Genomic DNA, 61795 nt, shown 5'->3' with positions numbered 1-61795 from the left:
CATGAATAGTATTTTTTTTTTTTGCCCACAACATATAGACAGTTAGCTTTTAGTCCCAATCAAACAATTTTCAAAAGGGCTAATTTAAAATGAACAAAATCTTATACACAAGAGCCTAAAATATATTAAATGAACCAAAACGAAAATTTTACACTAGTTAAATCTTAACAAAAAAAGTTTTAGAAATTAAAAAAAAATATATTTTGGGGGTTAAAATATTTTTAAACAGTTTTTAATTTTTCTCTAAATTTTTTTTATTTATTTTGAAACTTTCTTGAACGAACTAACATTATTTTTAGTCTTGTCGCTTGTTCTTTCTGCTTGACATTGACAGTTTCAGAATTCAGAGTTTTCACCTAGTTTTATTTATAAAAAAAAATAATCTGGAAGGCTATAAAAAATTATATTTAAATTAACTTTGGGTTTAACTTTTAAAAGATATGAAATTATTAGATATATCAAAATAAAGTAAAAATTAACTTTATTTATCTGTTGCAAAGCTACTTGTACCATTTCCACTACCGCAAGACTAGAAGTTTTATTTGGAAAGTTTTAAACTTTAAGTTTTCTTTATGATTTTCTGAAAACAATATTTCCGAAAAGATTTTAAAGATTGTCGCTTTAGTGATAATAAATTTTGTTACGAAGTGTTTTGAGGTGAATATTTAAGAGATACAACCATTAATATAAAAAAAAAGGTTTGAACTTTCAACGTTAAAAACAAAAAATGTGAACGTTAAAATTATCGGTGATATTAGTATTTAGACATCACAAAATATCATCTTTAGACGTTATATAACAATTAATGTCGGGAAAAAAAATCTTATGTCAATTAATATTAGAGTTACCCTTTCTTATATTATTGCATCAATCAACTTTTTTTGAATGTTTGGAAGCAGTATAATGTTGGAATAGCTAATTCCGAGGTCCAAAACAAAATAAATATTTTATCAAAAACACATCTCATCCACTAAAGTTTCTCTTTTCTAAAGAGCTTTCAGAATTTTTGTATCCTCAAAATCATTAATTTTCTATTTCTTAATTTTAATAAACTCTTTTATATTCACAAAATCTATACTTTTAATATTACTCATAGATTCATCTTATTTATTTACAAGTTTTGTGAACCTTGAAGGAGTGATTGAAATCCACATATCGAAAATTACCATATCTAGATTTTAAACAACTAGTCACTAGATTTCAAATAGCTCCTTCATGTTCACAAAGTCTATGTTTTTCTTGCTTGTAGACTTTTCACATTTATGCATAGGTTGTGACTATGAAGGAACTGTTTGAAATCCTCGAATTATTTAGACTATGCAAATTGTTAATTTAAACGTTATATAGTTGCAGGAATTACACAGGAATGACACACCTGGGTTGTCAATGGAGCAATTCGACATTAAAAAAGTGCAATTTTTAAGCTTCCTTGGAAATGCCTTGAAGCTTCCATAACATTTCTATCTTTAAACCGAAAATTCTTGTCTCCAGATTTCAAATAGCTCATTCATCTTTGCAAAATCTATTCATTTCGTACATTAATGCATATGTATTATGAACATGAATATTCTAATTGAAATCCAAAGACACTAAAATTCGGTTTAGAGAACACAAATGTTCTAAAAGTTGACTTTAAGAGACATCTCCAAGAAAGCTTTAAAATGGCTCTCAATACGTTCAAGAGGGAAGCTTTAAGGGATAAGAAATGAAAGCAATGAAAAATTGATATTTCCTTTAAGTAGCCCTTGTTAAGACAAGATCTATAATATTGGATCATCTAATGTCCTCATATGTTTTGAAGTTTAATAAACAACAATAAACAAAATGAGCATATGATAAAGTGTTATCTTTGTGAAAAATAATTTTGTTGAAAGAAAAGCGTCTTGTGAAAAGCCTTTTTTTAAATCTAAATGTATGAAAGGAAAAAGCTTTAGTAAACGCATTAATATCCTAGGGGATACACTACAACTATGAGAGTCTGACTAAACGTGCTCTTGCTATACTTTGTTAAAGCAATACTAAACGAGTTTTCACTATATATCACAAATGATGTTTTTGATAAACACGCTAAAAGATAAAAACATGTGTTGAAAGACATCTTACTAAACGTGCTATTGAGCCAAACTGAGAATACTAAACAAAGCACGGATAGAAAATGCCTTGTATAGGCTAATCAGTACCTTGTACCAAATGACGTTTTCATCCAACAATGAAACCTTTATGAATTGTTAGGTATCTCTACAAGAATGCTTAAACTATCAAATCTTGCTTGAACAAAAGAGAATTTGAAAAGCTTATATTTGGTCTGAACACGCATTAAAGGCATCAAATGCACAACATTTCAAAACAACAAAAACAATAAGAAAAATGACATATTGGTCTGTATGCATATCTACTCTACTCTTTGCATTTGCTTATGTCAAGTATCTACATGCTCTATCATATACAAGTCAAAAGTGGATGTTAGAGACAAAGAAGACATTCACATAATGTTCTCTCTGTCAAAAGTTGTGCTGAAAGAGTGTGTCATCATTTTAATTGATTTCTTCCTCTAAGCCAATATCTTTGTAAAACACTTTTCTTCATACTCTCTTTTTTCTAAGATATTATTTGTTAAACTTAAAAACCCAATATGTTAGACGATTTAATCTCTTTAAACAATCTTGTCTTAACATACATTTTTTAAATGTGTTGGGAACATGACTTACAGTTTGCCATATTTAAAAAACTAACAACATTAATCATGAAAGACTAAAATTCATAACTTTATAAAGGGAGCCAAAAATAAAATAAATTTTAAAAAAGAATTAAAACAAAAAATGTTAGAGAACAAAAACATAATGTTTATTATTAAAAATAACTTATAAACAAAATAATAATGGGTAAAATGGGGCATTATGTAAAGTTTGGAAGTACAAAAAGAAAAACGTGGAGTGCAGGAAGAAGCCACCGAATAAAAATAACAAACACCATGATTTCAACAACGTATTAATAACAGATTGAGATGAAAATTTTTAAATTTTTTTTTCTTTTAAGTACTAAAATTCTCATTTTAAATAACCAAATTGCACTCTTTAATGCCTAAATTTTCAAAACTTCTTATCTGAATAATGTTCTACTATAAACTATTCTAAAACTTCTATATAATAAATCATCCTCTCAAAAAATTTCACCCAAACAACCTTTAAATTTTTTACGTAACTCTTATATGATGTACATAGGGGATCTATCCTTATAACAATTTTTTTAATATGATTCACACAGTATTAAAAAATTAGAAAGACTTCTACATACTATATAACATTTATTCTAAGCTTAATATTATTGATGATAAATATAATATATGTGAACATACATCCACAAATTATTATTAGTGAAGTACATAGAAGAAGCACTCTTGCTACATCCTCTGTTTCTCTTTCATATCGGCAATCCAGCGAGAAAGCGTTTGTAAAAGTCCAATGCCTCTCGTGGTTTATATTCCGGAACAGTATGCCCAGATCCCTGCACCAAAAGTAACCAAACATTATAAACATTAACAACAACAAAGTTATTACATAATTTAAGGTATATAGTTAAAAATGTCACATGACATCATCTGTCTTAATCAGTCCTATTTATTATATGATAGGACCTTAGCAATTTCATATCATAATGAGTTGATCATGTTATGTATATACAAACCTTTATGGTCAGAAAAGTAAGATTTTTGTCATATCCTTGTGTGTACCTGCAACCAATCAAGATAAGCCATCAGAAGAAGTTTGATCTTTTGTACTTTTTTGATTAAACATGTTTTTTATTCTTGTATTTTTAAAAGGATAAAATGTTGCTTGTTTCAAAAAGGCTCTTTCTTCCATTTAACTCCAAATATTTTAATATTTATCAGGTAGGGATAAGACAACAGAGAAATGGAACAAGGAAATACCCAGCAACTTGACCATTGGAAGACCATGGCCTCCATTCATCAACAATCTTGTATCCAATAGATCTTGTCCATGCCTCACTCCCCGTATATGGAACACACATATCATGATCACCACTGCCAGAAACACGAAACACTTAAATTTTCTTTCACAAGATCAACTGGAACAATGAATTGCCTAAATCTATAGCAATGGAATATTCTCAGTTACCAAAAATATAAAAAAGTGTTATCTGGAAATTTACCTGAATATAAGTGCTCTATAACCTTTGGAAGTTAAGTTCTTGTGGTAGCTGATCATGCTCCCAGCATCATGATCAAATGAAATTCTGTCTGTGCATATTTCCCAACTACTGACGACACTTTTCTGTTTCATCAGAAAGATCACAATTTAGTGTTTTCATATCCAAAGCAACAGGATTCTTACTAGAAACCTCACCTGTGCAACATGAATTGCTGTCCTGACTTCTTCATTGTTCAACCATGCGTTTGCAAGCTCATCATCCTAAAGATAATATTAAATCTTGTTACTAGCTAAACATTCAACGAATGGGTGATACAGTAAAAATGATGCCAATTATGACATGTTTTGTAGAACCCCCAGGAACATTATGACCAAAGCAGATATGATAGATAAAAGACAGATTGACAATAATATATTGTCTCTTCAACTGGGAAATGTTTTTCGCAAGCTTGTACTTTACTTCTAAACCAAATTATGACAAATGACAAGGATGAAACAAATTGTTGTCAGAACTATGATAGCTTTGATTTTTAGTAGGCAATTAACAATAATAATGACTTTTAGAAGCTAAAGCTTAGTTTTCTGTGGACTTCATTATGTGCCAATGGAATCTGGCATATCCTTATTTGTTAGAAATATTTCCAGTATCCCCTATTTCTGGTCTGAATTGAAAAATATGCATTACTTCAAATATATAAGCTTTAGAACAACATAGATGACACTTTTAAGAATGTATTTAATTTTAGCCTTTAAGCTTCTCTAACTAAGTTGAGCACGTTCTCTTCTTCAGGACTTTTTTCATCAATTTCTAATTCAGAAATCACCACTTACTGTTGTAAAGATGAAATTCTGAGGTCTATACAAGTATTCATGAACTTCATGAAATAATCAAGCAATTAAAATCAATTGGTAGTTGGTAAGTAGATGTTGAATAGTAAAATTAGATACTTAGATTGTAGTGATGGAACCTACCGTGCATGGTGGAGAAAGTTGTAAACTCGTCAGCTGTGGCCAAGTTGGTACAATTCCATCTCTCACAGGTGCTCTTAGGGGCCAAGCACGACCGAACATTCTTTTCCTCACTGGGAAAGGTTTTTCAGTCTCACCCAACTTCCGGAAGCTAGATGGCAACCTAATATAGGATTCTGTAATATTCACTGCCTCTGTGGTGTGATAGCATGGTTCTAGGATGTTGTAAATGTTTAACCCATCAACCAACTAAAACAGCAAGAATCATCAATGAGTTCCGAATTCACTTAGCTCGTTCCATGCCTGTAATTTATACATACTTAAATCACCTGATCAACTTTTGCAAGCTTGCTAGAGCAACTTTCACTGGTTGGATTATAAAAGTTCCCATTGCACTCACTGTTCACCTCCTGCAGCACTACCACTGATTAGACGAAACATATGTAGATGACAGCAAAGCATAGCAAGCTTTCAAACAGAAAACAGACTCGTCAAAACCAAAAGATAAGGTTCCAAACTTGTGTCTTAAATAGTGCACTTTGCTTTTATATCCAAAAATGTAATACATATTAATGGAAAGTTTCCTTAATTGCAATCAATATCAACCTTAACCAGCCTTAGTTGGAGCTTCTTTTTGTCTGCACTCATTGCAGTCTCCACATCGTCAAATTTACATATTTTATAAAACAAAAGACAAGCAATTAATATAATGGTGTATTAATTGTTCATCTGTCATATAATGAGGGGCTAATTTTCACCTTAAACAGGTCATCTGAGATCAGTCCCATCCCATGTACAAATGGAATAAGAGCATTGCCATCAATTTCTTCATCTGTCACACCATTTCCAACCATGTAACCCTGTTCACAATGACCATGAGATTGCATCCACAGGTTTGAAAACATAAATTTAGCAATTAAAGATAAAGACCTTGAAATTTAGTTTGAGCTCCACACCAGCCTCAATTCCTGTGGAAGATCAAGAAACTGCATCTTATTTCTGACTCCATCATTCAAAACTTTAAGAACACAGCTTACTACTACCTTTCACAACTTCAGAAGCAAGAGTAGGCACATACACTCCTGCATAGGACTCTCCAGCAATGAAGAACGGGTTGGAAAGGAACTCAGGGTATAGTTCAAACCACTGATTTTTTAAAATACACAAAAAAGGTATATGTTAGAGTATTGTGACGAACATAAACTTCATTCAAATAGTCACTCAGTATCTCCCAATCGTTTCCTTAATTACCTTAAGAAGAAACTCATGTGAATCAGAGGCAGTCTTTGTGTCTCCAGTTATGTAATCAGTTTCATTCTTAGAGTATGACCACCCCACACCAGCAGGAGAATCCAAATATATAACACTGGAAACCTATAATGCAAAACAGAATCACATACTAATTGATCACAAGAAAACACAACCACTGAGTGATTGATGAATTACACAGACACTGAACTCAAAAGATAACTATAACACAATAAACCATCATTCTTCCCCATCTAAATTCCACACCGTTTATAAAGCACAGACCTTTGACCAGCTGTATGGATTGAGATGTAGTGTGGGAAGACCCCCTTTTGTCTTTGCTGCCTCAAAATTAAAAGGTCCTGAAACACATAATCAATTGTCACATGATCCATAAAGTAAACCTAGGGACAACAAATAACACGACCGAAACCATATTTTCAGCTATGCCTCTTTGAACAGCCATCAAATCTACTTAGAAGAAAGTTCATTGAGTATAAGCTAATCATTAAAAGAAGTTTTTGTCTTGTTTTGCATAAGCATCTCTCTTCAGAGACATATTAAATGTGATTCAAGACCATGATTCAACACAGTCAGGGATTAGCCTCACTAGGACCAACTATAACTGGTGTGAAGAAAACACTACGGTATGAGCAATTGTAAACCATTTCTAGATCACAATTCCTAAACTCTGTCAAAAGGAAAAAAGGGCAGTGTAGAAAGTGAACAAATAATTACCATGCTCATACACGAATCCATCAAAGCTAGAGCAGCCTGGTCCCCCATTAAGCCACAGAACCACAGGGTCCTCAGAAGGGTTACCCTGTGATTCAACAAAATAGTAAAACAAGTTCTTCCCACCACTCTCACCCACTTTCACATACCTTCAACAACCAAAAAGCTTGAAAGGGTCAACACTGATTTCTGAAAGGGTCAACATTTCAGAAAACAAAAAGACAAATTGTATAGAGAAAATCAAAGCACTCCTCTCACCCAGCATAGTGCTTGGAAGGTAGAGTCCCACTGAAGCCAGGAACCTGTGTCACAGTGGCACTTTCTGGTGCTGATTGTGTTGACACAAAGCACAGGAAAACACTAAGTAAGACCAAACACAAGCACATGCTACAGCAAGACTTGACCATCCTCCTGTTAGTCAAATAAGAGAAACAAGGAAAATAAAAATATAATCTTTATAAAACTATCACAAGCAGCATAGTTTCTGACTCAATTTATAGAAGAGTGATATATCAAGCAGTGATAGGTCCATGATATTTTTTATTGCAAGTTGCAAAACGTGTGCACTTTATCTTCCTTAGAAGCCAAGAGAGTAGTTACTGATATAATGAATAGGAGAGAGAAGAAAGATGTCCAATGGAGACACATGCTTAACTGAACTATGAAGATAAGGAAAGTGGCTTTCTAAGAATGGTTGATGTTGGAAAAGGTTTAAGGTTCTTAAGCATGGTGAAGAAAATTGTTAGGATTACAGGGCTGTGCAGTTGAAGGTTCCATGAAGGCCCAATAGTAGAGAGAAACCTACCAAGATAAAGGATTTGGTTTGCTGCAGAAATTGCTTTCTTTATTAAACATTGCATCATGGAAAGTGTTAAAGTATAAGTCAAGGGCTTTTATTAATTTTACCTTTTACTCTTTATGTTAAAAGAGTATTCTTTATCCATGATTAAAAGATTACATAATGGTGGGTTTATGTTTTAATATGTTTTAATTTTTGTAATTTATATTTAATTCTCATTTCTAAACAATTTAAAATGTTTTTTTTTTAATTATCATGTGATATTCATTAATTATTTGTGAGATTAATTAATAGAAGGTCAATTGAGTGTTCAAGGTACACACCACTGATACCACTAGAGGAAAACAATGTGTGAGAATTTTAATTTTTAATCTTAATTTTGTTTATCACAAAAAACATTTAAAAAAGTTGTAACTATCTTTATTTAATGGGTATAAGAAATTAAGGAGCATTTATTTGCAAATCATAACAAACATCTCATATTTAGTGTGTTTCAAAGTAAAAAATTAAATACAAGATATAGTAAAGAATACCATTGAAAAAAACATTCAATATGCATGATTTGAAAAAAAAAAATACATTAACAAAACATGTATGAAAATGAAAGAAACATGATCCATGGATGAATCACTCAAATAATATAGTTTAAGTTGAATCAAAAACATATAAAGAGTGTTCTGTACCACATTTTAAATGTGGCAAAATTACATAATTTGGTAGCATAAAACAATTATGGATTGTATAAAATAGCCATACACCTGCCCAAAACAGATGGATAGACAGCAAGTTTATATTTTACCATATATATATATATATATATATAACTTTTTTTCAAGTTTGCCTAATTCAAATTTTGAAACAATTATAATTAGATTACAATTGTGGTCATATTTTTAGTATGACAGTTGTTGTTGTCTTACAAATATACTATTATAATTTAGATTTTAAAAATATAGAAATAAAAGAAAAGTATTTTATAAGCATCAACACTAAAATTTACTCATTCTAAGTAAAATATTTATTTCAAATTTTTGAGAAAAAAAATTAGAAAAACCTAAAGCACATATCGAGCAAGAAATTACTTCCACAATCAACAAAAACTGAATCAATCTGTTCTGAAAAATCGAACAGAATCAACTAGAAACAAATGAATTGGTAAGAAGAAAAAACCTACAAAATTTACTTAATGAACAAAAAACAGTAAATGAATCGGAAAATGGGCCAAAAACTAGTTAAACCTCTTACAAAGTACTGAAATTAAATACAAAATATTTAATTATTCTTTTTCATATAAACTTATTATGGTAAATAATCATAAATATTACTGAAATTTTAATTTGAGTATGATAACATATTTTATTTTAATTTGTATATTTATTTTAAATATTGAAAACTTATATTTTTATGTTTTATTTTAGTTTTTAATATTACTCTTAGCCTATCATGTGATAATTAGTTTATGCACGTGGTGAAGCGGAACCGACAGTCTTATTGCCCAGTAATTAAAGGTGTTTCTTCGTCCACATCACTTTTTTCTTTCTGTATCTCCGTAATATAACGTAGAATTGTCAAACTATTTTTCACTGAAATTATCATAAAATTTCCTACAATTTTTCTTTTCGAATATTTTTTTCATTGTATATTTTGGAAAATATTTTCAGATTTAGAAATACAATTTGAAATATCTAAGCTGAAAAATAAAAAAATTAATTTTCAAAATGAGTGTTTCAGTCAAAAATATATTTCAAATTACTTGTTCCAAAAATTCTTTTTATATTTTGCAACGACTGAAAAATATTTTTGGATTCAGAATATAAAAAAATAAAAATTCGAAACAAATGTTTAGGAAAATATTTTTGAATCCAAAAAATACATTCCGAAATACCTGTTCTGATTTTTTTTTTTATGTTTTGAAATGATATTTTAGGAAGTATTTCTAGATTGAATGTAAAACAAAACATAGAATAGATGTTTCCCAAATACAAAATTATTTTCCAGAGTATTTATTCTGAAATTTTTTTATATTTTTTGGATTATATATTTCGGAAGGGTTTTCGGATTCAGAAATACCTTTTGAACTGTGTTTCAGACTATGAAAAACACATACCCATTCGTCATACGTTTTTATTTTTAATTAAAGATAAAATAGATATTTTCAAAATTATAGGGTGCAGAAGATAAAAATGCGGTGCAGAAAGTAGGGGCATCAAAGAAATTAGTAAAACCGTGGAAGGGCCTAATAGAATTAAATATTTATATTTAGTATCATTTTATATATTATTAAATTATTATAATAATTTCATTAATACGAATTTGATCTCAATGAAGCTATTAAATCTTGAATCAATGTTTTAAGTTGGTTAGAGGTCAATTACCAGTTGAATGTATAAATTTTAACTACAACTAATTTAATGAGTTTTAGTATATATGATTAGAAATTTAACTTACATTTCGCTATATGAAAATTATTCTCATTATGTATTAACTATATAAGTGTAATTTTAAAAAAAGTGAAATTACAACTAATGTTAATACCACTAACTAAATTAACTGACTTCCATAATAAATATGAATTAGCTATAATTGTGTATATTTATTAAAGACTGGAATGATGGTTTGTATTTAAAGTAGTAAATGTGACATAAAAAGCAAGAGAGGGAAAAAAGAAAGTAATAAATGAGAAACACAAAAACTTCCTATTATTAACCAAAGTGAAGAGAAAGAAACTTTGGACAAGATAATAACAGCAAAGCACCTACCATTTTCACTATCAAATTATGTTTTGTGTACAATAAATGATGCAAGAGTTTATGTCATAAACAACTCTTTGAAAATTTTAAAATGTCTTCCAATGAATTTTAGATTTTTTGTTTGTTTGTTATAGATCACTTTTGAATTTTATTGATGTGAATAGATTATCAGAATTTTATTTTTTTCAATTAAATCATTTTATTTTATTCTTAAAGAACAATTTTTGTTTTTTGGAAAAGACTAAATTAATTTTGTAGATTGTTTTGGAATTATTTTTTTTGAGAATAGAATTCTTAGCAACATTTTTTTTCTAGTTTTATATATTTATATATAATAAATTCATTTATTAAAAATTTACATTTTTTTATAAATTCAAATATAAATTTAAGAAAAATATATTTAATTTAGTATTTATAAATTTATTGGAAATAAAACATTTGAAGAGTGATTATAATAAATAAGATAATTTAAATTATTGTAATTATGGTAATAAAAAAATTATGATAATAAATATTGTAATTGTGATTGTTTTTTTTAAAATTAATTTTAAAAAAATGTATATTTATTTGGTTAAAATAATTTATGTAATAAATGTTTTGTGTGAAATAAGTTAGAAAAATATAATTAAATAATAATATGATTGTAGGTTGAAATATTTGAAAAAAAATTAATGTAAAGGTGAAAATTAGTAATATGAAAGTAAAACATTTAGGTTTATTTATAAAAAAAAATAGTTAAAGAAAATATTAAAAAATTATAGAATTTAAAAACAAAACTATTTAGAAAAAAATATAAATTTAAAATATAGAAAAATATCAAAATTCTTAATAGAATTTTATTAAAATTTTAAAATTCAAAGAATAAAATTCATAAATTCAAATTAGATGATTATTTGTTGTTATTAGTTATTTAAATTAAAGTTTATAATTAGAAAAAATAAAGTACTTAGTAATTTATTTTTAAATTACTAACCTTTTTTCAAAACTAAAACTTTATTACTTTGTAAAATTTTAAAATTAATTAAAAAGCAATCATAATTATAATTGGTGTAATGTTATTTAATCCAGATTTAGTGTTGATCCATCAACTGAATGTCTAGAAGGTTATCCTTTATATATCATTTGGGGATTTCTTATATTTTTACAAATGATGACTTATTCATTCTTAATCTAATATTTGTACCTTTTTGAACTATCTCTCTTATTTGAGTATTATAAAGTTTTGATTCTTCCGTTACATTCTCTAAAATCCATTTTTAAAGAATTTTACTTGTTACTTCTTCATGACTTAATTTTTTTTTTTTAATTTGTACAAATGATTTTCTAAGATTAGCTTCTACAAGTATTGTCTCATCTTTTCTTTTGATAAAGATCTTAAAGCTTTATAATCTATCTTTGTAACTTTATAATAAATTCTATAGATTATTTGTATTGGACCTGTCTATAATTTTATTACATTACTTATTTTATCATTTCTAATATTCATAGAAAAATTTGAATAACAGTTAAATAATGTAACAGTACGCAGTGAAGAAATTCAACAATATGCAAAACCAATAAGCATGAAAGAAATTTTCAATAGAATTAAGAGTCCAAGTCAACAGGTAATAATAAAAGATTTACGAGAAGAAGTAAAAAGTCTCCAACAAGAGATACAAATATTAAGAGAAAATGACATGTCGTTAGAATATATATAAATTATTAGAATTAGAAGAAAAAGAGATTATAAGAAATCAGAATGATAAAGAAGATAAAAAAGAAATTGAAAGCACATCTAATAATAGTTATATTAATCAATTAGGTTTGATAACCAATGTTGAAGTAACTTTAGTTATGAAAGAAGAAATATTTAAAACAATAGTTTTAATGGATTCTGGAACATATACGTGAATTGTATTCAAGAAGAATTAATTCCAACACAATATTATTAAAAGTAGTAGAAAAAAATAACTAGCAAATGGATCAAAAATGCATATACAATATAAGTTATCTAAAAATATGTAAAAACAAAGTTTGTTACGATACTTCTTTTATTTTAATCAAGAATATGAATACTTTGAAGATATTAGGAACCTCATTCTTAACCTTATTATACCCTTTTAGTGTAACTGAGTTTAGATTAGTAACCAATACTTTAAGAAAATAAATTTTCTTTGAATTTATTAAACTCCTAGGACAAAAGAGTTAAACCTTTTAAAAGAATTATCAATAACACAAATAGATGTAAAGAAAAAACAAATAAATATGTTAAACAAAGAAATGAAATTTAAAAGAATAAGAACAAATTAATAGTCCAAATATTCAAAAAATTATAAAATCTTATAAAGAAAAAATAGAAAAAGAAATTTGTGAAACATATCCTACTGCTTTTTGGCATAGAAAAAATATACAATATCATTACCATATAGACAATTTTGATGAAAAACAAATTTCAACAAAAGCTAGGCCAATACAGATGAATCGACAATATTTAGAGTATTGTAAAATAGAGATTAAAAAATATTTAGATAAAGAATTAATTAGATCATCTAAATCGCCATGAAGTTGTATAGGATTTTATGTTACGAAAGCTTTCGAACTAGAAAAAGGAGAGACTAATGATTAATTATAAACCTTTAAATAAGGTATTAAAATGGATAAGATAGCTTTTACCAAATAAAAATGATTTAATAAAAAGAGTACATGATACAGTAATATTTTCCAAATTTGATTTAAAATCAGGATACTACTAAATATCAGTAAAAGAAGAAGATAAGTATAAAACAACTTGTGTGGTACCATTTGGGCATTCATAATATGATGCCACAAGGATTAAAAAAGGCTCCAAATGAGTTCCAAAACATAATGAATGATATTTTTTATCCTTATATGAAGTTTTCAACGGTATACTTAGATGATGTGCTAGTCTTTCCAAAAAACATTATTGATCATATTAATCATCATATTTATTAAAACAATGAAAGAAAAGGGATTAGTAGTATTAACAAGAAAGATGAAAATCTTCCAAACCAAGACAAGATTTTTAAGTTATGAAATTTACCAAAACACAATAACTCCAATATAAAGATCATTAAAATTTACATCTAAATTTTCAAATTAAATTAAAGATAAACAACAATTACACACAGATTCTTAGGATGGGTAAATTACCTGACTATATTTTAAATATTAGAATAACTTGTTCACCATTATACAAAAGACTTAGAAAAAATCTGCCTGTACATAAGAAATGACTCAGAAAATAATAAGAGTAAAAGAATTGGTTAAAAAACTTCTTTATTTAGGAATACCAAATCCAAAAGTCTTTATAATAGTAGAAACAAATGCCTCAGAGTTGAAAAACACATGATAACAATAATTGGGGCTGGACAGGGTGGAAGATGAATAGTGTTTTAAAAAAAAATTTCGCAGTAGGTTATCAAAAGATATGTTCATATAATAATGTTTCAAAAGGGTTTTATGAAAACGTTAGAAGAAAGAAAGTAATAAAACATATTTTTTATACTGGTTCACTCAATTGAGCTATGTCCAGTTCTCCCTTAATAACTCTTAAGGGATTCCAATAATCTTTAATGAGATTACACAAATTTTACGTCTCTAGGTTTACAACGAGTATTCTCGTCACTCCTAATTCACTTAGTCAACATGATTAGTCTGAGTTTAACTATTCTTGGTTTACAAGTATTCTAACCATTTTTTATTTTAACCATAAATAACACCTTTAGACAAATGTTTTAATTCTCTTTAAAATTTATAACACAAATCATAACATAAGTAAAGATACAAATTGACAACTATTAACTAGAGGATAAAAATAATACAAATGAATCTCATATTTATTAAGAATTTTCTCTTTTAGTAAATGATATTGACATGCAAATTAATATCAAATGACATTAAATTACCTCTTGGCATAGCGCTGGTTGATATGTATGCTAAATGTGGTCAGTTGCAAAAGTCAAGAATGGTATTTGACTCTATGACGGAGAAGGATGGAATTTGCTGGAATGCAATGATTTCAGGTTATGGAATGAATGGATATGCAGAATCTGCTTTGGAGATATTCCGGCGTATGGAGGAATCAAATGTTATGCCCAACGAAATTACCTTCCTCTGTCTTCTCTCAGCCGATGCAGGACTTGCTGAAGAAGGGAAGTACGTGTTCGCGAGAATGCTGAGTTATTCTTTGAATCCCAATTTAAATCACTACACTTGTATGGTGGATCTTTTGGGAAGGTCAGGTAATCTGCAGGAAGCAAAAGCTATGGTCCTATCTATGCCTATGTCTCCAGACAACGGTGTCTGGGGAGCTTTGTTAGGTCATTGTAAAACTTACAATCAAGTAGAGATGAGAATAAGTATTGCAACTTATGTTATTAACTCTGAACCAGAAAATGACGGCTACTATATATTGTTGGCCAATTTGTATAGCTCCATTGGGAGGTGGGAAGAAGCAGAAAATGTGAGAAGGGCAATGAAAGAGAGGTGTTCAACGAGAAAGAAAGCTGCTTGGAGTGTGCTCTGAGATGAAACTTCTCTTCCCTCGAAAATTAAGAAAATGTTAAAGAAAACCATTGGAAGTTTACCAAGGGCCAACTTGCTTAATCTTCTCAAGTTTGCTCATTTTATAAGCCATTCATGAGCTTTGTCGTTGAGCGATTGAGCTAAGGAAGCTGACATATTATTGTCGTACAATACTTTCCGCATTGTATTTGAAACTACACAAAAATAACCCTCTTGATGGAGGCTTTAATTTTGTATATCAGAGGACTTCGTGCTTGAGCTAGCAGTGAGTGAGGCACGTGAGGTTTGGCGGGAGGGAAAGAAGACCCAGTTTCCATACAGGTGGTATTTGATTCGACAATGCACTGTTCGATTCCTTTGAATTTTTATGCTTTATTAATTTCATACCTATGCTATTATCCAAAAGTGGGTGTTTCTTTTTTTATTGATTTGTTAAGATATTAATAATTTTTAGAACGAAGTTTTTTCTGGAGCTTCCTCGTGTTGTGCCTAAAAGTTTCAATGGAAATTGTTTTTCAGGACATTAGACATGCTTCTGAAACCCGATGACATTTTTTTTTCACTTACTTTCTCAGATAGTTAAACACGTGGCAGAAGCATTGCTGATTGGGGTATCTTTTTACTTTTTCCGTTCGCTATGGGTTTCCGGTAAATAATTATAAGTAACAGGGATCATGTGTTTTGTTTTCTGTTTGTACGTTGTCCATAGTCATAATAGAACTGTTGTTTAGACTTGATTTTTTTTTGTTGGCCGACTGATCCGTCTGGTCCGGTCGGGTTCTTGTCATGCCGATCGGTCCGGACGGTTTCCTGCGTCTTGTGTCCGTTCGGTCTGGTCCGGACGGTTTCTTGTCATGCCGATCGGTCTGGACGGTGTTCCTGTCTGTGTTGCCTTGTTGGTACTTTTGTTGGCTATATATTGTAGTCAACTCCTATTCTTCAGTGAATGAAAAACTCACGTATTATTCAGTTTTCAATATCTCTGTGTTTCTCTCGTTTCTTTCTTCTCAGCTTTATTTTCTGGGTTTGATTGTTTCTCTGACGAACCCAACAATTGGCGCCCACCGTGGGGCTTTGAATCAAGAATCTCCAGAAAGAAATGGCAACCAAATTTGACATCGAGAAGTTCAATGGTTCTAATGATTTCGGGCTGTGGAAGATCAAGATGGAGGCTATCTTGATACAACAAGGATGCAATGAAGCGTTGAATGGTGAGTTAAACATGGTTGCTGCAATGTCGCAAGAAGAGAAGAAGAAAATGGGGGATAAAGCAAGAAGTGCAATCATCTTGTGCCTTGGTGATAAGGTTCTAAGGGAGGTTGCGAAGGAGAAGACTGCAGCTGAAATCTGGGCGAAACTGGAGTCTTTGTATATGACAAGGTCATTAGCACATAGGTTGTGTTTGAAGCAACAACTCTATTCGTTCAAGATGTCAGAATCAAGAACGATAGAGGAGCAGCTTGCAGAATTCAGCAAGATTGTAGATGATCTGGAGAATATTGGTGTGAGTTTGGAGGATGAAGATAAGACTGTCATCTTGTTGAATGCTCTTCCAAGAACCTTCGAGCATTTCAAGGATGCGTTGCTCTACGGAAAAGACCAGGTGATCACGTTGGAAGAGGTTGTGACGTCAATTCGTACCAAGGAGTTTCAAAAGCTCCAAGATTCGAAGGCAACCGAGGAGGCAGCATCTGGACTGATTTCGGTGAAAGGGAAATGGAAGAAGCAAGCTGGAAATGGGAAGAAGTTGAAACCAGACGGTGTGAAACAGGTGCGATGTTTCAAGTGCCAGAAGATGGGTCATATCAAGAAGTTCTGTCCGGAGAAGGGAAAGACCGATCGGTCACAAGAAACTGCTGATGTGGCAGAGGCGTCTGAGGGATATGAATCTGCTGGTGTTCTGGTGGCTTCATCTGAAGATTCTCAAAGAAGCTAGGTCATGGATTCCGGCTGCACCTATCACATGTGCCCCGTGAAGGAGTTTTTTGAGAATCTTGATCAGAAAGAGCATGGAAACGTGCTGCTTGGAAATAACAAAGCCTGCCGAGTGCAAGGCGTGGGGACGGTGAGACTGAAGATGTTTGACAATCGTGAAATGGTGTTGCAGAATGTGAGGTATGTGCCCGAACTGAAGAGAAATTTGATCTCTATTAGTTCATTTGATCTTGGAGGTTATATCACAAAAGTCGAAGATGGAGTGATGAGGATTTGTTCTGGAGATTCTGTAATTGTCAAAGGCAGAAGGAAGAATGGCTTGTACATTCTCGAGGGATCGACTGTCATTGGTCATGTCTCGGTAGCAAGTGGGACTAAGAATACCACTCGGCTCTGGCACTTGAGGATGGGAGATATCAGTGAGAAGGGTCTTGAAGAATTGGAGAAGCAAGGCTTACTTCTGGGAGACAAATTGCAGAAGCTAGATTTCTGTGATCATTGCGTCTTGGGGAAATCACACAGAATACCGTTCGGTCAAGGGAAGCACCTAACCGAACGGCCATTTGAGTATGTCCATGCAGACTTGTGGGGACCAGCAAGAACTCTAACTCATGGTGGAGGAGCATATTTCCTTAGTATAATTGATGACTTTTCAAGGAGAGTATGGATTTATGTTCTGAAGAATAAGTCTAAAACATTTAAAAGGTTCAAGGAGTGGCACACAGAGACCGAGAACCAATTGGGGTGCAATTTGAAATGTCTGAGAACTGACAATGGGCTGGAATTTGTTTTGGAGGAGTTTAATGAGTTTTGCAAAGAGAAAGGGATCAGGAGGCACAGGACTGTGGTAGGAACTCCTCAACAGAATGGTTTGGCTGAAAGGATGAATAGAACAATTCTGGAAAGGGTTCGGTTCATGTTACTTGGATCAGGGTTGTCAAAGGCTTTCTGGGGAGAGGCTGCAAATACAGCCGTATACCTGATTAACAGGAGTCCATCTTCAGCTCTAAATTTTAAAACACCAATGGAAGTGTGGAGTGGACGACCGGCTGGTTACTCACATTTGAAGGTTTTCGGATCTTTGGTGTTCGCTCATATCAAAGGTGATAAGTTGGACGCCCGAGCGGTGAGGTGTGTATTCCTTGGATATGCTGAAGGAATTAAGGGGTACAGGTTGTGGAGGTTAGATTCTAAACCTTCAAAATTAATCATTAGTAGGGATGTCATGTTTGATGAAACAAGGATGGCTATGCATGTTGAAAACCCTGGAGACGAGAAGAAGACTCTCGTAGAGGTGGAGCATACTAATGATGGAACCGTTCGGTCGTTGACTGAGGAAAACCGAACGGCTGAAGGACAAGAAGAAAACGTTCGGTCGTTAGAGGAAAACCGAACGGGTGTGAAGCGAACAAACCTTGGTGAGGATGCAGATGATAAGTCTGGAAATGGTAGTCACACAAGAGCAGTTGGTGTTGATTTGGGGAACTATCAGTTTGTTCGTGATAGAGAAAGAAGGGTCTCTAAGCCGACCAAACGGTTTGGAGAGGCAGATCTGATTTGCTACGCCTTGAATGCTGCTGAAGATCTTGAACGATCGGATGAACCGAGAAGTTACAAGGAGGCTTGACAGCAGCGATCGACATCTTTGGCAGGGTGCTATGGAAGAAGAGTTGGAGGCGTTGAAGAAAAATAACACCTGGAGACTTGTGGATCTGCCAAAGGGTAAGAAGGTTGTAGGTTCAAAATGGATCTTCAAGAGAAAGGAAGCTATACCGGGGGGCGAGAAAGCTAGGTATAAAGCAAGGCTGGTTGCCAAAGGTTTTACTCAGGTTGAAGGTATAGATTATCATGAGATCTTTGCTCCGGTGGTGAAGCACTGTTCGGTCAGAGTCTTGATGGCAATTGTGACCCATTGCAATTTGTATCTTGAACAGTTGGATGTCAGAACGGCGTTTTTGCATGGAGACTTGGAGGAAACCATCTATATGAAACAGCCGGACGGTTTTGCTGTGGATAATAGGGTGTGTCTGTTGCAGAAGTCTCTATATGGCTTGAAGCAAAGTCCAAGACAGTGGTACAGGAAATTTGATGATTTTCTGATAAAACTGAACTTCAAGCGGTGCAATTACGATGACTGTGTATACACTCTGAATCGTGAAAGTGAGGTGCTATATCTTCTTCTTTATGTGGATGATATTTTGATTGCCAGCAGTAACAGGAGCATGATTCATGAAATGAAAGCAAAGTTGGGTGATGCTTTCGAGATGAAGGAACTTGGAGAAGCTAGGCGGATATTGGGCATTGACATAAAGCGAGAAAAATCAGGTGGAAACTTGTTTTTATCTCAAAAGTGCTATTTGCAGAAGGTGATTTCAAGGTATCGGATGGCTGGATCTAAACCTGCTGGCACACCGACCGGTCAACACTTGAAACTCACCAAGGATCAATGCCCGAAAACCGAGGAAGAAAGGAGGAAGATGGAATTTGTTCCATTTTCAAATGGGATTGGGAGCATTATGTATGGCATGGTCTGCACAAGACCCGATCTTGCACATGGTGTAAGTGTTCTCAGTCGGTTTATGGTTGATCCTGGACAAATTCACTGGGAAGCTTTGAAGTGGATGTTAAGATATATAAGGGGGTCCCTTGATACTGGATTACTCTTCCAAAATAACTTTCAAGGTGGAGGTTATATTGAAGGTTTTGTTGATTCTGATTTTGCCGGGTGCATGGACACAAGGAAATCCCGTTCGGGATATGTGTTTACTTTATTTGGTACTGCTGTAAGCTGGAGGTCTACTTTGCAGTCGGTCGTCGCTCTATCAACCACTGAAGCTGAGTACTGTGCTCTTGCTGAAGGGGTAAAGGAGGCACTGTGGTTAAAAGGTTTGGTTCAGGAATTGGGTTTTAATCAAAAGTCTGTCTGTGTTCATTGTGACAGCCAGAGTGCCATTCATCTGGCCAATCATCAGATTTATCATTCCAGAACAAAGCACATTGACGTCAAACTGCATTTCATCAGGAGCATAGTGGAATCCGGTGATGTTCAAATATGCAAAATTGCATCCGAAGACAACCCCGCAGATATGTTGACGAAGCCGCTCGCGAGAGTGAAGTTTCTGAAATTGTTGTCCAGGATTGGTTTTCTACCGTGCGGTTTCTAATTGTTTGACCGTTCGGTTTATTTTTTTTTTCAAGTCTAGGTGGAGAATTGTTGTTTAGACTTGATTTTTTTTTTTGTTGGCCGACTGATCCGTCTGGTCCGGTCGGGTTCTTGGCATGTCGATCGGTCCGGACGGTTTCCTGCGTCTTGTGTCCGTTCGGTCTGGTCCGGACGGTTTCTTGTCATGCCGATCGGTCCGGACGGTGTTCCTGTCTGTGTTGCCTTGTTGGTACTTTTGTTGGCTATATATTGTAGTCAACTCCTATTCTTCAGTGAATGAAAAACTCACGTATTATTCAGTTTTCAATATCTCTGTGTTTCTCTCGTTTCTTTCTTCTCAGCTTTATTTTCTGGGTTTGATTGTTTCTTTGACGAACCGAACAAGAACTGTGTTGAAATGTTTGACAAGGTTATTTCTCTCTTCTTTCTTTGTTTGTCGTCTTTATTTTATGATGATATTATTGTCTTGAAGGTATTGATTTTGACGCAGTATTCATTAAAATTGCGTTTAATGCATGTTTTACTTATGTATCCATTACATTTTAGTCATTCTTTTTAGGCATTGGTTAAAGAATGGTTTCTTGCATTTGCTGATTGTTGATAAACTTCGTTGTTGTCTAGAATAGAAATGTGGTCAGCACTCCTATTCTTGTACACAAGTTTGATCTTTCATCTCCATCAGCCTGAGCAGAAAAAGGGTGTTCAAGAACCTTTCTTCATAAATCTTCCATCTTCAAGTTAGTGCGTCACTCCGCCTTAATTTCTTTTATTGTCTCAATATATTCTTTTATTGTCTCCTCAATCTTCCATCTACAGGTAAGTCTCACCACACAACATAAGAATTTGAACAAGAGAACAAGAACACAACAATTCCACAGGAAAAGAAGGTTTGAGCGATGATTTTGGTTTCAGTAGAGAATGTCATAGTGGGTGGACGTGGAGTCAAAATGTAGAATAACCTTTGGAGGTGCAGGAGGCTAGGGTTTGCAAAAGAAGCGTGTTTCGTGATGGGTGGGTATGTGAGTTTATTAGGTCAGAAAAACAGTTAATTTTTTTTACCTAAATTAAAAACATTTTTAACCAAGGTTAGTTTTGGTATTTTCTTGAAAAGTTGGAGATGCAGGGAGCACTTTTGGATGTGCAGGGAGAAACACCCCAAAATACCATCATCGAAGTCCAACGTGCCTTGTAAGAATAGAAATTATGTAATTGTCACAGCTGAAGAAGCCGTCTTAAACACATAATAGTAATTTACTCTAAATAAATATTCTTAATGAATATGGTTGATTATACATCCTACAACGACAAAGGCATGTAAAAATAATGGATCATGTGCAAAGCTAATGATTAAAAAACAAATTTATAATAAATAAAGATGAATAATCTATTTCACTCGTCATCAAGAAGTTTCGAACAAAATAAAAAAAATTGCAAAATAACATTAATACTTCATATTTCGTTTATAATTTTTAACAATTTTTCTCTTTTAATAATATGCATATAATACACGAAATATTTACTAACTCTTTAACAACTATTTTTCGCACTTTCTAATACTACTAGCTGTTATTTTAACTTATTTCAAATTATCTGTTATTTCATCTTAATTTACCATTATTTCTTAATATCATCAATAAGTGAAGAAAAGGACAAAATAACAATACGACCAAATATAACTATAGGCTTATAAATTGAACATATTTAGTGACTTTAGTTGTACCAAACTTCAAATGAAAGTTGTTTTTATATTAGGAGTATCTCTAAAAGCATCAATAGACCAAAAGTATAATTGCAGTTAAATATTATTAGATTTTTTTTTATAAAAAAAATTCATGATATTTAGTGACCTATGCAATCTAGAGTGAAACAATAATCAACAAATCTTCTGAAACAGAATATTCTTATGACAATGATTACACATAAAAATAAAAACATTAAGAAAACACAAGGACTACGGTCACGTCCTACGGAGTTTAAAGAAAAGAGCTGTGAACTAACTTTTATCTATGTGAAAGCTTTGCAGCGGGTAAAATTAGTGATTGACAACCATGGCATCCGCAACAGGGTTGTCCAACTTCTTAATAAGCAGTCTATTCAGAGAACGTTCTTTGGCAGATGGAGTCACATCAGCATCCACAATGATTGAGTCCTCTTCTTTTAAATCTCCCCTTAGAACTCCCATTGCAATTTCATTTTCAACTAACCGTTGTATCACTCTTTTAACTGGTCTTGCACCAAAATTTGGATCAAAACCCAGTACACCAAGATGTTTAACAGCTTCTTCTGTGTAATGGAGATCAATTTTCTTTTGCTTAAGCCTGTTTTTCACTCGTTCCATCTATAGAAGGTAAGAAAACGTACATTAGCATGCCGCCCCAGCAATCAGAGTAGCATAATATACCATCAATTTGGTTCCAAAGTACTACCTTCTAGCTGATAGATTTCAATACTTAAGGGACTACTTATATAAGTTCATTATATTATTTTAAAAAATATTTAGAAGAGAAGGTAATACTTGAGAAGTCAAATCGATGGTTTATTCAGAATGAAATCAAACCAAAAGAACAATCTAAAGAAACGTCAATACCATTATAACTTTTATTAAAAGAGCAGCTATTTACTGAGGAAATGGAAAAAATCAAATTACGTTTAAAGGGATTAAGTTAATATAAACATATCAATTACCTGGAGCTCCACTATTTTGCTTATCTGTTCAGAATCCAGAGGCTGAAACACAATATATTCGTCAATGCGATTCATAAACTCTGGACGAAATGTTTGCCTAGCCAACTCAACAACTTGTCTCTTCATCTGATCATAGACTGCAGTTTTATCATCTTGTGTGCTACGAAGAGTTTCAAGTATATAATGTGAACCAATGTTTGAAGTCATAATCACAACACAATTCGTAAAGCTAACAGTCCTTCCTTGGGAATCAGTAATCCTTCCATCATCCAACAACTGTAACAATATGTTGAAGACATCGTGATGTGCCTTCTCTATTTCATCAAATAGGACCACAGAGTAGGGTCTTCTCCGGACCTTCTTCGTAACCAACATAACCAGGAGGGGCTCCAACTAATCGTGAAACAGCATGTTTCTCCATGTACTCGCTCATATCAATTCTAACAAGAGCATTTTCAGTGTTAAACAAGTAACCAGCCAAAGCCTTGGCAAGCTCAGTTTTGCCAACACCAGTTGGACCCATAAACATGAAGCTTGCAATTGGCCGGTTTGGATCAGACAATCCAGCTCTTGAACGGCGAATTGCATCAGCCACAGATTTTACTGCCATATCCTGACCAACCACTCTCTTGTGAAGAACCTGTTCCAGCAAGACTAATTTTTCTCTTTCTGTTTGTTGGAGGTTTGATAATGGTATACCAGTCCATTTGCTAACAATCTCAGTAATATCAAGGTCAATGACCTCTTCTCGAAGCAAAGATTTTCCAGAATTTCGGAAGTCAGTTAGGTTCTTTTCAGCTTCTTCTAATTGGCGCTGAAGGGACATCAAAGTTCCATACTTGAGCTCAGCAGCGCGGTTCAGGTCATAATCACGTTCAGCAGCTTCCATCTCTAGGTTGACTCTATCAATCTGCAAATGTTTACAACATGTAAGGTTCAAAATTCTTTTCCAGGGGAGGACGGGAGCTGTGACTGACTATACAAACTAAACATTACCTCTTCTTTGATTGACCTTATTCGTGTCATAAAAACTTTTTCATTGTCCCATTGTTCTGCCAATTCTTTTTGCTTCTGTTTAAGTAAACTCAAATCATTTTCAAGCTTACTTAATCTTTCTTTAGATGCCTTGTCAGTGTCATTTTTCAAAGAGAGCTTTTCCATCTCCAATTTCAATATTGCCCTGTCTATCTCATCCAATTCAGTAGGCTTAGAGGTTATCTCCATCTTCAGCTTCGCAGCAGCTTCATCCACAAGATCAATGGCTAAAAGGGAAAAAATATTCCAAGCTATTAACAATATAAAGGCTTTTAACAAAGAGAGGGAATGCTTTTTTCTTTTCAAAACTAACTTTATGCTGCTCTAGCTAAAGACCAAACTTCTGCATGTAACCCTAAAATAAATTATTACAAAGGAATCAACCCATCATATATGGGCTAATGTCACATCTTACCTTTGTCAGGTAAAAAACGCTCTGTAATGTATCGATCCGCAAGAACTGCAGCTGAAACAAGTGCACTATCTGATATTTTGACTCCATGATGCAATTCATAGCGTTCACGCAACCCACGAAGAATGGATATTGTATCTTCAACAGATGGTTGACTGCAAAACACTTGCTGAAATCTTAGCTCAAGAGCAGGATCTTTTTCAATATATTTTCTATACTCATTCAATGTAGTTGCTCCTATACATCTAAGTTCACCTCTTCCAAGCATTGGCTTCAACAAGTTCCCAGCATCCATTGCACCACTTGTAGCCCCTGTTAGTTAGGGAGCCATTGACCAAAAAAAGACCGTATTACTAATTGGTTGCATATAGGTACTGGAAAAAAACAAGGTGGATAACCATATATGAATCAGAATGTCACTCCGATCTACCTAAGAAAGCATATAATCAAAGTCATGCAAAAACTTAATTAAAGCATAAGTAGTGGCGTCCAACCAATTAAAGGGTCCGCTAGAGACAGTATGACTATAGATTTATATTCCTTTACTTTCTTCCATCACTCTACTATCAGCAATTTCCCTGCCCCCAACTCTGCAGATATTATGCTCAGATTAAGCTGCTTTCACTGCAGCAATCAGCTATTTTGTTCGTTAATAGATTAGAACCAAGAATTGATAACAAATATTCCTGATTTTTAGGCATGGGGGGTAAAGGGCATTGAAGGTGGGTTCAAATAAATGTCCTGAACCTAAATGTCTCAAAAGCTTAAGTTAAGTGGCAGCATAAAATTGGTTTAATATGGCATGTCCAAGTGACACATTTCAGAGAAAAGTCAGAAAAGAAAATATGAACAGACCCACCTATCTTGAAAAAAAAAAAATCAATATTTTATATAAAAATGAGGATCAGCCAAGAACAAACTCAGAACCACAAAGCTAAAGAGGCTATAGCACCATGTAATGAACCAACTATCCTAAAGATTTAAGTTATCAGGTCATGGAATGGTAATATTACATCTCTAACAAATTAAAAATACACAATATTCTCAATGTCCATATTATAACTTGTAAGGCTTGAGCAACAAGCATAAGGTACCAACCTGCACCTACAACAGTATGAATTTCATCCATAAACATAATTATTTGCCCATTTGATGCTGTAACTTCCTTTAGGACAGCTTTCAACCTTTCTTCAAAATCTCCTCGATACTTGGCCCCAGCAAGCAATGAACCCATGTCAAGGGAGATCAACTATAAACCAAAAAAGTAAATTTTAGTATAAATTTAAACAACAAAATTCACAGCACTGCATTGCCTGCCAATACTACCTAGGAAATGTTAACCAAAAGTGTAACATGAAGGCCATTGGACCACAAAGTATAGCAGATTAGGAAGAGCTTTACAGCAGCAAGCTGCACCTCATACCAATTTTACATTTCAGAGAAAAGATAGAAAAGAAAATATGAACAAGTGACACATTTCATAAGTGTTCAAATTACAAATTCTATGTCATAACTGTTCATGGAGACAACAATAAAGCTTGAGAATGATGAAGGAAACATCCAGAGTCTCAAGTAGGAAAAACTAATATTTTTAAGACATTACAGTGACAGCATTCTCAAATGATATTTTACTCACCACTTCAAATATCTAGTCTTGAACGTTAATATTATAATGTATGAAAGTATCCTAAAATTATCTTTTGATCATATCTTGGCATATTTCAATTATCCTTTAGGATTAGTTTCCTATTTACATATCTCATAATTTGTTTCCTTTCAGTTAGGATTATGGTTACTAAAAATAAGGGTAACTCTATGTTTGTAATCATATAATCACATTAACACGACCTAATCCTTAAAATAATAATATTAAAAGACTCTATTCTCAATTTCCTCCCTAATACCAAAAAATCTCATAATTTCAACAGCAGGAAAGAAGCATGATTTGTATTTTAGGATAGCAAAAAACATGGTTATCAAACTCTCGAGTTATCAAGCATGATTTGTATTTCACTACCATCAGCTATTTTCCATGAATAATTGTCATCATGAAGTTTCTAATACAGAATCAATGAAAAATGACAAAATGAAGACAAGTTAATTTCTATCACGTATGCTCCTAATAATAATGGCCTTCAATACATCAATAGATCATTCCTAACCCATTTGGATCTCAGTACCCCATCATATTTCAATTGTTTCACTTCCTCAATATCATTGGAACTTGAAGCAGTTAGTTAAAAAGGCACAGCTTCAAAAAATTGTTCAACTTAATCAGCATATATACAGACAATTTACAGAGCTCATAGAAATTAAACAAAATATGTATATATCAGAAAAATCAGTACTTGTTTCATGTCTAAGGATTTTAGCCTAGATTCAAAATCTTGACTAAACTCCCATGAAGAAAGAAATTGCAAGCATGTGCTATAAAGAGGCTCGCAGACCAAAAACTACAGGGCTTTTCCAATCATCCTATTCAGACAAAACAGTGAACACTTCAACGCATTGGGAAAGGTTATTGCGAAGTGATCATCTTACAGGCAAAAAAGCAAGACATATATATAAACCAAGAATTCAAAGTGCTCATGATAAATTTTGTTCTCGCAAATAGGAGAAGCATATCAATAGCCTAACTCAACCTTAACTTAAACATAATGAAAAAATAAAATAATGCCAAAAGGAAAAATATGCTCAAAGTATAAGGTACAAAAATAAAACATGCAGCGATATTGTGTATAATGCATTTCAAAATAATTGCTTTACCATTGTGTAAGACAAACCCTTCAGCAATTGCAGAAAGTATTGTACGACAATAATATGTCAGCTTCCTTAGCTCAATCGCTCATCGACAAAGCTCATGAATGGCTTATAAAATGAGCAAACTTGAGAAGATTAAGCACATTGGCCCTTGGTAAACTTCCAATGGTTTTCTTTAACATTTTCTTAATTTTCGAGGGAAGAGAAGTTTCATCTCAGAGCACACTCCAAGCAGCTTTCTTTCTCGTTGAACACCTCTCTTTCATTGCCCTTCTCACATTTTTTGCTTCTTCCCACCTCCCAATGGAGCTATACAAATTAGCCAACAATATATAGTAGCCGTCATTTTCTGGTTCAGAGTTAATAGCATAAGTTGCAATACTTATTCCCATTTCTACTTGATTGTAAGTTTTACAATGACCTAACAAAGCTCCCCAGACACCGCTGTCTGGAGACATAGGCATAGATAGGACCATAGCTTTTGCTTCTTGCAGATTACCTGACCTTCCCAAAAGATCCACCATACAAGTGTAGTGCTTTAAATTGGGATTCAAAGAATAACTCAGCATTCTCGCGAACACGTACTTCCCTTCTTCAGCAAGTCCTGCATGGGCACATGCTGAGAGAAGACACAGGAAGGTAATTTCGTTGGGCATAACGTTTGATTCCTCCATACGCCGGAATATCTCCAAAGCAGATTCTGCATATCCATTCATTCCATAACCTGAAATCATTGCATTCCAGCAAATTCCATCCTTCTCCATCATAGAGTCAAATACCATTCTTGACTTTTGCAACTGACCACATTTAGCATACATATCAACCAACGCTGTGCCAAGAGGTAAATTGACTCTAAAACTACTTTCTTGTATGTAGCGGTGAACTCTTTCTCCTTTCTCTAGAGATGCTAGGCGAGAACATGCTGAAAGTACTACCGTAAGTGTGGCTGTATTGGGTTGCTGTCCTTCTCTAACCATTTTATCAAATAAATCTACAGCCTCTTCATGTTGCTTGATGTGAACATGAGACGAAATCAAAGTGTTCCACGACACAACATCCCTCTGAGACCTGTTAAATATTCTCGATGTATAGATCATCCTACCACATTTTCCATACATCTCTATGAGCGAGTTGGTGACCGCGATGTCAGCATCCAGAAAACCCTTTATCACGTTGCAATGAATCGACCTTCCCAAATTAACTGCTCCCAACTGAGCACACGAGGCAATAGCTGAAACTATCCCAATTGAATCAGAACGAATACCTACACATTGCATTTCCCTGAAGAGCTCAACACACTTCACGCTCTCCCCCGTTCTATCATACCCAAAAACCATAAAGTTCCAGCACTCTGCGCTCCCGCGACACATTGGGAAAATCCTCTCTGCCAAACTCAACATTCCAAACTTACAGTACATAAACAACAGCAAATCATTAACTTCCTCGGCATCGACGTACTGTCTCCTTATGATCACTCCATGAAACGCTTTCCCTTGAGACACATGCATGCAATTACCAAACACCGAAAGCATGCAACCAATAACAATCCCATCCGGACGTATTTCGTTTTCCTGCATTTCTCTATACAACTTCACACACTCCTCCATCATCCCAATCCTCGCACAAACCCCGATGATGGATGTCCAAGACAAAAGATCTTTGTGAGTCGCCTCAAAAAATGCTCGATACGCTTCTCGAGGGACCCCACATTTGGAGTACATAGCCAAAACGGAAGATTGTAGAAAAGAAGCAATCCCGTGTTTGATAACCACCCCATGCAAGCAAGCGCCTTCTCTCACAGCTCCCAGATTTCCACACGCAAGAAACCCGCCCTCCCACGTTCTAACGTTGGGCTTTTGAGTATCCTCACCAACCTTATGCATGTCACGTAGACACTTCAAACCCTTCTCCGGCTCCCCATTCTCCACGTGGCCGATGATAAGTGCAGTCCAAGCAGTCACATCCTGAACAGGAATTTCATCAAACACCTTGCATGCAAGGTCCATCTCACCACAGCGCGAGTAAAACGACACGAAGGAGGCGGAAGAAGAATGAAAGAGGCCGGTTTTGAAGGCGAGGGCATGGAGCGAGGCGCCGTGGGGGCGGAGCGAGAGGTGCGCAGCGGCGGAGACAACGATGGGGAGAGTGAAGTGGTTGGGAGAGAGGTTGGAGGCGCGTGTCATGTGTGAGAAGAGGGTGAGAACGTGGGGGAAGAGGGAACGGGAGAAGAGGGATTTGAGGAAGGAGTTGTAGACGAATGTGTCTTTGGAGGGAAGAGTGTGGAAGAGAGTGGAACACGAAACGTGTTCGTTTTGGAGAGAGTCGTAGAGAGAGATGAGCTTTGCAGCAATGAAGAGGTTGGTTGAGTGGCCGCACGTCACCGTGAGCGCGTGGAAGCGGCGGAGGGATTCTACGGTTTTGACGTGGTTGGCGAGCAAGATGAGTTCCCCTGCATCATACATGTTCAACGTGCGTATCAACATTCCTCTCTCTCTCTTAAAGCATCACGCACTCAATCATTATCAATACAAACTTCAATCGGATTCTGGTTGCAGGTATCTTATTATTAAAAACAGAGTTATAATTTGAGTTAAAGATAATAATAGGCTGATTTAAGAATTTAGATTAATCATCTTATATTAACTAAGTAGTTGAGGTAAAAAAAATGTTTAATAGCTTATTTTGTCCCTAGTTTTGGTGAGTTGTGTCAATTAGGTTCCTCCTTTTAAAAAAATGTTAATTGCATCCTCACTTGGTAAATTTTGTCTCAATCAAGTCCCTTCCGTTAAATACTCCCAACGGCGTTAACTTTTTATTCTCTCTCTTCTGTTTCTCTGCAACACAGCAGACCTTTCTGTCAGTGCTATCTTTTCGTCCTTTTATGCATTGATACTTCCAATTCCAATCCAAAAATACTTCCAATTCCAATGTGTACCATGGGATACCTGATGATCGACTTATAGCTTCACTAAACATCCGAACTAATGTCGACCACTAATAATCGATCGTTTGATGTCGACCACTGATGTTCGATCGTCAACGACTCGACGATGATCTTACGTCTCGACTTATAGCTTTCGACCGTTTGATGTTGACCACTGATGTTCGACCGTCAACGATTCGTATGTCGATCACTTAGCGACCGATCGTTTGTGATTGGAGGTCGAGCACTTCGGAACACTCGACTCCCACTGACATTCACCTGTTTATGTCGATTACCTGATGATCGACAAATTCACGGCGATCGACCGTTTATGGTTTGATGTCTGATGTCGCGACACAAAGCGCTCTTACGTTAGTCAAGCGGTTTAGCAGATACAGACGAACAGACACTATCTTGATTAAAGACTACTCAGGGAAATAATGGGATCCGGTATCAGATAAGGTAATGATGAAATTCCTAATAATGGCTGGAGCACTAGAGGTGGAGGGACCTACCACTCATAGTTGCTGCCCACTTCCAATAGATCCAGGTAAGAAGTAACTGCAAGCACTAGAGGTGGAGGGACCTACCACTCATATTTGCTGCCCACTTCCAATAGATCCAGGTAATAAGCAAGACAACTAACCAGGTATGGAGGTGATTCGTTTTTTGTCATTTTAAATACAAAACATACAAAGAAAAATGGATCTGATCTAACTTGAGCGTCGGAGTGCCTTTTTCAGGTGCCCAGCCCATTTTCCCTGGAGAGTCAACAACGTCGAAGGCAGGATAGCATGGTGATACGACTGTCGCGGTCATACAAATTTTATGTGCATGAAAAGAATGCAGTATAGACTAGGATTTGACTCCTAGGTCGTCTCTCAAGGACCAATACTGAGGTTCAGTCTTAGATTTAAACACGAAGTGGGGGGGTTGTTTTTGTGATTTTGAATGCGAATAAATTAAAATGGACTAGAAATTAAATAAAACCGAATTTAAAAACGTTTGAAATAAATTTAAAGACAATAAAAACAGAACAGTAAATATGCAGAAACAGTAAAATTAAATGTAGAAATAAAAACATCAGTGAAAATAAACCATAAAATGACGTTTGAAATTAAAATGAACAGAGAAATACATTGACATAATTTAACGATGCAGAAAATAGTAAACGATAAAAATAAAAGAGACAGTAAAATTAAAAGCACTTAATTGAAAATCAAATTTAGCAAAACACAATACTTGAAATAAAATGCCGTGAAAATAAAATTAACAAACTATTCCCAACACTGATACACTTCAGAAATAAAACACTACATTTTGCATATTGTTGAAAAGAGAAACTAAGAAAGCTTGTTACTAGAAATGAAAAGGAAAAAGGAAGAGGCAGAAGCCTCTTCCAAGCCGTGAGTGGTACTAACTACTCCTAAAATCTGATAATTTGCTCTGCTATGCTGCTGCCAATTTATAACCACTTCCCTCCTCTTTCACGTGTGTACACCACTTCCAAAAATAATATTTCACTTTCTTGGTCTCTAAGTGGAACTTCTTCCAGCCGTCCACCATGCACCACTTAATAATAATAAATCATGGGCCCTCATGCACACCAACTCAGGTCCGTGAAGCTGCTTCATCTCCTTGCTTCCAGTGTTGGATGTTTGCTGCCATGTGAAGACTGTTGCATGCTGGATCAGCTTCTGCTTGAAAATGTTTCACTCTGCTGGACCTGTAAGCTGCTGAACGTGAAGATAGCTGGAGCTTGAAGCTTCCCTTTGCTGCTGTCTGGACTGTGAACGTGTGCTTGTGTTGCAGCTGCTGCTTCTTCCCCTAGCCATGCCGTGACAGCAACTCCAAACTACTGGAGCGTTGGACTGTGTTCTCTCCAAACCGTGAATGAAGCTCTCCAATTGTGTGTTATTTCCTTCCAGCTGGTGTGGGTCGTGGCAGCACTTCAAACTTACGTGGAATCTTCATTTCTTTCAGCTATTCCATATAAAATGCGTGCAGCATTCCAGTGTGCTTTTTCTCTATCAAGCCTTGGCACCAAGTGCTTCATCTCCAAGCTTTGGATGCTCCTTATCACGGTGCTAGCTCCTCATTACGCGAGCTCTTCTCCAGACGTAACAACAGCCCCCACTTCTTCATCAAAATATTATCCCCTTTCCTAGTGGAGGCCCCCACTTTTATCCCATTTGTTTGCTGCCACATTTTGGATGTGACCGTACACTCACAATCAGATGCTCGTCATGAGTTTTGCCAAGCAAACTAAATGCCAAAAAAAAAATGAAACCGTGAGTGGGGAATGTGGAGAATAAAATCGACTGTGGCCCTTTGATTCCAACGCCTGTAATGTTTTGGTGTGTAGTAGAAACACATAGGGATAAAAATCTGCATATCTTAGATAAAGTGAATGGATCATGAGCTTTCATCCAAGTGGTGGCTCCCACTTTTAATTGCTATGCCGTGACCTCCACAAAATGTCAATTCCATATTACATTTTGCAATTTTCCCGAGAGCTATTCAAGGGTCACATACCACTTTTATTTTTGATTAATTTGCACACTGATTCTCTCCAATGTGCCGCATGTTACTTCCCATTGAGTCACCATTTCAGCTGCTAGGAATGAGATCAACCTGCATCACAAACAATAAATCATTGTGCACTTCCAATTCAAAATGATTTAACACTTTTCTCTAATTTTATTCAAAGAATATATATCCCTGGTTCATCTAGATGTCCCAAAGTATTGTCCAATAATTTTCCTTACAATTACTAATGCAAATAATTAACCCAAATAATTCAAATTAATTAAAATTAGAATTTTTGGTCAAATTAAATACAATTAAGAAATATAGGAAAATACTGGACATTTAAGCATAATTCCCTAATTAATTCTAGTACAATAAACTAAGTGTAGTGAAGAAAATAATGATTCTATCACATGGAGATAGCCCCAGAAGAAAGAATCCACAATTGTTAGGTTGGTATCTTGGCCTCCACACTCCTACCGAAACACAATGCAAAGCAAAATGCACAATCTCCATTTTTCCACCTCCATTGTATCCCATTCGTTGATTATCCAATCCCAAAGACTCTTCTATTCTCTCTCACTCGTTCTCCACCTCCATTTTTAGCAATCAATTCATCCATCAATATCTTTTATTCTCAACATCGTTGCCATCAATTAACACAATACACACAAATCAGAGAGAAAAAAATGGGAACAAGAAATTGATTGGGAGAAAGATGGTTGAATCGTAGTGCTAGGGTTTGCAAGAGCCACGACATCAACGACATCGCCGATTATAGAGGGGTGGTGGCAAGAGGAAGCTTGCCCTAACGGTGTTCGTACATAGAAGAAATGGATGGAGAAGAAAACCCACACGCAGATGAAAAGAACACAAGGAATGAACGATTTCTGGACAGTGGAACGCAGATTGGGCCAAGCCTAAACCTAAGGGTTTCTTTCTTCTATCACAATCTCAGAAAAAATCAAACTTTTTCTTGTCTTTTTTTCTTTGGCTTTTTGGAAATTACGTGAAAGAAAACAAGACTGAAGAGGAATTTATAGAACACAAACATAAAGCCAAATAAGTTGGTCTGGTTTTCCTGATGATATTCTCTCTCTTGAGCCTTCTCATTTTCATCTTGTTTTGTCTTTCTTCCTCTCTCACTGGAAGCAGTGGATGCATATCTTGAGGTTGAGTGGAGTGAAAGGACAAAAGTAACCCTTAATTTTTTTAAATCTGTCAAAGGTATTTGTAGCTTTTTCAGAAGCAAAGACATGTCTCTGACTCTTCCAACCCTAGGCTTCTTTTCAGGAAAAAAAGACACTCTACCATGGCATTAGGAACTACCCTTGCAACCCTTTTTTCCAATTTATTCTCCAAAACTAAATTTAAATTTCGTCACGATTGAATTTCCAAACATTTCCAACATGTGCATGCACTACAAAATTAATTTGTCAGATTTGATTTCTATGCCCATAAACCAACATTGAACTGTTTACTAAACCCACCCCCTCATGCCCTTCATAAACTGAATCAGGACAAACCCCATGAGCAACTTCATAATCATTTTTCGGAGTTTTCTAGGAATCTTAGGAACACTTGCAACTTTCTGGAATTACCAAGGTAAGGGGAGCAAGCAGAAAATCTATTATATGTTTGATTGAATGTGTTTCATATTACCTGGAAAGATAATAGCGGCATGCATGAGTTTTGTGGTTGGGGAGTGATTCTTCACACTATAACTGGGACGTACCAATGTTTCTTTTGTGGTACTCTACGTGTTATGTTTTTTTTACAGTTTGGAAATGTTATATATATATAGTTGCACCTATACTGTGTGCTCTTGTGTATGTTGTGCGTAAGAAAAGGAAGGGAGAGAAAGAAGGAGTGTAGTTAGTGAGAATGAAAAAAAGAAGGAAGAGTGTTTTAGGGGTTGGCTTTCGGGTTGTAGGTGGAGTGAGATTCAGAGGGTTAACCATGGGGTGTGTGGTATATATATATATATATATATATATATATATATATATATATATATATTTGGGGTGCAGGGACGGTTGGGTGAGAAAAGAGAGAGTGAGGGAGTGTATTTTTTTAGTTTACGTAAATGATAAAGGTGAAAGGGAGTTTATGGAGTGATAGGGACGTGAGGGAGTGTATGTACGTGAATATATGTTTCTGCTTCTTCTTTTTTGTAAAGAAGGGAAATATGAATTTTACTTGCAGAGGGTTTCATATATATATATATATATATATATATATATATATATATATATATATATATATATATATATATATATATATATATATATATATATATATATATATATATATATATATATATATATATATAAATTTTAGAATGGTGAGTAGCTTTTAGTGGGACCCGCGGATTAATGAAAGAGAAATTTAAGAAGAAAGAAGGAGAATAGGAGAGGGGTACAGGGGCGTAAGTTTATTATAAAATGTTTTACTTGTTTATTCATATGCTAAATGCGTATGTTTATTATAGAATGTTTTACTTGTTTATTCATATGCTAAATGACGAAGAAAAAGTAACTTTTTTACGTAAATGAATTCATACTTTCCAAAGTAATGAAATAATTCACCAACCTATATTATATAATATTTTGTATTACTTTATTCAGATGTGCAGAGAAAAAAAGTACTGACAAACAGCTTTGCACAGAAAAGTAGAAGAGAGAGAAAATTTTTTTAACACCGTTTGTAAGTATTTAACGGAAGGGACTTGATTGACGCAAATTTTAACAAATGAGGATACAATTGACAGTTTTTTAAAAGAAGGAACTTAATTGACACAACTCACCATAACTAGGGACAAGATAAGCTATTAAGCTTAAAAAAAATATTTAAGAGTTTACAGCAACTCTTATAACCTTAGTAGAGTGAAGTTGGACTTTTGTAATTTATCCAAATAAAAATGAATCCTTGTATCTTTAAGTCATAAAGCTGACTTGGGTTACTTGTACAAATCAAGAACAAGACATTAAGAAAGCTAGGGAAAAGTTTAAATATAATTGGTTAGAGATGTCTAATTGAGTTAAAACCTAGGTTAATCTAGATATAGATTAAGTTGAAAAAAAAAAATCATTTTTAATGTGAGTTAAATTGATTCCGTCTCTATTAACTTGTGTATTAAATGAGTTTAAGACAAGTTGAGAGTGAGTTGCCAATAGTTTATAAATAATATTTTTTTATTATTCTTATTTAATTTTTCTATAATTTTTTATTATAATTATTTATTAATTCTAATTAGTCAAAAAAAATATTTTAAAATAATAAAATGTTGTTCAATAATATTTAAATAATTTGAATGTTTAATTTATTTATTTGTCAAATTATATAAACTTACCCTAATTATCAATTTATGTATTTATAGTCATATTTAGTGAAATAAGTGAATATTTTGACTCTACTATGAAAAATAATTAGTCGAGTAATTATTTTAATTGTATTGTTTTAAATATATAAAATAAATTAGAAAAAAAAATCCTTAAATGAATCAATCTACCAAACATGGTGTGTCAGGTTACAAAATTTTTTATTTAGGTTAACTCGATTTTAGTTTGATCTATATAGATTCGGATTGGTTTATTTTAATACTATGTGATTAGTTGGTTAACTTGAATAATTTTTGAATATTACTAAAATAGAAAAAACATTATGTAATTTATACTTGTGTTCACATATTTTTCATAATAATAATAAATATTATTATAAAATTAAAATAACATAGTAATTTTATTGTATATAATTTTTATTTATTTTGTAAATATTTTTATAAATGTAAACACAATAAAAATAAATTTTGGTTTATATATAATATAGAGATATTATTTATTGGGATGAGTTGGGTAACGTAACAAATTGAGTATGAATTGGAATAGACACGTTAATGGTGATAAAATAACAAATTAAAATTCTATCTTGATTCATATTGCATTGGTTGAATGATAGATACACATGTGGTCTATTTATACAATTCATATACGGATCTGTATTAGTAGTTGCTGAATATTCCATACAAGGTATATATTAGCAGGTTAACTTTTCTCTTTTTATAAGGACAATTAATGGTAGAAAATCTCAAGTTATCATTATACATTAATTTTCTGGTGCAATATTAAATAACAAATTGAAAATTCCTTATTCTTTGATGTCGAAAACACAGGACAAGTTAAGAAAATAATTATTGGTAAATCAGAAGAAAACAAATAAAAATATATATAGAAGATAAGCTAATTATTTTATTTGTTCAAAATAACTTTTTTATATTACTTTCCATCTGTTGAGAGTAAAAAGTTATAGTTAAGAAAAATATAAATAATGTTACCCACTAGTCTCTGTCACTCATTCTCTTCAGCTTTTGAGTTATTGTGATGAAATGCTTCTTAATAATACTATATATAGTCTTAGGATTTATCCAATATTTTTTATTATCAGTATTTGCCTGATTGGTATACTGTTTATTTCACATTGATGTATATTTAATGAGTGAATTCTGATATTATATGATTTGAACTATTGTAGAAACAACAGTGAACTTATTCTTTTTAGACGTGAATTTTTCCTTCTTTTATTTTTCACAAATCACTCATTTATTTGTTTCATTCTTCTTCAAATCTAAATATGTATAGATGTTTTGTTTATTATTTGTGACTTAAATTTTTTATTTTTTAAAAAGATATATTATAGATAAAAAAAAGGTATTTAAACTATATTAAATCTCAACTATGAAATTATTAGGTATAATTAAGAGTAACATGTATAACTCCACTTTTTCAACCTATACTTTTATTCCAATCAATCTCAACCATTTACTATTCTAAAAAAAACTGTATCAAATACTAAAAGTTAATTAGGCTAAATATGATATCCGAGATCAATTTAGCGACAGCTTACTTGGGTTGAAAATTTTGAATATAAAAAGATTGGTGTAATGCAAATATTTATATATGATATATTATACAATAGAGTGAGGTCCATGCACAGATTTCGAACAGAAAAAAATGTGTAGGTATTTTTATTCCTTCAATCAAATTCAGTTATAGCTGGCAACCAGTAACACCAAATTCCTTCAATCAAACACATTCTTTTACCATAACAATATATGCATGGTACTGTGGGAATAACTCATACTAGAAATGAACCAAACATGTCCCAGTCCTAATTTCATTGTTTTTTTTATATAAGGGGGTATGGGTCTCCGATTTTGTAATTTCTTTGTCTGAAATGATTCCATGAATGCGAAAACGAAAAGAGTGGTAAGTTGGTTTCATTTTTGAAACACGGCAACAACGTTGAAAAGCATTCTCTAACCACACTGTCTAGTTTTGGCGCTCCCTTCAGCATCGTCACAGTTCACAACTATAAAAACAGTCAAAGGACACAACAACGTGCACCAAAAGGTACTATACTCTTGCTTACTCACTCACCGCCACACTGAAAATAAGAGAAACAGACAAACAAAAGCCTAAAGTAAATTCTTTCTATGTCTTAAAAAATTCAGGGATTCTTCACTCTTCTTTTTCGCTATCTCTCTCTCTCTCTCCAATGTTGGATCCATCGCTCTCGACCACCGACACACTGAGAAAAATGCCACTGCTGGCGGCCACTTCTGTGTGCTCCGCCGCTTGATCTTCGATGCCGTCAGCTGCGGCGGCACCTCCCGCTACCGCTATCGCCAGCGTGGCGGCGGCGAAGGAAGCGTTGGTGACTTTAGTTCGGTGGCTAGTCATGCAGAGAAGGAGGAGAGGTCGGAGAAGAGGTCGGAGAAGCTGTCGGATCTGCTGAACGCGGCGGAGACGAAAACGGATGCGGAGGTGGAGAGGAAGGAGGAGGCATTGGCGGAGCTGAAGCGAGTGGTGAAGGAGTTGCGCGAAGAAGACTTCTCGATGCGGAGAATCGCGGCGGAGAGAGTGAGGTCGCTGGCGAAGGAAGATGCCGAAGCGAGAGCGAATCTCGCAATGCTCGGAGCAATTCCTCCTCTCGTCGGAATGCTCGATTCGGAAGACGCTCATTCGCAAATCGCTTCGCTCTATGCTTTGCTCAATCTCGGAATCGGCAACGATGCGTTCGTAATTTGCATTTTCATTCAAAATCCACCGTGGTGTTTACCCAAATATTTCATATATCTGAAATTTGATGTTAATTTAATTATTTCAGAAACAAAGCGACTGTAGTGAAAATCGGCACTGTACACAAGATGCTGATGCTGAAACTAATTGAATCGAGTGAATCAAATTCGTCGGTGGCCGAAGCGATTGTTGCGAATTTCCTTGGATTGAGTGCTTTGGATTCGAATAAACCGATAGTAGGTTCCTCCGGTGCAATACCGTTCCTTGTTAGCACCCTAAAAAATTTAGAGGCTAGTAAAACCGTATCACAATCCCAATCGCAAGTGAAGCAAGATGCTCTGCGCGCTTTGTACAATCTTTCAATATGTCAGAGCAACATTTCGGTTATTCTGGAGACTGATTTGGCTTGGTTTTTAGTGAGCGCGATAGGGGACATGGAAGTGAGCGAGAGGAGTCTGGCGATTCTGAGCAATTTAGTGTCGACTCCGGAGGGAAGAAAAGCGATAAAATTGATATAGAAAACTTGCAAATTGATATAGAAAATAGGTGAAGGACACTAATACTTTGGTTGAGTTATTCATTACGCCATAACACACACAACACCGCCAAGTAGCTTTATCTTCTCAGCTTCTTTATGCTTCAACCAATAAATTCAACCATATTTCTGTATCTTTAACGAGGACTTCACCTTTCTCCTCGATTTGTTAACATTTGTCTGACTTTTCCCTTCAGAAATACAATATGTCGTGATGAATCAAACATAAAGTCTCGGTAATACTAGCACAGTTTTCCCAATAAAATAACATAAACAAATGGCTGCGTTCATATTAATCACTGAATAGACAAATAAAATGAAGAGTAAAATATATTCAAGTTCACAATACTGACATGCTACATAGTACATACTCGAAAGGATACAAAATTCAAGCAGGCAAAATTCTTCAATTAGGTCGTCTCAAATACAACAGCAAGAAACATTGAATATACTCTAGTGTGTTTAAATAGAAAAACCATAAACGTTTAGCATAAAGCAGCCATCATGGAGTGACACTACCAAAACTATGATGAGATTAAGCTTCACCATATCTGTGAGAGCAGCTGGCCTATGCAGCGGCAGGCTGCTTAGAAACACTGGAAATCTTGGACCTCCTCTTTGCCAAACTCTCACTGCGGCGTTCCCTCTGCTCCTTCAATCTGGAGGCAAGAAGTTTCTGATACTCAGCTGCCTCTGATTTTGCCTTTGCAATTCTCTTCTTCTTATCAGCAATTCTTGCCCTCTTCCTTTGCAGGGTCAATGGAGTGACAAGTCGTTGAATCTTTGGAGCTTTGCTCACCTTTTTCCCTGAAACCAAAAGTCCATTATTGAGATTAAAATTCATTATATGACTCATTTAATTTTAATTGGATGTTGGAGAGGGAACCACCACGCTTAGCCCAAGGCACTTGTTAGCACCATCAGTTAAATTGTTGTTTACCATGGAATGAAGCCAAGAAAAACATAATTATCTTTTATTATGACAGTAATAACTTCTAATAAACCAAAAAACAGATAAACAATTACATGCCCGGCACGTTATTGTCAATGCAAGATACAAAAGCACATTACATGTCATTGTCACTGGTGACAAGCATTGTTGTGTTTGACAAGGGGTTATCATTGAACAGGTTGCTGTTGCAGGTTGTAATCTGAAAAATTAGTTGTTTTACGGGTCAGGTATTTGTGGCTCCTAAATTTTGGCCTGGGTTGGGTTTCAAGGATTTTTATTTTGGATTGGTTTACGTCACTGGTCTAATTTTAAATCTTCTTCACACTCAGCTATTACCGCCATGGTTACTGCAAGAAAAGCAGTCCCCATAGCCCACATTACAACACCACACCATAGAATAGTCTACCGTGAGAAATCCTGCATTATGCTACAGTGTTTAAACAGCAAAACAGCCACTACTTTTATGGAGGATATCTTGCTGCATTGTTAAGTCAGTAAACAACTACTGTATGTTGAATTTTTGTAGTAACAGACACTATTTTATTTTGTGATTATCGCTGTTATGATTTGTATCATTTATTTGAAGCTTATATTTCACTATATTGGCTACTTGATTTCAAAATGCTAAGCTAATGTGTAAAACATATAAAAGTCCAAGTATACATTCATATATAATATCAAAAGTTGATATTGTTAGTGATTCTTAGGATTAACAATTTGATTCCACTTGCAAATTGAAAAATAGCTTTCTGACTCACAAAAATCCGAAATTTAATACAATGGGCTAACGTTTCTCATTTCTCATTATAATAAAACCATTTATTCTCTCATATCCAATGGCAGTTTGGCTACTTCAAATGAAAAAAACAAAAAAAAAAGAAACAAATTTAAAGGCACGAGGAAAATTACCAGCCTTTGTTGTGAAGGTTCGACGGTATGTATTGACATACTTCCTGACATCATCTTCTTTAGACAGGTTGAACAGCTTACGAATCTTTGATGCTCTCTTTGGACCTCTCATTCTTGGCTTTTCAACATCAGTCAGACCTGGTAAATCACTTTCTCCCTTTTTCACAATTACCAAGTTCAGAACAGAAAGATCTGGGCTGACAATGCACCCACGAACAGACTTCCTCCTACGCTCTCCATTGCGCCTTCCATACCCACGGAAGCAAGGTGTTCCTGTTTACACAATCAAAAAGAGAATCAATATCCCTCTGGATCATCTTCAAAAAGCACAAAGAGAAATAAATCTTCCAGAAATAGCTTCATTTATAACATCATTTAAAGCTTAAAAGAATCATATAACAGGTTCTTAAACAAAGGCAGTGCACATGCCATGAATGACATAGAAAATTCCATGGTCACTGATAATGCAGAACAGAAGGGTTGCAAAATTCAACATTATAATCTTGTAAATCAACGGGTATAAAACTACAGCTTCATTACTGTTCTACCTCTGTGGAGCAAAAGACGAACTCGACCAGGTGTCAGCACTCCTTGCTTCATTGGGAATCCTTGTTTGTCACAACCACCAGTGATTTTGAACACATATCCTTTAAACTCCTACCAGTAGCAGAATTGCAAAGTAAAACAGACCAATTAATTATTGATGCTCCTAAAAAGATATTGAAACAAGTATATCAAGGCTTCGATCTACAGAACATACCTCACCCAGAGCATCTCCACTGACCTCCTGTGAAATTCTCTTGTCCCAAAATGCTCTCCTGCAATTTTCAAAATAATATTATAACAGGAAAACAAATCATAGGGCCCAATATTTAGCACAGGAAACAGAAGCGCCTAGGTTGTAATACAGAAAGAATTAAGCAGTAATTAAAAATTAGAAAAAAATTTATGGTTGTTGGACTATGGTTCTGTTCAAAAGGTAATACTGCAAAAGGATAAAATAAAAAGCAACAATGCAAGCAGCATGCATGCCACAGGAAGCTACTAGTGTATTTGCAATCGTCAGAGTAACATGGGTCCAGTGTTATCAATGTCAGGTGGTGTACAGAGCAGAAGGCCTAATTTTGCCACAGAAACACGTTATCACAGCCTTTGGCAACATCCATAACAGGCCTATTTATAAAATGCCTATGACAGTCTGCCACAGTCCACTATCATAAGAAATTCAAAATTAGTGACTCAACAAGAATGAAAGATGTCATTACATCCTAATGATAAGGAAAATGAGATAAAGAATACAACCCATGTGCCAAGGGGGAGAAACCGTACCAAAAGGAAGTCATTAAAGGTGAGAGAAAATGAGGAAAGAAAAGGAAAGGCGTATGGCCAGAATTGTGTGTGAATGTAAACAGCGTCTTCTCACTCCCAGCTCCTTTTCTCTCTGAAAACTTTTTTTCCCTCTGTTAAACTTCTTCAAAATTGTTGTCAGCATTTTCCAGTTTTAGTTGGTATATTGATTGTATTGCTACTGCACTTATATTAACACAATTCCCATTATTTCTCAGTTGCCGTTAAAGTGTATAAGTTCATTACAGCCACAAATTTAAAAACAATGGTGAGGTCTAAGGACATGCATGCATCATCACTTCCTTTTCCAGATCTTCGATGCTTTTCCTTTTCAGACGGAGAGAAAACTAGGATCCGTGCTTTCAGTAGTGTTCTCCAATTAGAAAAAGTGTTTGATCAATACAGCATATACTGACCTTTAATGCAAAAATTAAAGGTCAACTAACCAAGGTGATACTCTAATTCTAACTGCCAAACCGCACCCAAAGCACAGTAACCACATGTAAGTATACCCTTCCTTTTCCTTCGTAAATGAAGCAAATTTATCATCTGAAAAGAAACCTAGTTTCATGGATGTCCAATTAAACCCACTTCAACCTCGACACGTTACTAATGGTTCAAAATATACATTCAACATAGAAGAACTAACATAGTATGGATAGAAAGCTACCCCAGGTAACTAACTGCAGAAAACACCCCTACCAAACGTGTAAGTGAACTTAACGACTTTCTAACTCAAACTACCATCTAAACTCAGTTTTTCACACGGAGAAACAAGACACAAACGCAACACCAAACATTCAAATACCAAAATAAAAACAAGGAGGAGAAATTACAGCTTCTGATCGTCATCGATCTCGAGTTTCTTCTGGCAGCCAGTGGTAGGATTGGCAATGTTGAACTGCAAAAAGGATAAAAAGAAAATGAGGAAATTTGAGAAACAAAGAAACGAGAAATCGAAGCCAACAAAATTGGGCAGTTATTAGGGCTTGGAAATTAAACCTTCATTGTGCTGTCTCTTCCTGAGAGCGAGCGAGCGAACGAAGGAACGACCGATGCCTCTGCTCAGAGCTTCAACACTGAAAAGCGCGCACGGAATGAACTAGGGTTTTACCCTGCTTTGTGGGGATTATGGACCCGGAACTGGGCTAAAAAGCCCAAATTAAATTTTTCAACTTTTTTTAAGTATTATTAAGATTTTAATTTTAACTTTAAAAAGTTTAAGATTATCAATATAATATTTAATTTGAATGCCCAGTCACTTATTTTCACATATTTGATGATTAAAAATATTATAAATTAATTTATTTTTAAAATTATTTGTTTACATTTTATGTTTAATTTTATTTATTTTTTAACTAATCTTTAAAATATCTTAAAAAATTTAGTTCAATTTCTCAACTTATTTTTTATCATAATAATTAATATTCTTATATTATATAATAATGTATATTATTAAAATAAAATTAAAATGTGCAAAATAATTATTTAAAACATATATTTTTTTTTAATAATTTAGGTTATGTGTACAAGTTTCAATTTAACTTACATGTGAATGATAAAGTTATTTAACATAAGAACCTTAATTAAAATATTTAATTTATTAGTTACACAAATTAAAAGAAAGTATTGCGAACTCAAAAGTAAAAATCTGTTATATATTAAAAATTTAAAATTTATTTTAAATTTTAAATTTTAATTTTTCTAAAAGAAGAAACTAAGAAAGATACACTAGTGCGAAATATAGGATATAGCCGTCTAGAAAAAAAAATAACATAAAGAATGATCGGTTGTATTTTTATAAATATAATAAATAATTAGACATCAAACTACCCACGTCGTATTAGTTTTAGATATTTGTTTAAGGGGAATCAACGTCTAATTCTTTTTAAACATTTAAAAAAATTAGTTGGAAAAGAAATGTTCTCCAAGAGTTTGACATCGAAAAATCAAGGTGTTCACGTCATAATGCATTAGACGTCGGATAGTCAAGTGGCTAATGTCTAAAGATTTTTAAATCATTAAAACACTCTTCCTGAAAAGACCTTTCTTATATCCTTATGATATCGATCCCCTTACTTGTCTGATGTCTAATGTGGTATGATGTCGGCACCCCAAGATGTCTCTGACATCATATGTTGTTTTATGAATTAAAAAATATGGTGAAATCAATTCTCTTCCATTGTTTCTTTGCGCTTTCTCTTCTAAAGCCTTTAAATTGTTTCGGTGTGCGACCACACCAAAGGTAATTTTTGCTTCATTTAACGCAAATGCACGTTACTTGGATGCTTTAGGTATGTTTTTTTTTCTCGTTTTGAACAGCGATGAGTTCTCCTTTCTCCCTCACCGATGACGACTCCTCCACTGTAGTGGCTACACCACCCTTCAATATACGTGGTTAGTTTGTAGTTTTTAGTTTCCAATATACATTGCACTTTGTCTTTTGATTGGTTCTTGGATATGATTTTGGTGTTTCCCTTTGTCAAATTTTTGGATATCACAATTTGCATATAGCTAGCTAAAATTTTTAGAAATTTGATTTGATTAAATTGTATTTTTAGTTCTCATTGCACTTTGTCTCTTGTTCCTTATATGTGACATTCATTATATTTTGTTTTCATCATTATTGTTTTTATCTTTGACAATTTTTTTAATGTGTTTTTTGCATTTTATTTTTATTATATTTTTAAAATATTTTTAGTATGAAATTTAGATTTATTATTAGATGTTGTATGCTTAAATAATTTTAATTGTATTAAGATTTATTATAATGATAGTTAAACACTAAGGGAACATTAATTCCCGATTAACATTTAGTACATATGTTTACACTTTTAATCGTATGTATTAAATATCGAATTGTCCAATCAGACAGTTTGAAAAAAATATTATAATTTCCTATAATGTGTATATTAAAGTTTATGTGTTGTTTTTCGGATGCATACTTGATTGTGGTCATGAGTGATCATTTTTATTTTGTGTATTTTATAAAACAATGTGGAATATTGTTGAAATTTTCTCAAATTTATGATGTTAAACTTCTTTGTATACATGGTAGCAAACTATGAAAAATATCTTTTTCCAAAGGCTAGGGCATAACCTTGATATTGATGGAGTTTGTTACGAACATATTATGATCGAAGTTGGATGAATGAACATCACATCAGTGAAGAGTATGAAAAGGTGGTTTCTAAGTTATTGTAATATGTTCAAGAACACACAATTTTTGTGAACAGAACATATTTTTGTCCTTGTATTCATTGGTAATCAAATACGACAGGACTTGGGCAACATGCATGATCATTTATTGATCTTCGGTATAATGAGGAATAATATAGTTTGGACTTGGCATGGAAAAGTATCACACAAGCCTACAATGTCACGATGAACAGATTACGTGGGACGAATGAATGAGTGATCATTTAGAAGACATGGTACATGATGTTGGTGAATAAAATTTGGAAGAGCTCATTTATATGACTCTCTTAAGTTCGATTTAGAGGAATAGTTGTATCCAAGATTATCTAACTTTATACGACTATCAACAACTTTGAAATTGTTCAGTTTAAAAGTAAGAAATGGATGGACCAATAAAAGTTTCATAGAATTGTTGGAGTTGCTGAAGGAGATGCTTTTTGAAAATAACTAGGGTTGGGCATAATTTACTGAACTGAACCAAACTACAGTTATCTGTATTGTATTATACTTAAAAAAACTAAACTGATTTATACTAAAAACTAATTAAGTTATTTTATAGTTTAGGTTAAAAAACTGAACCTTAATTATTTTAGTACATAGTTAACTGTGTGAACTATGTGCCTTTCTCCATAGAACTTTCTTTATATCACCACCGTCACAGATTTTCTATCGCGCTACCCTCTTCCTCTCCGTCGCCACCCATCCTTCCTCTCATCTCCCTCTATTAGTTCAGGTCCATTGTCCTCTTCGTCCCTACCGCCACCTGTCCCTCCTTCCATCTCCCTCAATTAGTCCTCTAGGGGCTTCCTCTTCAACTCCCTTTTTCGTTCCAACGTCGATGGCTTCTCCAAGTCTTTCACTCTCTCCTGTTATTAACAAATTTATAACTTTTATGCTTATTGATTTCTTTCTTCTTGTGGGAGTAACGATCTCCCTTTTTCAGATTCAAGGTGGGTGTTCCCTTCAAGCGTTCCTTCCGCTGCTTGACAAGCCTTCAAGCTTGCTAGCACTTTTGATATCTTTTTCTCGTAGGAGTTGACTCGTCATTTGCATTGGGTTAGGTTTTTTCAAACTTATGATCTCTACATGTTTGTTGATATGCCCACGAGAGAGTGATCTCGTCTGCTTATGGATTTTTCTTTTTTAGGTTTTATTTTTATGTTTTCTTTGGTGATATTGCTCTGATTTAAAATATAGTTTCTGATCATTTGCCTTGTTGTAGGTTACTATAACATTTTTTTAGTAATATTTGCAGTACTATTTGTTCCTCATCAGTTTATATTTGACAAAAACACTAATAATAAGTTTGATGTCTTCTATTGTACTAATTTAACATTAGGCATACAATTATTCTACTACAATGCTACTGCTCACCATTGCATATTGTAATAACTAATCTTGATTAAGAAACATATTTACTTATGTTCACCCTCTGTATAAACAAATAGATGTATAAAATATAAAAGATCGAACTGGCTTTTGGGGCCACTTTCAACAAGCCTTTAAAAGTCTAAATCATTCATAAATACTCTTTTTTCAGTCTAACAAGTTAGGCTCATGACTGTTTTGACGAGATCACATAAAAAGAAAGATTAAGCTTTTGGGATTGCCTCTAACAAAAGAAAACGTAATGCTTTTAATAATTACTACTTATGATTACATATATTATCTTTTCCTCTGGCCTTTGTGCTTTCGACTATAGACTATGTTTTGACATTGAGCTAGTGAAACTTTATACAGTTAAAAGGGTAATACTCAATAAGTCTGATTCATTCCTATATAGTTAATAAGGGTGAAAAAAGGAAGATGAGGAAGCTCTTTCATTTGTGTCTTGACTATTTTTCCCATTTTGATTGATTGATGTTTGTATGCACACATTTGGGCATGAGTGCTTCTTTGTTGGATGCATGCCACTAAATAACCAAGCCATTTCGGAATTAACCTTACCAACTCAACAACGCGATTTCTTTTATCATGACCATATATATTCACAATGTCATTATAATGTTAGATGTTTTCTTGTTAAGACTTTCACATTACCACCATAGTTGCTAATCAATATTATTTCCACTGAAAAGTTTTAATTATCTTTATTTTTTTTTCATTGTGATTTTGTGGAGTCACTCAATATTGTGTGTTTGTGTAGTTCATGAGCATGAGGGAGAGTGGGAGGCTTGTCATTGTGGATTTGGCTTTCTAAGATGTCAAGGTTGAAGGTTGTGGATCTTAAGGTGAATTATTTCTTAAGGTGAGTTTTATTTTGTCATTTTCATTTGCTAATCATCTTTTCAGGGTGATGGATCTTGTGGTTTCTTTTTTAATTCAGTATCTGGATTATGCATCACCTTATTCCCTTTTGTTTTTTTATCCCGACCATCTATTTTCATGGTTTCAATCTTAAATCTATTCAATATCACTAAAATGGTAAAAAGGAAAGAAAATTACTTTGAACTAATGTTTTTTGTTGCGTCAGAACCTGATGATGGTACTGCACATATTCTCACTTGCTTTACAAGTTTAACTATTCATGGAAATTTTGTTTTAAAAACAAGTTACATGTTGTTGCAGCAAGCTTATCAATGTGGCAGTTCTAGGGACCATTGATGAACGAGCAATCAATACGAAAAGAATACTCAATCCATGGGAAAGGAATGAAAATCACACACTTTGCCTCAACTCTGCTAAAGCAATTGAATGTACAGTGGTTAACATTGGCACTCAAGACTTCATTGAAGGAAGAGTATGTTTGTATTCCTTTTAGGTTTCACCCTTAAAAGCATAATTATTGTGGCTATGTACAATGCATAAACACAAAATTTAAGTTTAGATTTTATTAACAAATGAATTTGAAATAGGATTTTTTTATTTTGGAACCAGTTTCTTCCTTCAGAAAGTTATAAAAATATTGGTGAAATCTTATCAGAATTATTAGATTTTCTTGAATCAAAGAGCTTAGAAATTCTTTTAAGAGACCCTGTAACAACAAATTGCATTATAGTTAACTGAACTGCACTATAATTAACTGAAAAATGGTTCAGTGAACTGCACTACACTATAACTGAACTAAAAAGCATTTCAGTTCAGTTACTTTGAATTATTTTTTAGTTCAGTTCAATTTTCTTGAACTGTTTTATAGTTAACTATCAATTTTTATAGTACAGTACATTATAGTGCACTTTGCCCACCCCTAAAAATAACATGTTACCTATTTGTAATTACGAGGCAAAGAAAATTTTATGTCAATGGGTTTAGAATACCAAAAGATACATCCATGTCTCAATAATTGTGTATTGTACATAGACGAGTTTGCTTCACTAAAGGCATGTAACATGTAGTTTATCGTAGTTTAAAAAGAAATTTGATGCAAATAGTGGTGATGAAGACAAAGATGGTCCACTTATTAAGGTGGTGTGATACTTTCCTATAATACCTAAGCTAAAATGTTTGTTTTCCATTAAAGAAGATGCAAAACGCTTGAAATGGCACATTGATAGAAGAAAGTGTGATAATCTTCTTTTATACCCAGTTGATTCTGTATAATGGAAGAAGATTGGTAAAACATTTCCAAAATTTGGTGCAGACTCCAGAAACCTAAGACTTGGAATCGCTATAAATGGTATGAATCCTTATAGCAAACATAATTTATGGCTAGTTTTGTTGATGATTTACAATCTATCTCCTTATAGCAAACATAGTTCATTTTATCTCCTTATAGCAAACATAGTTCATGGCTAGTCTTGTTAGAGGTATTCTAATACAATTGAATATGTTTTTAATGTCATTTGCAAGAAAGTTATTAACCCTCGAGTGTTAGATGATTTGGAAAATGAGGCCATGAGACTATTGTTTCAATTGAAAATCTATTTTTCACTCTCATTTTTTGATATCATCACTAATACAAATATCGCGTACAACGTCGAATATTTTGGGCTTTTAACGGCGAATTCGCAAACGACGTCATATCAGGAGACGTTAAATTGACGTCGAATTTAAAAAATTCGACATTAAATTAACGTCAAATTTTGTCAATATACGACGTTAACTTAACGTCGAATTTTGTTAATGCATCTCCTCATGTAATCACCTATGAAAATAAAGTAAAATTATGCTGTCATTTTGTGCACTCATACTTTTAGTAAGGTCACCCTAGGTTAGAGCAGCCTAATATTAGCCACCTTTTTTCAAGAGTTAGTCCAACCTCTCTTAGAGAATCCTTAAACACATATTTTATCACCATATATCACTCCAAAACCGAGACAAACATCAACCATCCACCACCACCAAATTCCACACCACCTAAAACCGTGAACACCATGGCTTGGTTCCTTTTAGATTTGGTTTGTTCTAACTAGAGGATTGCCATCAAACACTAACCTAACCTGCAAAAGAAAATTTGACTCATTACCCACACTATTACGTGTTGGATATCCATTTAAAATATATTCGTGAGGATTTTAAAACTCGCGGGTATCTATGGATACTTGTGAATATTTAAAAAATTATATATTTTAAATTAAAATTTAAATAAAATTATAAAAAAAATATAAAATATAATGTGAATTAAATTAAATATAAATTAAATAATAAAATATAAATTAAATTTTATTTTTATTTTTTTATGAATAATGGATACCCGAATACAAATAATATGATACATACATATGTTTATTAGTTGGTATTAAATTATCTATTATCGATTAGAGCGAGTAGTTCTTTAAAGTATCCATTTATTATTTGTAGCATATTTTATTCACGAATATTTACCCAAATCAATGTAATTTTAAGTTTTTTTTATATGATTTTTTTAATTAAATACAGAGAATAGTTATTTATATAATGTACATTAAATTAAATATTATTTATTAATTTTCAAATTTATAAGACTTGTTTAATTTATCATATAAACTATACACTTGTCTTATAATGAAACATGAATTCTAATAAAAAATTAAATTTATCTTTGTGAGAGAGAAACTATAAAGAAAAACTTAAAATTACATTGACCCTTCAAAATCATATAAATAGTCAATGTTAATTATATTTTATAAATTTCTTATAATTTAATCTCTAATATTTTTAACAAAGTGGGACTAAAAGACTAAGTCGCTTACTATATAATTAGTTAGTGCCTAAAAATTTATTATTCTTAAATTTCAAGTTATAGTTTTTATCACCATTTAATGTTGTTCACTTCTTAAAATACTTTAATTTAATTATCAAATTTAATAAACTAAATAGCATAATTTAAATTAAACAAAAATTACATAAACAAACAAATTCAATGAACACATTCAAACATTTTCGTGATTGAGATATAAAAAACAATATGGGTTTCAATTTCACTAATTCCAATAATACAATGAAGATATAGATCAATTTCAATAATTCCAATAATACAGTGAAGATACAGAGCATCCCACAAAAAATTCAATCCTCTTAGTTAAAAACACCAATCACAACAAAACTGACCTTCAACACCTTTAGAAACACTCATGATACCGTCAGAGAAAGAAAACGAGAGAAGAGGAAAAATTCGTGTGGAAATCGTAAGGAAAAAGGAATTTGGGAGCTCTAATTTAAACAATTTTAGTTAGATTTCAATAAGTCCAACGTAAATAGGTTCCACTTATTTACCAAAATGCACTTTTTTTTCGATATTTTCCTTTAAGTTCAACCTAAAACATGTAACATGGAAGACTAATTTTGCGCTAGTGCTAAAAACAATGTTCCAATTAAAATAACATATGTGTTTATACAAAAGAAACAAGGAATTGCTAATAATTGTGAAATATGATTGGAAATAACATGATATATGCAAGCGAGAACACTTCATAATCTTCAAAGACATAATAGAGACAACATAAAATAAGTAAATAGGAAAACCCTGGAACAGGAGTGAATCAAAGATGTTTTATTTGTGTTTTTTGAGGTTACATGAAGAAGTCATGGATTTTGAGAATGTCTACTAAATTGTGAGGGGAATGGTGGAGGTTCGACTTCTACAACACCTTCAAGCATCTGTGTCACTTTTCTCATGGTTGGTCTAAGAATTGGATCCTCTTGAATGCACCAAATGGAAATCATCACCAACTTCATCATGTTCTTTTTGTCATCGAATGCCTCCTTGTCATCTTCAACCAAGGGATCAAAAGTACCTCTTGAATAGCAATCACAAGCCCAATCAATTAGTATAACCTTCTCTTCCTCTTCTAGATCCATTTCTACATTTCTTCTGCAGCAAATGATCTCAAGCAACAACACACCATAACTATAGACATCCACTTTAGCTGTGATAGGCATGTTTTTAAACCATTCAAGTGCCACATACCCCTTTGTTCCCCTTATGGCAGTGTTGGTTCTGCTTTGGTTCATCTTCAAGAGCTTGGCCAATCCAAAGTCAGAAATTCTGGCATTATAGTACTCATCAATGAGTATGTTTTGTGGCTTTATGTCACAGTGGATAATCTGAGTGATGCACTCTTCATGCAAATATGCAAGTCCTCTAGCTACCCCAGATGCAATCTCTAACCTCAGTTTCCACTCAGGTTTCACCTCACTGAAAATAAGACTTGCCAAAGTGCCATTGCTCATATACTCATAAACCAACAATCTTTCTTTTTCAGCCTCACAATAGCCTATCAACCGCACCAAGTTCTTGTGATGAGTGAGACCAATGGCATGTAACTCGTTCTTGAACTCCATCTCAACCTGTTGGAAAAGCAAAGTGTTTAGCTTTTTCACTGCTATTGGAATTTCTGAGCCTATGTTTATGACTCCTTCATAGACAACACCAAAAGACCCTCTTCCTAACTCTTTCTGGAAACCATTTGTAGCTCTTTCAAGCTCCTCATAACAGAAGCAACGCAAGTTAGTTTCAAGGGCATTGGCACTTTTGCCAATTCCTCTAAGCTTCTTTTTGTACTGAAAGATGTAGAAAAAGCACATGCATAAGGCACCAATAAATATGACATTGAGAAATGAAGAGCTTCCAAAAAGTACCCAAGCAACCAAACTCAAAGAGCTCTTACTATTCTCATTCACTTTGGCTTGTGGAACAACCAAAGAGGAATTATCTTTCCTCACTTTGATGAAAGTCTTTGCACCATTAAGTCCAACATCAACTCTACCATTTGAAAGAGGCAACTTCTTCTTGAAGCAATCACTTCCTGACTTGTAGATGGCAACTGCACACATACAATCTTCCAAACATGACTGTTCACATTGTTCTTCAGTAAAGGGCTTAAGAAGCACATAATCTGAAAGAGGCCAATCTGTATTTACCAACACCTCAAAATCATATCCAGCTACACCTACTTTTCCAATGAGTTCATCTTCTGCACATCCTTGTATGAAATCTGGCTTGCAGCTACCATACGGGTCATTAGGGTCAACCAAAGAGTACCATTTTGGGCATTGACAACTTGGCCTTTGATTACTTCCCAACGTACACACACTATTGAACCCGCAAACACCACTACCTTCAGTGGCAAGCCTGCTGAGACAGATGTTATCTGGCTGAGACCAAACAGCACTCCAACCATCACTCCCAAACGAACTCTGAGAATGTTGATAGAGTGTAAACACCCCATCAAAATTAAGAGTTGCTCTAAAGTAAGATTCATTAGTAGTAGAGGCTCCACTCCATGTTGACAAGTTGTATTTCTCACTGTTCTTCCTCAAAACATACACATACCCTGATGGTTCAAACACCAAACGAATTCCAGGACTTGATGTGTTGGACTCTTCAGTCCTACTTTCGTAGTAGTTTTCATTGGCATACCCAGATGGCGAGTTTAAAGCATGAATGGAAAGAATACCATCCATTTGGAGCATCATCTCAAACCTTCCTTCTGAGTAATTTGACTCTACAAATCTTGATGAAAGCTTCTCACCTTTTTCAAGAGTTTGTGTGGGCAACAAGGTGTCCCTTGGATGCTTAAACGTCTCCCACACACCGTGATGATTTTCATCCACAAGCACAAAGTTTCCGTTGTCCTTTAAAAACCCTTGATGAACTTTACCAGTAAGGGTCTTAGTTTTCCATAACAGTTCACCATTTGGGGCAGTGAGGACTAACCCATCATCACCAGTGAGTTCAACCTTTGACCCCTTTGGAGCAGGAGTGTCTCCATTGGCATACCAAACAACAGTCTTGCCAGGAATCTTAGCATACCAAATGGAAAGTAAGAAATGGTTAGTGTCCTCAAGTGGAAGAAACCCAAAGGCAAAGTGGCCAAGACGTGAAACCACCCACGTTGAGGAGTTGCTGCTAGTTGTTTCTGCAAAATGTGAATCACCAACAGTCATGTTTCTTGTGGTTTGGTTTATCTCACCAGAAGATGAAACTACCCATGAGGCTTTGATGGTTTCTTTCAGAAGATACTGATCAATGATTTTACTGCTTCTGGTTTGGGCTACAACAAAAATGTTTAGCAGCACCATTGAGCAAAGAAGAAAGGCAAATATAGGTGAAACCATGACGAGCTAGAATACTAATTGGATCATATGTTCATTGAGATTTTGTTTATGTAAATCATGCAATGTTTTTCTAAAACTCGTAATTCATTCTTCTATATGAACCAAATCTAGAACGTATCCAACACGAATGAACTAATAGGACAGACTATTATTGCTTTCACTTTTTCTTTCCATTGAATTTTCCAAGTGTTCCACTTTGTCCACCATAACTTCGTTTCACATTAGTCTTAAAAGTAATTAAAAATATTAAATTCTGTGTCTTAAAAGTAATTCTTTATTCAATAAATTCAAAAGATATTAAAAATATAAAATTTTATGAAGAGCATTGAAAAAAATATTACAAAAACTTCTTAAAATAATGTCATATAATAAAAAATATTAAATGTCATGATTGTGATTTTCTCATTTATTATCAATGGATTGGACACGTCTTTGAAAGTGAAAAAGTCTATTTCATTTGTTTGGCTAGCACAAGGGCAAAGACCCAAAAGTACACAAGTCTACGCAGCCATGAATTTTAAGGTTTAATATTTTATTTTATTATAAAACAGAATTAGGTATATGGTTCCATCCTCAAGATTACATGCAATATCCACAAGTCATTTAGGGCATCTTCATAAACATTTAGAGGAAAATTTAAAAAAAAAAAACATCTTATGAGATGAAAAAAAGAAGTGAGAGATGCTAATACGAAATAGTTTCTATGGTTTATTTTATAAATTAACTAATTTTAATTTGTAGAAAAAAGTATTTCAAACATGGTTTTAGAACCCATTTAAACAAGTATTTTATAAAAAAAGTTTTAGAAAGAAAAAAAAAACTCTGTAAATAAAAATTAGTTTGTCTACTAGTTAACAATACAAATTCAAAAAACTATATGGAAAATCTTATTAGAAGTTGGTTTAAACATGCTCTTATTTAACTTAACTTTTATAGAGTTGATCATTATTTAGTTAGAAAAAACAATTTTATGTGTGCAGAGTATGAATTAGTGTATGTTACAAAATTTAGCCACTTAAATGTCTAGTTAGTGTTAATTAGTAGATGTGAACGTTATCATTTGTTTGGTAAAACCATAACATTTTTTTAATGTTTTAGCTTGCTTTAATTTAATTTTTATATTAGTTTAGATATATTTTTAATCAAAAATCAAATCAAAGAATAACGTGATCTCTTCGTTAAAATTTTCTTTTTTTTTCATTTAAAAGAATATTTTTCTCAAATTTTTCGAGAAAAAAGAAAAAAAAAGTTTGATTGGTTGAATTTGTGAGTCTATATATACCTACCAAGCTGGTCAATATTAACCCTTCCACCAAGCTTTCCTTTGTTAAAATGGCCCACTTAGATGTGGAAAAATAAAGAGGGGTATTGAAGAAATCTGTGAATTATTTTGAAAATATTGTAAAAGATAATAATAATTCTATATTTTCTTGTGTTTGTTTATTGTTTGGATAATATTGTAACTTTTCTATTCAAGTACCAGTTTATATAATATTTTCTTTGCCGATTGAAAAAATTGTGCTTATTTTTTAAATGTAAAAATATCAATCTCATAGATAATATAATAATAGATGATATAATAATGTTAATGTTAGTCTATCAAAGTTAGGTTCACATAACTTTCTGGATAATTTTATTTATTTTTAATACTTATTTTGGAGTATAAAGTAAGGTGGGTTATTATAGGGATGTAAATAATTTTTAACAATATCTTGTACTTAGATGTAGGGCTGGGCACAGTTCAATGAACTATTATACAGTATAGTTAATAGAAATTGAACTTTATATAGTTTGAGTACAGTTAACTGGAAGCACATATTTTTCTATAAATGTAAGTGAACTAAAAACTAGTTCATATGGATTTTAACTTAAAACCACAGGTATAGTCACCCATCCCAGAATTACTTCAGGCTAAGCATGCTTAACCATGGAGTTCTTATGAGTCAGGCTACCGAAAAGCAAATGCATTCGGTGATATAAGTAGTCAAATCAATTCCTTTAAGCTATCCTTCAACCGTATAGTCACATACTTATACAGTCTCTAGATCCCTCTCATTCCGGTGTATGTTCGATTCATCCATGTGTCTCTTCCACTCAAAGCCTGCCAGGAGCCGCTCCTTGTCTGTGCCCCCTACACCATGCTCCCTGCACTGGCGTCACTCCCCGCCCTCGTCAGTGCCCGGGTGTCACATGCCCACCAGCTTCCGAATGGTTCGTCCTCGAACCACACCGTACTGGGAGAGGCTAGGCTCTAATACCAAATGTAACATCCCGGCAACTCACAGAGACCATCGACTACCCCCACAGATCACCACGAGGCTTTCCAGTGTGCTTTGTCCTCACTCGCACACTTTCTAGGAAAACTTCCCAGAAAGTCACCCATCCGAGAATTACTCTAGACTAAGCACGCCCCGAATTAGGCGTTACATATGAGGCTGAATTGATTTTAAAAACTTAAAAGAACTTTCATTAAGTTTTTCATACGGACTATAAATTACACATTAACAAAGTTATACAAACTAAAAATTGACTTAGTTCATAATTTGTTGTAACCTATATTTCTTGTATGTTTTTAAAAGATAATAAATTAATACGAAATATATAATTTTTAACCAACCGTTACCATTTTTATGTAATCTATGGTAAATGTAAAAAATATTAAAAAACAGGTCAATGAATATAACAATTGAAAAATAATATTAAAACGTATGTTTATAGGCGTTAAGATCCACACTTATTCTTTTATTCTTCAACGCAGTGACACCTCAGAGAAACATTAATCATCATTTGCAATCACGATCCCCACAGTACCTTAAAATCAATTTAGTTTTTAGTCTAGTTGCTGCCAGGGTTTAATATTATTATTGTTGATGTTTTCTGTACCAGTTTACTAAATTGTACTAGTGTAACTAAACTAAAAACTAGTTCAGTTCAATTTCTTTGAACTATTTATAATACAGTGCACTGAACTGCATTTTGCTCACCCCTACTTAGATGAGTACTTTCTAAAACTTTTTTGGAACTATCTATACTTAACATTCAATAAATGTATGGATTTGTTTCTAATAATTACTTTAATACTTTTGAATTGACCGTGTCAACATACAATATTATCTAAAAATATTTATAACTTTAATACTTTTAATAAATATATAATTACCGTGCTAACATATAATTTATTTCTAGTAATATTTTTTTAATTTATTAAAAAATAATATTATCTTAAAAATGAAATTGATTATTTAGCTTTTGTGTGAGGTTGAATTTTAAAGGTATATATATAGGAGGATTAGAGTTCCCACGTGTTTTAAAATATTCTTAGTATTTAATTTCAATTCATTTGCAATTTTTTCTATCTAAACGAACTTTAAAGTTGTTTTTGGTAAAAATAAGTAAAAGGAAAATAGAATTGCGTATAAAAATTTTAAAAAAAAATTGAAAATATATGATATAAACCTATACCATATTAAAAATTATGTATCGGATTAATTTTCTTTTTATTGAATATACATATGCGATTCTTTTTATTTATAATAATAAAAATATGGACTAATTCAAAATAAAATAATAATTAATTAAAATTAAAAGATTCAATTAAATTAATTGATTTTCAAAATATGATAATAGCTTTTTTTTTTAGGTTTAACACTTTTTTTATTTAATCTTTTTACCTTCTTTTTCCTCTATCGAATATCACCTGTTTCTTTGTCTCCGTTCTATTTCTACTCCTTTCTCTATGTGTCTTTATTTTCCCATGATTTCTATTAAGCCGAAGAAAGTCTAAGTAAAGATGCTGTGAAATTTTATTTAGTAAAATTTTGTTAAGCTTTTTTATACACGTTTTAACTTTACTTACTGGATCAATTTCAGTAAAATTTCTAGTGTTTCATCATTTATTGAGATTTGTGTTTGTAGAAATGCCTCAGTGACGTTTGAGCTGAAAGGTACGAAATACTGATTATGTGTCTTCTCTGGATATTTAGGTGTGTTTCAGACTAATTTTGCATTTCTCTAGGTAGATGTTCCTGCAGTGATTCTGTTCAATTATTGCATTCTCCATTTTCTTGCATGTTATTCGGGTAAGTGTGTAAGTTCCCTTTAATTACTAGTTTTTATGGTGTTGTAGTTGTGTATTGTCTTTACAACTTATTGGTAAATGGTCTCCAATAACAATTCTTCGTTCCATTTAAAAGGGAAAGCTTGTAAGAGGAGAATAAATTGCAGTGATACTTCCAATAATGAAGATTAGAGACAAGGTTTAGAGGAGTATAATACTGATACTTAATCTCAGCATTTTGGTGGAAGAAAATTTTGTATATGCTGTTTAGTTTTTTATGTGTTCTTACAAAAATATTTAGAATTCTGATAAGAACTGCTATTTGAGAACCTTGTAAACTGCAAGATCTGAGTGTGGAATACTGAGTATAATGTGATAGTCTCTGTTTTATTTCTTTTGCTCATATGGCTTATTTAAGTTACATTTCCTCAATTCAAAACATAACAACTGGCTTATCAAACTAGTTAATACAAAAGGGTGAATCGATCATAAACCCCAAAGCAGTTAATGCTGAAAGATCATAAAGCTTCAAACAGATAAACATACATATCTGCAAATCCTCCAGTTCACACTAGAATCTAGATAACATGGGTAGGATTAGCCCCAACTGATTAGTTTAGGGAATATTGAACACTAACTTGTGAGGGGCATGGTGGAACTTGCACTTCAACAACACCTTCAAGCATCTGTGTAACATTTCTCATGGTTGGTCTAAAACCAGGATCCTCTTGCACACACCAAAGGGCAATCATCACCAACTTCTCCACTGTCTTCATGTCATCCAATGCCTCTTTATCACCCTCAACCAAGGGATGAAGAGCACCTTCAGAGTAGCACTCATAAGCCCATTCACTTAGGATTGCTTTGGATTCATCTTCTAACTCAAATTCCACACTTTTTCTGCATGAAACTATCTCAAGCAACAGCACCCCATAACTATAGACATCCACTTTAGCCGTGATTGGCATGTTTTTGAACCATTCAAGTGCAACATACCCTTTTGTTCCCCTTATTGCAGTGTTGGTTCTGCTCTGGTTCATGTTCAAAAGCTTGGCCAATCCAAAGTCTGAAATTCTTGCAACATAGTAATCATCAAGGAGTATGTTCTGAGGCTTTATGTCACAATGGATGATCTGTGTGATGCACTCTTCATGCAAATATAGAAGTCCTCTAGCAACCCCAGATGCAATTTGTAGCCTCAGTTTCCAACTTGGTTTCTCGACATTAAAAAGAAGACTTGCTAAAGTGCCATTGCTCATATACTCATAAACAAGTATCCTTTCTGATTCAGTCTCACAAAATCCAAGTATACGAACCAAGTTCTTGTGGTGTGTGAGGCCAATGACATTCAGTTCATTCTTGAATTCCTTCTGAACCTCTTCCAAGAGAAAAGTGTTCAATCGTTTCACAGCCACACGAGTAACAGAACCTATGTTGACGACTCCTTCATACACAACGCCAAAAGCTCCCTTCCCTAGCACTTTGTCAAAGCCATCAGTGGCTTCTTCAAGTTCCTCATAAGTGAAGCAACGCAAGTTGGTCTCCACAGTAGTGTCAGTTTTTCCAGCTCTTCTAAGCCTCTTCTTGTACTGGAAAACGTAGGAAGTGCTCAAGCAGATTGCAAAGACCAATATGAGATTGAGCAAAGCAGAACTGCCCAAAAGCACTGACAAAATCAAAGTCAAAGTATTCCTATTGTTCTTCACAATGATTGTTGGAGGACTAATCAAGGAGAAATTGTCCTTCCTCACTTTCATGAAGACCTTTCCACCATTAAGCGTGGGATCAACTCTACCATTTGAAAGTGGCAGCTTCTTCTTCCAGCAGCTGTCACCTAGCCTGAAAATGGCAACAGAACACATACAATCTTCCATACAAGATTGTTTGCATTGGTCTTCACTAAAGGGTTTTTGAAGCTCATAATCTGAACGAGGCCAATCAGTATCTGTCAACACCTCAAAATCATATTGATTCTTTCTGTTACTAAGATCATCTTCAAAACATTCTTGTACAAAATCTGGTTTGCAGTTACCGTAGGGATCCTTAGGGTCAGTCAATGAGTACCATTTTGGACACTGACAAGTTGGTTTCTTATCATCTCTTAAACTGCATATGCTATTATATCCACAAACACCACTACTTGCATCAGCAAGATAGTTCTTACAGATATTATCTGGATGAGACCACACTGGGGTCCAGCCTCCACTGCCAGAAGAACCCTTAGGATGTCGATAGAGCGTGAACACCCCATCAAAATCAAGAATTGCTCTAAGGTAAAATTGAGTGATAGAAACCCCAGCACCATCTTCTGACAAATTATACCTTCCATTGTTCGCTCTCAAAATATACATATCTCCTGAGCTATCAAACACCAATTGTGTCCCAGCACCAGAAGTGTTGGACTCGACGGTTCCACTTTCATAGTACTTTTCATTAGAATACCCAGATGGTAAATTTATAGAGTGCATCACAAGATTACCATCATTTTGGAAAAATAGCTCAAACCTGCCCCTGTTGAAATCATTCTCCCTAAGCATAGAAGAAAGCTTTTGACCCCTTTCCAGAGTCTGATAGGGCAGCAAGGTGTTCCTATAATCCTTGAAACTCTCCCATGCACTGTTGGAGTCACCATCCTGAAGCACTAAGTTGCCAGTGTCATTAAACGAACCCCCAGAAACTCTAGAACTGGTAACAGTATTCCATAACCGGTCACCATTTGGGGCAGTGAGCACCAACCCATCATTAGCTGTAAGCTCCACTTTTGTGTCCTTTGGTGCAGGCTTGTCCCTATTAGCAAACCAAACTATGGTGTTGGTTTGAATCTTTGCATACCAAATGCAAAGTATGAAATGATCAGTAGAGTCCTCAAGTGGGAGGAAACCAAAGGAAAAGTCACCAGAAGGTGATGAAACCAACCATGGGGCTGAGTCTTTTCCTGCAGTATGAGAATCACCAATAACTAAGTTGGTTTTGGTTTGGGCTACAACACTGATGAGTTGAAAGGGTAACAGAATCATTGAGAGGAAGAGCAAGGGAAGCAAAGGGGAAGCCATGGTTAGAATAAACTTGGTCCTTACATTTAGTTAGGCTTATTGATTGATGATAAATAGAAATTAAAACAAAGACAAAGGAATGCACTTTGATGGTGGTGAAAGTCTTTGTCTTTGCTGAATGCATGAGCTGGACCTACTCAACCTGGACTAAAAGTAAGGCCAATCACACCCGCACACCCCACAACTACGTTGTGGAAATTTCTTCCTTCCATACATTGACAATTGGAAACCATTGACCCACTTTTTGTACCAGAAAATTAATTTTAAAACAAGTAAATCATTATTCTGGTCTTTAAAACTAAGCTTTATGTTGGAAAAAATATCTTGGAGAGGGAAGAATACCCAAATCCAAATCATGAAAACTTTTGGTGTGTAACATTATGTCTTAGTAATTTTGGTTTTTATATTTAATAAATTCAATTTTTTCCACAATTTTTTTTTAATTACTCACCACTTTACTAAATTATGAGTATTTAAAATTTTGCGTTTTTTTTCTAATTTAATCATGAGTATTACGTGTTTCCTCTTATTTTAATGTCATTTTTAAAAGAAA

The 61795-nt window shown here is 33.8% G+C and overlaps 6 protein-coding genes and 1 long non-coding RNA gene across 8 annotated transcripts; 2 read left to right on the top strand and 5 right to left on the bottom strand.

Moving 5' to 3' along the window:
* Positions 1-3298: 3298 nt before the first annotated feature.
* LOC108346881 (serine carboxypeptidase-like 20) lies at positions 3299-7973 on the bottom strand. 2 transcript variants are annotated; one of them, XM_017585941.2, is made up of 15 exons: positions 7927-7973; positions 7380-7532; positions 7125-7270; positions 6672-6748; positions 6390-6512; positions 6182-6284; positions 6069-6106; positions 5897-5998; positions 5468-5548; positions 5142-5387; positions 4365-4430; positions 4171-4292; positions 3929-4042; positions 3685-3730; positions 3299-3504 (listed from the first exon to the last, which is right to left on the bottom strand). In XM_017585941.2, exons 2-15 carry the CDS (start codon positions 7526-7528, stop codon positions 3421-3423), a joined length of 1497 nt encoding a protein of 498 aa, XP_017441430.1. In that variant the 5' UTR covers positions 7529-7532; positions 7927-7973; the 3' UTR covers positions 3299-3420. The 2 variants fall into 2 exon arrangements, with proteins under 2 accessions (XP_017441430.1, XP_017441429.1); XM_017585940.2 differs by lacking the exon at positions 7927-7973 and adding an exon at positions 7777-7913.
* Positions 7974-22076: 14103 nt separating this feature from the next.
* On the bottom strand, positions 22077-27306 carry LOC108347552 (chaperone protein ClpB4, mitochondrial). Its single transcript, XM_017586868.2, is given in 7 exon segments — positions 22077-22630; positions 22978-23332; positions 23334-23887; positions 23974-24239; positions 24428-24736; positions 25523-25673; positions 27191-27306. Coding segments are annotated over 7 exon segments (1944 nt in total). The 5' UTR covers positions 27194-27306; the 3' UTR covers positions 22077-22324.
* Positions 27307-27375: 69 nt separating this feature from the next.
* On the bottom strand, positions 27376-29705 carry LOC108347551 (pentatricopeptide repeat-containing protein At4g39952, mitochondrial). The gene has a single exon (XM_017586867.2). The coding sequence runs from the start codon at positions 29665-29667 to the stop codon at positions 27400-27402; it is 2268 nt and encodes a 755-aa protein (XP_017442356.1). The 5' UTR covers positions 29668-29705; the 3' UTR covers positions 27376-27399.
* Positions 29706-31696: 1991 nt separating this feature from the next.
* On the top strand, positions 31697-39503 carry LOC108346759 (U-box domain-containing protein 4). Its single transcript, XM_052868167.1, has 4 exons — positions 31697-31835; positions 31920-32121; positions 38116-38709; positions 38802-39503. The coding sequence occupies exons 1-4, from the start codon at positions 31697-31699 to the stop codon at positions 39229-39231; spliced, it is 1365 nt and encodes a 454-aa protein (XP_052724127.1). The 3' UTR covers positions 39232-39503.
* A 15-nt stretch (positions 39504-39518) lies between these two features.
* On the bottom strand, positions 39519-43596 carry LOC108318775 (40S ribosomal protein S6). The gene is made up of 6 exons (XM_017556272.2): positions 43459-43596; positions 43293-43357; positions 41870-41927; positions 41658-41766; positions 41110-41382; positions 39519-40055 (listed from the first exon to the last, which is right to left on the bottom strand). Exons 1-6 carry the CDS (start codon positions 43462-43464, stop codon positions 39817-39819), a joined length of 750 nt encoding a protein of 249 aa, XP_017411761.1. The 5' UTR covers positions 43465-43596; the 3' UTR covers positions 39519-39816.
* Positions 43597-51467: 7871 nt separating this feature from the next.
* On the bottom strand, positions 51468-61366 carry LOC108346757 (uncharacterized). Its single transcript, XM_052868165.1, has 2 exons — positions 58807-61366; positions 51468-54138 (listed from the first exon to the last, which is right to left on the bottom strand). The coding sequence occupies exons 1-2, from the start codon at positions 61240-61242 to the stop codon at positions 51598-51600; spliced, it is 4977 nt and encodes a 1658-aa protein (XP_052724125.1). The 5' UTR covers positions 61243-61366; the 3' UTR covers positions 51468-51597.
* Positions 58004-58446, top strand: LOC108347683 (uncharacterized). Its single transcript, XR_001833915.2, has 3 exons — positions 58004-58076; positions 58148-58211; positions 58326-58446. It is a non-coding gene; the product is annotated as an uncharacterized LOC108347683 (long non-coding RNA).
* Positions 61367-61795: the final 429 nt, after the last annotated feature.

This window comes from Vigna angularis, chromosome 9, assembly GCF_016808095.1.
Source record: "Vigna angularis cultivar LongXiaoDou No.4 chromosome 9, ASM1680809v1, whole genome shotgun sequence".
NCBI classification, from domain to species: Eukaryota; Viridiplantae; Streptophyta; class Magnoliopsida; order Fabales; family Fabaceae; genus Vigna; species Vigna angularis.
The sequence above is the reverse complement of the archived record's forward strand: the minus strand, read 5'-3'. Positions and strand labels throughout refer to the sequence as shown.

Coding starts and splice junctions, on each gene's coding strand:
- LOC108346881 (XM_017585941.2), bottom strand. CDS start 7,528: ATGGTCAAGTCTTGCTGTAGCATGTGCTTGTGTTTGGTCTTACTTAGT. Junction 5,388..5,467: donor AGCTTGCAAAAGTTGATCAG/GTGATTTAAGTA, acceptor TTGCTGTTTTAG/TTGGTTGATGGGTTAAACAT. Junction 4,043..4,170: donor TATAGAGCACTTATATTCAG/GTAAATTTCCAG, acceptor TGTTTCTGGCAG/TGGTGATCATGATATGTGTG.
- LOC108347551 (XM_017586867.2), bottom strand. CDS start 29,667: ATGTTGATACGCACGTTGAACATGTATGATGCAGGGGAACTCATCTTG.
- LOC108346759 (XM_052868167.1), top strand. CDS start 31,697: ATGGGCCCTCATGCACACCAACTCAGGTCCGTGAAGCTGCTTCATCTC. Junction 31,836..31,919: donor TGTTTCACTCTGCTGGACCT/GTAAGCTGCTGA, acceptor CTTGTGTTGCAG/CTGCTGCTTCTTCCCCTAGC. Junction 38,710..38,801: donor CTCGGAATCGGCAACGATGC/GTTCGTAATTTG, acceptor TAATTATTTCAG/AAACAAAGCGACTGTAGTGA.
- LOC108318775 (XM_017556272.2), bottom strand. Junction 41,928..43,292: donor ATCGATGACGATCAGAAGCT/GTAATTTCTCCT, acceptor TGAAAATTGCAG/GAGAGCATTTTGGGACAAGA. Junction 41,383..41,657: donor TCGTCTTTTGCTCCACAGAG/GTAGAACAGTAA, acceptor TTGTGTAAACAG/GAACACCTTGCTTCCGTGGG.
- LOC108346757 (XM_052868165.1), bottom strand. CDS start 61,242: ATGGCTTCCCCTTTGCTTCCCTTGCTCTTCCTCTCAATGATTCTGTTA. Junction 54,139..58,806: donor TTAGTGTTCAATATTCCCTA/AACTAATCAGTT, acceptor TTAGTATTCTAG/CTCGTCATGGTTTCACCTAT.